At 36.3% G+C, this 60,948-nt stretch overlaps 2 protein-coding genes across 4 annotated transcripts; both read right to left on the bottom strand.

Annotated features, from left to right (window-relative positions):
• Positions 1 to 1,196: 1,196 nt before the first annotated feature.
• On the bottom strand, positions 1,197 to 29,231 carry LOC127661855 (homeobox protein aristaless-like 4). 2 transcript variants are annotated; one of them, XM_052152786.1, is made up of 5 exons: positions 29,103 to 29,231; positions 23,309 to 23,629; positions 11,143 to 11,456; positions 4,852 to 4,977; positions 1,197 to 4,130 (listed from the first exon to the last, which is right to left on the bottom strand). In XM_052152786.1, the coding sequence occupies exons 2-5, from the start codon at positions 23,604 to 23,606 to the stop codon at positions 3,813 to 3,815; spliced, it is 1,056 nt and encodes a 351-aa protein (XP_052008746.1). In that variant the 5' UTR covers positions 23,607 to 23,629; positions 29,103 to 29,231; the 3' UTR covers positions 1,197 to 3,812. The 2 variants fall into 2 exon arrangements, with proteins under 2 accessions (XP_052008746.1, XP_052008745.1); XM_052152785.1 differs by lacking the exon at positions 29,103 to 29,231 and having other exon boundaries at positions 23,309 to 23,884.
• Positions 29,232 to 45,472: 16,241 nt separating this feature from the next.
• LOC127661193 (rhombotin-2-like) lies at positions 45,473 to 56,223 on the bottom strand. 2 transcript variants are annotated; one of them, XM_052151795.1, is made up of 3 exons: positions 55,616 to 56,223; positions 54,695 to 54,910; positions 45,473 to 47,853 (listed from the first exon to the last, which is right to left on the bottom strand). In XM_052151795.1, the coding sequence occupies exons 1-3, from the start codon at positions 55,654 to 55,656 to the stop codon at positions 47,589 to 47,591; spliced, it is 522 nt and encodes a 173-aa protein (XP_052007755.1). In that variant the 5' UTR covers positions 55,657 to 56,223; the 3' UTR covers positions 45,473 to 47,588. The 2 variants fall into 2 exon arrangements, with proteins under 2 accessions (XP_052007755.1, XP_052007757.1); XM_052151797.1 differs by lacking the exon at positions 45,473 to 47,853 and adding an exon at positions 50,518 to 51,516 and having other exon boundaries at positions 55,616 to 56,211.
• Between the last annotated feature and the right edge of the window lie 4,725 nt (positions 56,224 to 60,948).

The raw sequence follows: 60,948 nt of genomic DNA, 5'->3' as shown, positions 1-60,948 counted from the left end.
TTTAATCTATGCCTGTTTCAGGATTATTTGCTGCACAAATCTCTCAATAATAGCTCTCTAAATAAATAACCTTTTCAAAGCTACGTTTAAATTAAAAGCCATTGGCCTATGCAGTGTTTGTATTATTATTTGGCTATAAATAATAGTTTGGTTGCCTACATACTAACTTGAACAGCCTAACTTTCTGTTGTCTGCACCTAAATTCATTATGTTCTTGGTTAGGAAGAGTGGGTGGCCTGGGGTAAGGGAATAAAATAGGGGGCATTCATCCAAAAAAGTCTGAATAATATCCAATTGGGCATTAGTAGGATCTTTTTTTATTTTATTTATTTTTTGCTTTTTTTTTTTGCTAAGGAGCAATTTACATATAACTCATATGTGTTGTGAGAAACATATGTTTATTGAAATGTATGCATTCCAATGATTTATTATCATTTTCAATTTTAGAGTAGACCATTATTAAGTTCAGACAGCTCAGAAGTGCATGATATGACTTCCTGGCAATACTAATCCAATTTGGTCTTAAAGGAATAGTTCACCCAAAACTGAACATTCTCTCATATTTTACTCACCATATTTTTACTCATCATCATTTTACTTATGCCATATAGATGTTTATGACATATAACTCATATATGTCATATATGTCTTCTGCTGAACACAAATTAAGATTTTAAGAAGAATATCTCAGCAATGTAGGTCCTTACAACACAAGTGAATAGTGACTAGAAATCCAAAAGGGGTATAAAGGCAACATAAAATTAATCTATAAGACTACAGTGGTTTAATCAATGTCTTCTGAAGTGATCAAGTTCGTTTTTGGTGAGAACAGACCATAATGGAACTCTTTTTCTCATAAAATCTAGTCATTGCAGTCGTTAGGCACAATCAAGATTTCAAGCTTGATTACACTTCCTAGTGCTTGATGCATTCGCAGAGAACTAGATGATGCTAGGAAGTGTAATCGAGCTTCAAATTCTGATCGCCTAGGAGACTGCTGATGTCAAGATTTATAGCGAAAAAGAAGTTTGTTCACACCCAAACCGTTTAGATTACTTCAGAAGACATTGATTAAAACTGGAGTCTTATGAATTCCTTTTATGCCGCCTTTTGGATGAACTCTCCCTTTAAACACCTTTTTGTGAAAACAAACTATTGTCTCAAGGAAAGGAATGAAGGTAGACAGGTTTGCAACCAAAATGTGTTTATTTAGTCATAAGCGTTTCCATATCCATCTCAATTTAATTTATTTCAAAACACCATCTGGTCTTAAATGCCTGCATTATATCAGAGACATACAATACAAACTCATATCATATTTTCAGGGTAAATGTAGACATCATTTTACAAAACAAAATTAGTTATGTTATCAAGAATAATGACCAAACCAGGAAATGATATCATTCATTAAATGTATTCATTAAAACACACATAATAAGCACATCATCATATTATCCAAAGTGCTTGCTGTACAAACACAAAGAACTGATGATAAAATAAAGCTTAACTGCACATCTCAGTAGTATTTACACTGAGGAAATGATAGAGGAGCAATGGTGCCATGCTGTAGAAAAAAATAACCTTATATCACTGACTAGACCTCTCACTTTGTGATTCTAAGCATTTAATGTGGAAAGAATTGGACAGACCAGTTCACCTTTGAATGTCAAATTTAAAATACAATTAAGCTTTGTAAGGCTCCTCTCAATCAGAAACTCTGTAAAGTGCTTTTTGCTTTCATTGATTTACAGAAGAGGAGCCATTCATATTTTTGAAGAGACAATAACTGACAGATCATTTGACTAATTCAGCAACAGGACTTGTACTTCATGCATGGTTTTCAGTTAGATGTTTAAATGGTCTCATAAAATGGATCTGAAGTATTAATTTAGTTTTAAATTTAAAACTTGAATGTACCTCTCCCTAATCTGATAAAAAAAGCACATGAAATATCAATCTAATCAAGTTTCCTCTTGCCACACATTATTGGCTAGTGAACCATAATGCAGCCAAGCCTAGAGTTTCTCCAGACTCTTCTGAAGCAGAGCCTTTGCGTGATGACCCACTATGCACAGCCCATGACTGACACTAAACACTAGGGCTGGTGCTGGTGCAAAGGCCCTATGGTGAATGAAGTCAGGCTTATGTTCCAGCTCAAGTGATAGGGCTTTGTCCTGCTAATACAAAACAAGCACAGCATTCCAACATTTATCTGGAAACAATGTCCTATTACCTCTGGTTTAGAGAATGTGGCTGTGATTAAAGGGAGTATTTCTGGAACTTGACCAAATGACCAAAATTGTCACAGTAGATATCTCATGAAAAAGGTCTGTTCTTCTGAGCAATCCTAGTGCTTGATTGGCTAATGTAGAATGGATGAATGTCCTTTCTATTTAGTGTTTTTAGCACTTTTTGAGATAGGCCTAGATGGTTCCATGCTGCTCCATGCAAAATTCCCAACAAAAGTATGGAGACAGAATTTTGAAGGAAGTTACTGGCTTTTACTAAATCTGTGCCAGGATTATGCCTCTCCAAAACAGCATTCAAAACCTGACTGGTCTTAAAGAAACACGTTATAATACCTACATTTTTGCTAAATGTTTTTATGTGGTTAGCTGTACGTTTCGTGGACATTTCCTGGTGAAATCCACAATGCTATCTTACGACATCAAAACACTTTTACTATAGTGCATGACTTGTAAGGTATTTTGGCATTTGCAGTACATAACGAATTGCATTTACATGCTTGTTTAGGGGCAATTACATTGCACAGTAGCTTAAAGCTGAAGTTTTAATTTTTTGTTTGTTAAAATACTTTCTTTTATTCCAGCTGAATATGCAGAGACAACTGTAATTAAGCCAATTGTAGGTTAATTTGATCAAAAACTGTAAACACTGTCTCTGTGGCACCATATACATTTTGGCACCCTCTGTTTGTTTTGAGCAACCCGTCCATACCGACATTGACAGTGACTTTACCAATGAGGTGAGCTGGGAACTATCTTTGTTCAGTCAACAGCAGACACGGGCGTATTCAGAAAACTGTTTGAAAACTAACATTTATTTTCCAATTCCATTAGGTGGCGCTAGTTGTGCAGAAATTTAATGAATTAGGAAACATTAGGTTAACTTTTCTTGATCTAAACTTGGTCTGTGCTTACCAATATTTAAAGCACTGCCCACTGTCGAAGCAGAAATAGTTTTTTAATATAAGGGCACACTCCATTTTCTGAGTGAAATGCCCTCAGAGTGGTGCCAAAAGTGAGTTGTAAAGCAAGTTGTTTTCAGCTGTAAATTATGTAATACAGTGAAGAGAAATGCATTTTTTTTTTTTTACTTCATCCCCAACCCTAAACCTAATCGTCAATGGAGTCAAAATGTAAGGTTAGAGTGTAAAATCGTACCTCTGAATCTGCACTCATCACTGATTATGAAAACTCAATTACATTCTAGTTTCAGTCATGTCACAGGAGACGGTAAGCACACTTGAACTGATGCACCCTTGTAAAGTCAACTTTTTACCCTTTATGTCTGGTTACAGATACTGAAATATATTTTTGATGGTGCTCCAGCAGAAGTCATTTTCTTGATAAAATCAGTTTCCTCACATTTAAACGCCCTGTCCCACTGCACCATTCACTTCCTCTAAAACAAAAGAAAAAAAATGAAGGCTTCTCCAAGCAGAGTATTGTAAGTCTGCTGGTATCCATTTCTATTGTCCATATTGGCTCCAGATGGCATACATTTCACCTCTTTAGTGCTGACAGCTCAGGGCTGAGGTTGTCTGGTCCTCTGTGCCCCAGATGAGAGCATCATGTGGCCCATGAGATTGCAGCACTGTGTTCCTTTGCCTTCATGCGCAGGCTGGCAATGCTGGAGGATTTGCGATCTGGTTCAGCGTTGAGTTCAAAGCTATTCATGGTTCCACACACTCCCGGGTTGCTAAAAAGGCTGCCCATGTGCGTTTGTCCCATGTTCCCGCCAGGACTGGGCATACCCAGGTAATCAGACAAGCCAGTAGCAGAGTGAGGGTGAGGGGTCATGCAGGATGCTACTGTGTCACAGGGTACAACACAGCCAGACACTGGTGAGGCTGCACTGCTGCCACTTAGCCATGATGGATTTTGAATCTAGAACAAAAACACAGAGGATATTATACACTGAAAATCTTGACATTCATCCAGTCAGATCTTACAAAAATTATGTGACCTAAACCTAATTGTAAAAAACAAAACAAATGTAAATGAAAAACTCAATTGCTGAAGCACCACGTAATTTTGTGGTGCTTCTATGACACTTCGGCTCTTCACATTGCAAGTAAAATTCATAGTTGAGGTTCAAATTGCGGGATCATGCATGAATATACTTGTAAATGTAGTTAGTTATGTGATGCAAATGTTAAAATGTATTGCTATACAAGTCTTGCCTTATTATAAAAGTTTTTTGATGTCATAAGTTAGTACTGTATGTGGAACAGAGCGAAAAGAGTTTATAAACTGAGAATCCGCCGTTTTACTCGTGATTTGTGTAAAAGTGAATAAATATAAATGTTGTTGTAGCGCCTCTATTGTTTACTTCACCAGCAAACTGCTGCAATATGTACAACAAACCACATAACAATCATTTTGATTATTTGAGACCATGTTGCATACTTCTTAGCTCTCCTTGGTGCATAAGATTTGAAATAGTGAATTAATTGTTTATTTAAGATATTTGTAATATCCGGTGCACGAACCGGTCTGAACAAAACAAAGTACTTCCATACTTAGTAGTATTTTGGCCTTTACACTCTAACAAAAGTCAAGTAATTTTTATAATTTCTCCATAGTCAGATTTTTTTTTAACTTTCACCTGTGCATAATTTTCTGGTCTTGTAAGAGGGAGCTCATAGGCTGTTGAGAAGTGAGACCGAACTTGCTGCATCTGACCAAAGCGTTCTCTTTTTCTCCATTTAGCACGACGATTCTGAAACCACACCTGCAGGAAATGGAAAGAATGGTCATGCCACCAAATATCTGGAATATCTTTCTGCAAAAGGCCAAGATTTGGAGGGCATACAATAGAAGCATTGTACTGTATGACCAAATTATTGTATATTGTATTGTTTACTACCTAAAGTCTGTTTCTGCATTAGTACTAGAGATATATAAATGATTGAAAATGCTTATACTGTGCACATTACTAACATCTATCTAATGAGACCTGGATTCTCCCTGTAGTGAGAGACTGAGCACATGCAAAACCATAAATCGTGAGGCACATGAAAGCCCTGCCAAGGCTCTTCATGCTGACGTCTTTAATGTGCTGTCCACACTATAATATTTATGTATGGATTTGAACTCTCCCCTGCCAGTACAGGTTGGATCTGTGCACTTTGAAAGCTGTTCCTCTGTCTCGCCTCAGCCAGCAGGTCCAGCCTTGCTCATGTCTGGAGCAGGTCCACCTCATCAATCACAATGAGGCCAGCTCTGATCCGCTGTTAGCACACCATGACACAAACCAACAACCCCAAACCACAGTTGAGTGCATCTGAGTGATCTCAAACCACTACTGATGTTTCGATAGTGTATAATTTGTAGAAAATGGGGAATTGTTTTTAAATGTTAAAGTATTTTGTTGTTGTTTCATTCTTTTCTCTATTTTCACTATAGTAACACAGTTTTAACCCACAAGGATGCTTTTATGGTGAGGTGTGAAATTTCTGCGCCTCTAGTGGCACCAAACAGAATTTAAAAAATGAATCGTTGATCAAACAAACAGTGCAAGGTTTTGAATGGCCAGAGTGTTTTATCTTTTCAGAAAAATCAACCTAGTGTTGATTACTTATAGTTGGCTTTGCATATTAAAGGAATAGATAACCCAAAAATGATTACACTTTCATGATTTACTCTTATGCTGTTTTAACTCGTATGATTTTCTTTCTTCTTTGGAACGCAAACAAAGATAATCTGATGGGAGATATAAGGTGTGTTTGTTCATACAATGGCAATGGCAAGGTCAATGGGGTCCAAAACTTTCAAACTACAAAAAGCCAGCATAAAGGTAATCCAAATGACTCCAGTGTTTTAATCCATGACTTCTGAATGACATGGTTCGATTTTCACTATAAATCTTGACAGCTGTAATCTCCTTGGCGCAATCATGTCAGAAGCTTCACTTCCTACACACATCTGATGTCAAGATTTATAGTGCAAAGGGAGTTACATTTTGGTCTGTGTCTTACTCCAAACTAATTGTATCAGTTCAGAAGATGAGGATTAAACCACTCGAGTCGTATGGATAACCTTTATGCTATCTTTATGTCCTTATTGGAGAAACAAATCACACATTTTCACATGGCAACATATAAAACATTTTGTGATGTTAGTATAGGAATTTTTTGTTTTTGTGGATTTATTGAAGTTGGTTTCCAGATGGCAAGAACAAATCAATACTTGGCCAAACAGACACTTTCCTCATGCATTGTCTCTGCACTTGAAGGCATCTGGTGTGTAATTTAGGGACAGAAGATGAGTCTCATGTTTAAGCGGTTATGCATTTGTGCATGATTATGCATTCATTGACTCTGGTTCAAAGTAACAGTCTCAATCGCACCATACCACTGAGTTTAAACTTGTATTGTGAGTTGGATCTCTGTCCAATCAAATCGCAATTTCCATATGCCCTAAGAGTCCCCTACTAAGATGATGACATATTATGTCAGGATATTAATAGGGGAAAAGAATTGGTACAAATGTATGCCATTCTCTGTAATTGACTTGTGAAAAAGTTGTACAGCTGTTAGCTTGAGTTGTTATGGGGCCATTCATATATTAAGTAATTTGATCTTTCAGTCTGATGTCATGGCCTGCGCAAGGCATCCAAATGCCATTATGATCATGTCATCTGGTTTAAGAATCTCTGTAATATAATTCCTGTCTTTGCACAGGTCTTTAGACCTTTATATTGTTTTTCTTTGATCTACAAAATTTAGAGGAATCAGAGATAATCTTGACATGGACAGCATCATCGTTCTGTAGTTTATGTTTTACCTTTACTGAAGGTTTTACATTGTACCTTAAGAAAAAGATGACAGGTATGCTGAGGATAAATTGGAGGACAATGCTAATGTTTTTAACATTAAAGGTGCCTTCAGTAATTTTTTCTCATTAAAAAAAAACTCCTAAAAACATGAATTGTAATTTTGCTATATACAGTATATAGGAAATCATGACCGCTCACATGAAAATGAAGACTCCAGTCGTATCAGTAACCTTATAAAAGCTGTTTTATTCTACATGGAGAGGGTCTGCACATGGGGGGTGCCATGTTAGAATCACATGACCAGCCAAATACTACTCTCTTAATCTCAGTAACCAGCCTGTTATTTTACACTTTCACTCATTAATTAAATGAATCATGGCTGACTGTGAATAATACATACAACGGCATCTGAAACTGAAAACTATTGATTTTAAATGATGCTGCATCCAAGCCACTAGGTGTCAGTGTAAGTCCAAGATGACACAAAAAACAAAAGTTACTGACTGCACCTTTAAAAGTGAAGTGTGACATTTCTGCCTACAGAATTGGAAAAACAATAATTGTTTTTTATACAGTTTTCTCAAACTCTCCACCATCTGCCATTGGTTAGACAAAACAGATAGTCCTGCCCCAAACTTTTGGCATTGGTTGAATCAGTGTTGCTATTTCGGGCTGGACGGGATACTTTATCAAACAGCAATGTTTTGATAGCAGCTCAGAGTGACAGTGTTTATAGTTTTATAGGAAATAACCTAAAAATGACTATTATAGGTGACTCTGCCTATTAAACTGGGATAAGAAAATGTATATAAACATTCAACAAAATCACACATTCCACCGTTATACATTTTTGTTTAAAATGTAAACTAAGTTATTAAATAGTAAAGATAGATAAGACAGAAATAATTTATCCATACATTTTACCACCATTATGTTTTTATCATCATTCTCTGATTAACTCTTTCTCCATTGCTCTTTCTTCTCTTCTCTTACATAAAATCTGAGGGGAAATAAGGATGTTTGAAAGTGAGATGGGAGAATGTTTAGGCTTGAGTTTGTTTACGTTTCATGTTTAATTTCCTGACGCCAAGCCCCCGGATTTCCAAAGCTGCCCCCTATGACCTCTCACAGACCCACAGACAAGAGTGGCGGACCTTGTTCACACACACACACGCACACTTACATATAAGCACACTATGAACACTCATGGTCACATATGTGCTCACATATCAGTTTACAAGTGTTTATATGACATTATATTTCAAACTATATTCCAGAAAACAGATTTTGTATCAGGACAAGCAAGATATCCTGCTCCTCAATTTGATATTCCAAACTGGGTCTGGTTCTGTCTTTCAATGGCAGCTGTTTCTTCTTCAACAGAGGCAGCTTACTGTATGTGCCCATTAAAATTATGTTCATGTTCCAGAAAGGGTAGAAAATGTATAAGAGTAGGGTAGGGTATCTTGGCCTCATCCGCTAGTTGATGAGAATGATAAACTCCTGTTGTTGTTAGTTAATCTTAGTGTTAACTGACCTTCTGCTAAGACCAAACTACAGGTTGAAACCTGCAAGATACAAAGAAATATCCTAAATAACTGTACTACAAACTTTTAAGGTCTCATTTTAGCCAATGTTGCTTTTACGGGCTTGTCAATATGCTTTTAACAAACAAAAAATCACCCTACAAATGGCATGCCTGCCGTATAAGTTTATCTTCAACTTCAACTTGCAGTGATTCATAGATTGATCAATTTAATAATAAACTGTGATCTACTAATGTTTCTCAAACTGACCATAAATATTTTACCCTCTTTATGACCATTTCTGAGCATTTTATTTTTATTATCAAAAGTCAGGTATGAATATTAAATCCAAGACATCTTCAATCAGTATCATCTACTGTATACACTTAATCTCTTTAACATAAGTTTCTATCACAGTCTGTCAAAAAAGAATGTCCTGTTTGTTCAAAGAGAGAGTTAGCGTGAAAGATCAACTATACGAGAAAAACAGGAGGGGCTCATCTCAATTGCGTATGTCTGTAGGTATGTTTTTGAAATACGGGTCAAACCCTGTAGTCACTCAACAGAGTCTGCACTGTGTTGTCAGCCAACAGAGGTAATTAGACTCATGTGTGTGGTATAGTTGGTTCTGTTTGGACTCAAAATGAATGCAGTTATTTCACTGTACCTTCAAAACACGGTCAGGTTCCTGACAATGCCTCACTCTATGCATGGAAATTGATTATGGCATCTTAAACAGTTTTTATTCCCCTACCAAAGAACTTTCATGTACTCTATGCTTTTTCTCGCTACTCTTCTTAACATCCTGTGGTGTGGAGAGGTACACTGAACATGGACGAGAAGTTTGGGGGAAAATATTTGCATTTAACTTCTGTTATGATGTGAGAGTGGAGATCTATGATTTGAAACAAGCTGGACAGAAATGAGAGCATGAAAGCAATAGTCTCTGCTGTCTACCTTTCAGAACAAAGAATGAAGACATTTTGTCTGGGTCTCATTCAACTTGGCAGAGGCCAACAATATCTTGAAATGGTCTTGAAATCAATGATCAGATGGACAGAGGAGGGACGAACTGACATTAAACTGAAGGATATCTGGATGCCAGATATTAACTGAAAGACATTATTGTAATAGGTGTCATGAGATGTATAGTACCTGTCTCTATGACAGGCTCTGTCTAATTCAGTTTCACAAGTTCACCTCCTTGCCTGATCCTAGGAAGTGGTAAATATTATGATAATGGTAAATGTGTTTGGCTTGCTGTCCAAGGAGAAAGAGGGCACGAACAAGAGAAAAGGCCCGATCTTAGACCCATCCCTTGTACATTAACTAATGGATGATGAGAATAGGTGGAGTTGGGGAGGTGGAGGTTTGCCTGAAGAAATGAGCACTGGGAGAGAGGTGAGCTCTGCTTATATATGTTTTTGCATAATTCATTATAGGATCAGATTAGAAGCCTCCTCCCAAACCTTTGTTTATAACTCTTTTTAATTCAGTGGCTAAACTTGGCAAAAGTTAGCATACAGCTAACTGTGCTAGTGAAACAACTTCAGTGATGTGGCAACTAATGATGGACCAGCAGTCATTGATGCAGAAGTTGTTATAGTTGATTAAACTTGAATGGCGGTGAATGGGGAACCACAGCAAATTACATTTTTGTTTACCCGTTTGCTACAAAAGCAAATGAAAAATCAAGGAATACACTTTCACAACTTATAAAAATACACAGCGCTGGATAACAGCATTAAGATGAGAGAAACATGCCAAATTTTCTGTCACTCCCTCAGCAGCTGTGTTGGAAGCTATATCGAATCTGTAGTAACTGATTTCTTTCAAACGTATTCCAGGGTAATATAATACAAAGTACAATGTTATAAATTTACACAAAATATTTTTTCAATTTGAAATATAAAAAAGTTTGCTACATTTGTTTAAGGAGGAAACGTGTCATAACAGGTCTGTGAAAAAGGTCCATTGCTCAGTCAGCCCTATCTAATTCTATTTTTGTAGACCCATGATGGAAAACAAAACCGTAACCCTGCCAAAGAGCTCAAATTGTTACGGAACAGCATGGTTTCATACTAACAGCACATCTCAATGGAAAAGAGGTGATGGATTCTAATTTAATTTACTCGACAAAAACATTGGGATTCTGCAAAGCTCAGCTGACCAGGCTAGAGACTATTTAGCAGAAGGGACATTTCTATTAAAATGAATGGTAGAAATTGGAACACCCAACATTCATCCCACATTACATGGAAGAAGAGCCAATTACCTTTTAGATACAGACATGGCCTGTCAATCAATTCGAGAATGTATTTGTGTATTCGCTTTGTAAGCTGTGAAAATTTAGTTTTTTTAGGGTAATCTGGTTATGATTAGCACAATTTATGATCCACTGTTGTCAGATTTTACTGCTGATTTGAAATATGTTTATTGATCATAATCTTATCTACCCATTTTAGAGATTTCGGTGTTCCCCCATTCAAGTAGATAGGAGCTGCACTTTCATGACTGGAAATAGCTTTCTGAGAGCGTTCCAAAGATGGCAGCCAGTGGAATGACTTGCTAGAAAGACATCAACAAGGCCTACCTGCACTCTTGCTTCTGTGAGATCCGTTCTGAGAGCCAGCTGCTCCCGGGCATAGACATCTGGGTAGTGTGTCTTCTGGAAAACCTTCTCCAGCTCCTCCAGCTGGTAACTGGTGAAAGTGGTACGATTTCTTCTCTTCTTGCCTTTGTTGCTCTCGGGTTCACTTTTGTTCAGAGGACTGCCAAGCTCAGAGACAGGATGCTCTGAAGTGCCTTTGACTCCAGGGTCTTTCACATCGATGTAACTATTATCCATACCTGTGGGATCGGCAGATTGAGGCAACTCTGTGTCTGTCATTCCAGTGCCATCTTTACCTGAGAAGAGACATATTTCCCTGTATTACTCATGATATATCAGTTTAGCATGTGAATATAAAGCTGCTCAGTCATGTCTTCAATTTGAAGGTCAACCAAGGGTGCATTTCATAAAAGCATTGTTAGCCAACTATGGTCGCAAGCTCCATTGTTATCAACACAGTTCAACGATTTGTAGTTTCCTGAAACTATAGTGCCAACAAATATTTGCATACAGCATCGCAAAGTTGTGTGGTTGGAACGACAGCTCTCCACCTGTGGTTAGCATAGTTCCTTGTAAGTTTGCTGTGTGAGCATCATTTGACTTAGCTGAGGCTTCTATATCTTTTATTCCATATATTTCATTCTGTAATCTTTGACCATGTTTACATGCTTTAAGAAAACAATTTATTCTGTGGGTTTTCAGAAAGCGGTTTGAGTGCAGCCATTAAGGGATTAAAAGCATAACCACTTTATCAATCACGGTTTCTATTGGAGAACGCAGTTTTTATGTGTTTATGTTAACACAGAAGTGCCATTAATATGTTTTTGAAGAGTGCGCATGTGCATATGTGCAAGTGCGTCGGGGGGGACACCGAAGTCTAATGTAGAGGGAAACACCCTTCTATTGCAGCGCAATGCATCTGTCGCATTACAAAGTGCATGCAGCTTTCTTGACTTCAGCAGCTTTCTCGCATTAAACTGCTTTCTGGTGTACGTTAGTCTGGTGTAAATTACCTATTATAATTTTACATTTGCAAAAGTTATTACTCCACCTCCTGAGTCATTAACGACAGCTCAACCAACGTGGTTCAAACGATGGATGTGCAACATAGTTACTATGGTTTCAGGAAATAGTCTTGACTAGGTAGTTCTATGATGCATTGTACTATGGTGGTTACGCAGTGAGTTAAGTTGTTGTATTGGAAATGCACCCCAGGACGGCTATTCCACATGCCGCAGGAATTTTTAAGGGGTTTTGAGAATAGCGGTCTTTAATTTATGAGTAAAATGTGTGGTTAAAATTACTTGAATAGACTTTCCCATTTTGTTCTTAAACATCAATTAGCTACATTTACATGATCACACAGGAACTTGACTTGTTGCTACCAAATATTCTGGTAACCTGACATTGATTTACTGACAAGCACCATATCCCACCACACATCTTTGCATCAATTCAAAGACTAAATATTTTTCCTGTCATGTTTCTCAGTCCAATAAAATACTTACATATAAGTAACTCGTCTTAAAACTGAAGCAGTGCTGATCATCACATGTCTAGAGTGCAGAGGGAAATTAACATTGAAGCCGAATCACTCACAAAAACTCTAATCTACACCTTACAAATATTCTTTACATAAAGAGGGCACATAAACAGGGCTCTGCTGTCACTTTAAATTTAAAGTGCTTCATATGAATAACAAGCCTTTCTTTATTTTCTGTTCTTGATTTTAAAAGCCTGAATCAGAGTCTTGATGAGAGTACAAACATGCACAGACTGTAAGTAAATAATCAAAACATGCCTGTTTAAAGCCATGGAGCACACTCTCCCACAGAGGCATTCCCATGATCTCCTTAAACATTTACATTTATTCATTTGGCAGCTTTTATCCAAAGTGACTTACAAGAGAGGAATAACACAACATAAGCGATTCATCTTAAGGAGACAGTGGACTAAAATATGCTGCATTACAAAGTTTCACTAGCATCAGAATAGTAGTATACTAGACAGATTAGAGTGCAACAAGAATATATATATATATATATATATATATATATATATATATATATATATATATTAGTTAATGGTTAAGTGCTCATGGAAAAGATGTGTTTTTTTTAAGACAGAAAGTGAGTCAGCTTCACAGATGGAGTTGGGAAGGTCATTCAACCAACATGGTACAGTGAAACCGAAAATCCGTGAAAGTGTTTTGGTGCCTCTTTGTGTTGGTACAACAAGGCGCTGCTCATTAGCCGACCGCAGGCTTCTGATGAGAACATAGCTCTGCAGAAATGATTTTAGGTATGTTGGAGCAGACCCAGTGTCTGTTCTTTATGTCAGCATCAGAGCCTTGAATTTGATACGTGCATCAATCGGCAGCCAGTAAAGAGAGACAATGAGTGGTGTAACATGCACTCTCATTGGTTCATTAAAGACCAGACATGCTGCAGCATTCTTGATCATTTGCAGGGGTCTAATTGTGCATGCAGGGAGGCTTGCAATGAGAGAATTACAGTAGTCCAGTCTAGTTATGACAAGTGACTGAACAAGAAGTTGTGTGGCATGTTCAGAGAGGAAGAGTCTTATTATTATTGGTTATTAATAGTTACCCCTAGATTTCTGACCATTTTGGAAGGCATTGCTGCAGTTGAACCCAGCTGCACGGTGATGTTGTGTTCAATAGCAGGATTGGCTGTGTCAAAGTGATATGGATGTTTGGGGCATTGTAGTCCAAGCTTAATTTTATCTGCTCATGTTTGGCACATCCTAATAGATTCACTGAAGTTGCAAAGGAGAACCACTTGTTATATCACTTACTTTATCTTTCTACATGTTTTACTATATGATCAGTTCCTTTTATTTCTTCCTTTAGTTTGAGGAATAATGGTCTTGGATTTTATTCATAAGCAACACATTTTCATGACAAAATGTCAAAATGATGAATTTTTTCTTGCACCACAAAAATGTTGCCCTTGGTCTATAGGAATAGTTCACCCCAAAATGAAAATGTACTCAGAATTTACTCACCCTCATGCCATCCAAGATGTTTATAACTTTCTTTCTTCTGTTGAACACAAATGAAGATTTTTAGATGAATAACTCAGCACTGTTGGTCCTTTCAATGCAAGTGACTGGTGACCAGACCTTTAAAGCACTATGGATCACATAAAGGCAGCATAAAAGTAATCAATTTAACTCCAGTGATTTAATATATGTATTCTGAAGCGATGCAATCACTTTGGGTGAGAAACAGACCAATGTTTCTATCCTTTTTTACTGTAAATCTCCACTTTCACTTTCAGAATGTGAAAGTGGAGATTTTTAGTAAAAATGTAATTTACTTAAATATTGATCTTTTTCTCACCCACACTTATCATATCACTTCTGAAGATATAGTTTAAACACTGGAGTCTTATGGTTAACTTGGTGAGTGGTGGTGGCATAGTGGATAAAGCACAGGGCTGTTAATCAGAAGGTCACAGGTTCTAACCCCATGGCCACCACCATTGTGTCCTTGAGCAAGGCACTTAACTCCAGGTGGCTCCAGGGGTATTGTCCCTGTAATAAGTGCTCTGTAAGTCGCTTTGGATAAAAGCGTCTGCCAAATGCATAAATGTAAATGTAACTTTTATGCTGCCTTTCTACAATTTTTGGAGCTTGAAAGTTCTGGCCCCCATTCACTTGCATTGTATGTAAAAGTCTTAGTTTGTGTTCAGCAGAAGAAAGAATGCACATCTGAGATGGTATGAGGGTGAGTAATGGATGAGAGAATTAAATTTTTGGATGAATCTTTCCTTTAAATGTCAATCTGGTGTCTACTCATTCTCAACTAATTTCTGTACATTCCATTACTTTACCCAAGGATAAAATTAAATTATTTCATTATTTACTAATTGCTTTAATATGTAATTTGTACTTTCTTTGGCGTGGGGCACAAAGGGAGTTTTCAGAATGAAAAATTAGAAAAGCACCATAAAAACAAAAGTGATCCTAAAAGAATCATAAATGTTATCCTCTATTCATGTGCCATATTCCAGGTTATATGATGCAATAATTTTTTGTGAGCAACAGATCTAAATGTAAGTCTTTATTTAATGATCAACATTTCTATCTGCTGTAACAGTCAGATCCTGACCCACACTCATTTAAACAATCAAACATTTGCTGCCTTAATTTTTATAGTGCTATTTATTTTATTTTATTTTTTACAAATTATTGTGACTGTAATGGTATCTGCTTTTTATGTCTTTCATATTGTTGAGAAATGGTTAGGTTTAGGCATAGGGGTTGGGTTAGGCACTTTATAAAAAAACAACTATATAATAGTGTAATGTAACTAATACAGTGTAACGTAACTAATATTAATGTGACTGCATTTACCTGTATGCTACATAGGTTTATGGTTAGGGGATCTAAAACATTGAAATGATTGGATAATGTAACTACATTAATGTATGTATAAAATAAAACACACAATAATATTGGAAGATTGTTGAGCCTAAAACAGTCATCCAAACTGAGGTGTGAGCGGAATTACATTTTCATGAATGCAAAACATTGCTAGGGTGACACCTCTCTTATAATACTGCCCTGTCATATGTCAAAATAGAACATACGTTTATTCATATCTGTAACAAATTTAAAGCTAAGGCATTGTAAATCATAGCAAAATTAAATATCTGGAAAAAGTAGCACTGAATGTTAGGGTTACCTGTCTTGTTTCACTGTTGCCCTTTTGTTTGCCATTTTTGTCACTTTTGCATTCCTTAGATTTCACTTTTGTCCCTTGTGTAACTCCATAGTCTCTTTGTTAGCTTTCGTGTTCACCGTTCATTGTTTGCACCTGCCCTCGTTTATTTGCCATTTTGCTTCCGTTAATCACCTAGTTATCTTGTTTGAGTTCTGTTTGTTCATTGGTTCCTGTCTTCCCATGTCCACGTATTTAACCCTGTCTGTTTGTTTAGTCACGGTCTATCGTTGAATGTTGTTAGCCTGGTGTGTGTGTGGTCCCTGCCCGTTTTCCTCAGTCTTGTGTTCATTTCCCCTTCGAGGGTTTTTCCTTTGTTCCCGTGTTTTCCATGTACCTGCCTTGTTTGTTCCTCAATAAAAGTTGAACTACACTTGGATCCGCATCTCCTCGTCTGCCTTCGCTGCCCATTCGTAACACTGAACATGACACTGAACATGGATTTGCCCTTGTTTTTTTTAAGGCTGACCTCATTTTGGGCAGTTGGGGTGCAGCTATTTTTTTAGTGCTGGGACATTAACTAACATCAGTGACAATCCCATGTTACCTCCTCTTGCATGGTTAAGCTCAATGTATAATTTTTTATGCCAAAGATATTATTTAACTAGCAGGTCTAATAGTCAAGAGATGTGCACTTCATACAAAGCTTCAATATCATTCAGCTTATCTGATACAGTGGTTCTACTTTTGCTACTCCTTAATTTCCCATATCAGCACTCTCTTCTCTTTCTTTGAGGGTTCGTCTCTCCTCGCTCTCTTGGCAGAAAAGTCATTTTCTGTGACTTTTTTGCTGTGGTGAGCACTTTTAGTCCCGATATTTTGACTTTGTTATGCTGAATCTGCCTACCAGCAATGTTTCTAAACAGTGCCAATGCATATTTTGCATTTTAAAGCCAAAGCTCCATAGTTTTGGCTTCCATTTTCACATTGACAGCAAGAGTTCTGGGTTTGATAATTGTCCAAATGTTTGGAGATTTGTGTTGCTATTTGTGTGTGCCATATGGAACGCAATGTTGCAGAAAGAGTTTTTAGAAAAATTGCAGAGAACCTTGTTAACATACAGGTTTTGTGCTTGTGTGTGCCTGGCCATTTACAGATGATATATAACAGCACTCTTTGACAAAGGACCTTTTTCTTCAAAGAATTCAACAGTGCTTTGACTTATTGTGCAATTGTTACTCATCATTTAGCAGATGCCTTTAACCACAATGACTTGCAGCACATTCACTTCAGGGACAGTCCCCCATAATAGCCATGAAACATTTTGCTCAAGGGAACACTGAAAGGGGGCCTCTGTACCTCTTTAGCTCATGATCACCTCCTATATGGGTTCAACAAGCGACCTTTGGGCTGCCAGCCAAAGTCAGTTTACCCTTACCACAATCAAGCCAATGCCTGCCTACATCCTCACATATAAACCAGAGATAACAATAGTTTTAGAAATAAAGAAATGAATATATTTCCCTTGATTAAAAGTTAATCAATCTAATAATGTATAGCTCTTCCTTTGCAGGTAAAGCATTCCATATCAGTCCTGAGGTATTTCAAAAACCCTCAAGTCTTGTAAACTGTAATCAGCTCTGTTTAAAAAAACATACTGTATGTTTGCAAGCATATTGAGGCATACACATCTAACCCATTGTTTTGTTTTAGTAATCGTATGGTTACAGGGTGACAATTAATATTGATTATGACCAGGTTTGGGGAATGACGTAATACATGTAAAGGTGTTAGATATTTAAATGACAAAATATTAGTGACTGTATTCCACTACAGTTACAATGTAAATGGTTGGTAATCAGAATACAGTTACGTTCAAAAAGTGAACTGTGTTTTTTATTACAGTAAATATGAAAAGTTTGTTGGTATATTTGTTCATGAGGGACATAAGGGAAGAATAATTAACTTAGATTTGAGGGAAAAACAAATATATATATATATATATATATATATATATATATATATATATATATATATATATATATATATATATATATATATATATTCATTCTGAAGTGTATAGTTAAAGTTGTACTATTAAAGGAAATATTAAGAATGGAAACAGGAAACAGGATGGGTAAAGAGTGGGACAAAAGGTGGAATTGAACCTGGGTTGTCTGCATGGAAAAAAAAGCACATCCTCACCATCGTAACATCCCATGTCACTGCAACGAAACTAGAGGTACAGTTTCCACCAGACTATTTAATTGCAAATACCCGTGTTGAGTGGCAGGTACTATTTACTAGCCCGTTTTGTAAATTTGTTATGTGAGCATTTAGCATTATGCCAGGCAATAATTTTATTTCTAGCCTATATATGCACCTTTTCAGAGAATGTATTTTTAATATGTGTATTTTGTCTAAAAAATAATAATAATTGTCACAAGTGAAAAACATCTACCAGTGCTGAAGTACTTATCCAAAGTATTTAGATTATGTAACTGATGGTGAGTATTCTAATGGAATACTTTACAAATTAAATTTTACAGCATGTATTCTGTAATCTGTAGTGGAATACATTTTAAAAGTAACCCTCCCAACCCTTCAAACCAAGGCAGATATTTTAATTAGAGCATATGTTTGTACCAGTCATTCACCTGAGAGGATTGGCTCCCTGCTAAAGGAGTTTGGTGCCTCTTTGAATTAGCAGAGGTCAAATGTTTACTACGAGTGACTATTTAATCACTGCAAGAAACAAGGAGAAAAACATCAAAGTGTAATTTAACTAGCTGTAAAGCGGCAGGGCACCCGTTAGCTTTTATAGAATTTGATAGTCTGGGTCAGCACCACCTATATTACATGCTGTAATTCAGATGGAAAAATGCTAAGGGCATGGGGTTAGGGACTGCCAGAGAGAAACAGGAATTCATGTACAGTGTCTATTATTGGGAGTTTTCAACTCTGCTTATATTCAAATAAAGATAGAATGACATTCATGTTACTTATTACATCATTTAATAATGTCATTAATTAAGCAAATGAAGGAAAGATTTTACATTATTTAACACTCAATAACAGATTGAGATGTAATTCACTATCAAATTAAACTTCTAATCAAATAAAGAACATTTGGGTCTCAATCATAAAATCTCAAGCAACTGATGAGCATTTATTTAACCTTCTAATGTTTGGGAAATATACTGTATTGGAAGACACTGCATTTGTTCAAATGCTACACTTCCAGATGTTCATATGTGAAGATCAATGCATGCAAGCTGCACAGGAATGTGAATTCTGTGGGAAACCCGGAGAGCATTTCCGTTAAATCTTAGCTCCTGATAAATTACCTCACATATAACTTCCCTATACAGCAGAAGTTAAACTGAGCCAGGTTTCTGTCTCCCAAATTTCACTCCCAGATGCTTACTATGACTTAAAATAGCTCATCAAGGGGATGTAAATGTTCTTGTCATTGCATACATTGAAGAGCAAAGTGTTTCACTCATAGATGAATCTGCATATGAGTCTTGGACATGGTATATTAATGTACTCACAAAATTATTTGTATTAAGAATGTTCATATTTAATTTCAAATGTGGGGTTTTTCTCTCTATAATCAACAGAATTAACCAATTGCCAGAATGTGCATAATTAGTCATAATGTATTTGTAAAGATTGAAAGTTTCAGGCTCCACCGAGATTGTCTTTCCAGATATAAAACAATGTCAATGCCCAATGCCCTAATATCCCATAAATTGTTCAATGCTGGTATATTTATACAGGCCATTTTGTAAAGAAAGGTTATGTAAACCAGTCACTGCTTGTCGTGTTAGGGCTCCCAGTGGTACTGATCTTGCTGAGCACAAAAACATGAATGGTAACTCTGGGAGTCCATACCACACATCTGCCACTGAATAATGCCCTACTCTCTAGTGGTACAAACCATAAATCTCTGTCTTTTGGAGAGGCTTCATGCATTGCTGCGGTGCTTTGTTAAGATCTGTAATGTTCCTAGTAATGTATCCAAATTTTATATGACAGATTACAGCATTAAAGCATACTGGCATTTTCCTCTTTTGGAAATTGCATTATTAGTACAATAGAACAGAGTACTATTGACTGAAATTAAAGGGTCTGATGCAAATGAGTCCAAATAGATACTCAAGTAAGTTCTTATATATCATTAGAAATTATCTTAAAAAGTTTATATTGACCTCTGTGTTAAAATTAATGTAATTTCATGGGGTTCTGATCTGGAAAGAACTAGTCTTTGGATCGAGGTGTCATGATCACAGCTCAGTTTACGATCCGAGGCTCTTAAGAGCCTGCTCTTCAGCATAGGATGAAGTGCAGTAACCCAGACTTACACTATGTATCTCAGCTTCTTAAAGTTCTCTGACTAGTCATTTAGGCTATGCTTGAGGCCAGATCTCACCCTAAACATCTACAGCGCAGACCACAAATACTCTGCAGGAATGGTGTGGGAACAGAATAGAGCTCATTCTCAAACTGAAGTATACCACTGTCTGTGTATCATCTACTGATAAAATATCCAAGCAAGAAAACACACTGGACTGTGATACTATTGACATTTTAACAACTTAATAGCAGTTTAACAACACTTTTTCCCCCACACATAAATACATATTATACTGTTTCCTGTTAGACTGCAAAAATATTTCTTAAATATTTAACATTGACACAAGGCTGAAAGGTTACATGAGAGGTTTTATTTAGTATTTAGGTAATAAATATATTTTTTTAATATTTTAAATAAATAAATACAGTCATAAATTAATTACACTGTGCATCATCATCTTCATACAGCCTATTAATTTGTGCAAAAACCTCTTCTCAGTTTGAAAGGAATATCATTTAATAAATATTGACCATTTTAGCTCCCTGAGCCCCATTTGAATTAAATAATTAATAAAGAGGAAAAAGACATGACATCCAATGACAATGATCGTTAAACGAAATCTACACTTTTAGGAGAGGGGAGAATGGGGTTGGTTGACTGCAGGGATTGGCTGAAGTTCATTTCTGGTCATTTAGAATTTTTATTTTCCCAAAAGTGTAATATCTAAATGTTAACTTGTTTAATTTTCTTAACTGATTTATTCTATAAGGGCATCTGAATGTAAAAATCTGTTATTGTGAGGACAACTTTTTATTTTATCTGTCAAAACAAAAATCAAAATGATAAGAACAATAATATATAATTATGTGACAAATATATATATATATATATATATATATATATATATATATATATATATATATATATATATATATATATATATATATATATATATATAATAGAAATAATACCAAGAAATACTTTTAAATATATAGTTTTGTTAATGGTGATGGTATTAGACATATTTTGATATAAGATTTGTTGGCCTGTGAGTAGCTATTGTAAAATAACTATAGTAACAATAAGTATTATTGTTATTATTTTACATTATTTTATGTTATACATGTAAATTGGTAAATGGTGTAAATATTAAGGTATTGAGTTGGTAAAGAGGCCGATTACACATACACAGGTTAAAGCCAAGCCAATGATACCATTAGTTCCTATCAATGTGATAAACAAAAATTACATTTATGTAAAACAAGATGTATATATTTATACAAGTTTAAATAATTAAAAACAGTTTGCATTAATTTCAAACTGCACATTTTTATATATTAATAAAAAACATATGAATAAAATCATATCAATGACATAATCATTACTCATTTTAATGATAGAATACAAATATGTGTTGTTCTGTTGTCCTGTTTTCAAATAAAATGTTGTATGTTTTTCTGTGTTGCTTCTCTCTTAAAACTATATTGTTTTAAACTGTGCCAACCAACCCCACAATCTGTGCCAACCAACTTCAATATGGGGTTGGTTGGCACATATGCACAACATAACATTGACAATTAATTAACTAAAGTCAATAAAAATTTGGTGACATTGAATGTGCTTGTTTTTTGTTTTGTTTTTGTTTTGTACCTAAGAATTTAAGCTTTAATTTGCACCTTAACTTTTGTTCAACCAGAGATATACAACAAAGTATAAATAAAAACGTGATACCAACCCTGCCCTCACTACATACTTCTAAATTAGCATATATCTTAATCCAAATCTCGATTATTACGGTTTCTAATAGGCTAATCATTATAAATATAAAATAAGAAATAATAATATTAAATTGTATTACTCCTATATTAATTTTGCACTCCCTCCTTCATAACACAAACACCGAGAATAAGACATTAGTGTTTTAAAACAAAGAGCTTCGAAAACTTGTACCCTAGCTTTTTTAAATTAGAGGGCATTTTATTATAAAAACGTGACGATGCATGTTTCTAACGGATCGCATGTTTGGGTTACATCCCGAATTAAACATATTCTGTTTTTTTTCTTTATTTTTTTTTCTTTATTTATTTTTATAAAAATGCTAATACTGTAACATTTTAAAGATTGTAACCTATGGCAAGATAACACATTTTAGTTTTGAACTGACAGTTCAAATTAAATTAGAAAAATGTTGCGTAGCGAAATTATTGAGTGACGTAAACAAAACAAAAAAACGATGCATAAAGTAATAACAAACCTGCCTCACATTATAATTAATTAGGACTATGCTACATTTAATGAGACAGTCGGTGTCCATTTTCACGGGCCTAGTCAATCCGTCGTAAAAAGCCATGCGTGATTTACAACAACAAAGATGGTTTTTCATGCCACTGTTGAGGTTAATGTGACAATTATAAATGGCCTTTGCTCTGTGACAAATAACAGACGAAAATTAGAGTGGATTTGGATAATCGCAGTCTTCAAAAGCTGTTTGAAAGGGATTTAAATGTCCAGTAATTCACTAAGTGGATTCTAAGGGTCAAAATGTGATGACGATGATAGGTCAATAAATAGAATAAACGAATCAACATTGAATACTGGTAACATTTATTCAGCTAATTTTATTCTTCCTCGTTGACAGCGATGCAGTTCATTAAATAAAACAGAAAACATCTGTTTACTTAATTTTCAGATGCAACTAAACCTCGAGTAGAAAAGCGAACCTTTTAGGCCTGTTCGATAATTTAACTTAAAATATAGGGCTATAATGTGAATTATCATATGCAAAAATCCCAGATGATGAATCAATTATCTTGCCAATTAGACGGATGTGGAAAATATATATATAGGTATGTAGGCCTATATATATAGCCTATTAGAAGTGACAGTAGCCTATAATGACATTCTAAAGCTTCTGACAGCTATTCAGGGAGTATCTGTGTATAATTTGTAGTCTTTTATGAACGTTTATATATGGAACAGATGAGCGAGAAGAAAAAAAAAAAGATTTAAACAAGAGTGACTGACTGGAATTCTAAAATGTTATTCTTTTGTTAAGCACATAGATAAACACAACGAGGCAATACAAGAGAGCACTCACTCACCATAGCAGGAGATAAGTGCGCCGACCTGGTGGAGTTTGCTGTCTTCGGGGGGAGTTTTGCATGTGGGTCTTTGCATGAATAGATGGTACTTATAAGCGCTCTCTTGTGTGCCATCATCCAGTGGCTGGCACTCCTGTTGGTATGGGCTCCTCGGCTTGTCCCCGTAAACTTGACCTTTGCCTGGCAAAAAAGTGGGACTATATTTCAAGTCACTCGGCTGGAATGTCCTGTAAGGATTGGCCTGCTGGATTCTTCCTTGCCCCGATGGTGATGAATAATATGAATCCATGGATGTCATTTCGCAGTATGAGACGCACGTATCTGCGTTCATACCGAGAGAAAAAAGAGACGCAAAAATATCAATTTTTTTTTTTTTTTTTTTCTTTTTTGTTATCTAAACGTCACCCTCGCGCGAGTCTCCTCTCATTCAGATACGGCCATGCACTCACTTTCTAACACACCCACACCAGGGCGACAGCTGGAGTTAGTTAAAATGATTCAGATGTTTTCCAGAGACTAGGCAAAGCAAATGCTAAAAAGCCTTTTTAAGGTTAAGAGGGAGAGAGAAGTGCCTGGACGGAGGATGTTGCCCTGTGTTGGTGGTCCCGTCGTGTTAAGGGGATAAGACGAGAAACTAACACGTGGGATGCACAACTCATGACATTAATGCAATTAGGGACACACAACTCACTGAACATGGGGTCAGATGGAGCCGTACAGTTTTAAACTATGCATAAGATATATTTTTGTCATACCTTAAGTAAATGGTTGAAGCAAACCATTAATTCTATTTTTTTTCTATTATTTTAATTTCTATTTCTGTTAGGATACACATGTTTTGAAATGTATGGCAACATGTAAGTGAAATGAAAATGGTAACACTTTACAGAAGTTCATCTTCATGTTACTGTGAAGTTACACAAGCAAAGGCTCCATAATGAATTACTGTATGTACACCTACATTTTTAGTAAAGCCCATTAATAGTTCTACTACAAGAGTAATTTAGTATTTAGCATGTAACACTTGGTGTAGGGTACAGCTGGGCAAATGGCACACCTTAAGGAAAATTTGCTTTTTTTCTGGTCACAAATTTGATCAAAATAAAAAAATCACACATTTCTTTTTATTGAATATTAATGCAGCAACATAATTTGTGTTAAAATAAATAATAACCCAAGGTTGTTTTGATGAAAAATTTTTTAAAAAGTGGCAAATTATTCAAAACAACCCCTTTTAAAAAGGGCTAACCATGTTCTGTTCATTTCAATCACATTTGGCATTTCATAACATTCCAAGAATTCTATAAACACATTAATATCCATTGTAATTGGATCAGTCAATGTGAGCCCACTTTGAACATTTTTAATTACAAATCTATTCCCAAGGGGGCTTTTTACCCAAATGACCATCCTTTAACTTATTGAACAGTTATAAAAAACATACTATACACTGTAAAAATAATCCATAATTTTAATGGTAAAAGACTGAAAAAAAATGTTTCAGTAAAAATGTAAATTGGTTAATGAGTAGATACTGTAAAACATATGTAAATTTTTTACAATCTATTTGAAGAGGTAATACATGTAGTTTAACAGTAAAATGTACATGTACTTATTACGGTAAATTATTGTTAAAGTTATGCTAAAAAACAGTAATCTGGCATTTGCAGAATTCCCTGCATGACCCAATACATTACATTATATTTTATGTGAATAGTTATGTTTCTTCTTATTTTTAATGTCAGTTATGTACACTGGTGTGTTCTGTGTTATATTTGGCGTAGTTTAGTTAATGTTTATTGCATAATTTTAATTTCACATGTGTTACCATGATGGTGTTTAGTGTTTGTGTGAGTGAGTGACTCTGAGCACGGTCTCTACATGTTTATTGGACATTATTCCTGGAAGAGCCACTATTGATGAACTTCATGACAATATGTGCCCTTCTGTAATTACTACGGTTATTAACAATACATTATAAAGTGAAGGGCAGCTTTTTACAGTATCAGAAGGTTTATATATTAAGTTTATCATTTAACAATATAAACGACGGCACTGCAGCGTAATATATACAGTAAAAACAACAGTTTTAAACTGTAAAATTGACAGGTTCCTTTTTCCAGAATCCTTTTGCTGTAAATGTGTTTACATTTTTATTTTATTTTTTACATAATTATTCTGCAGTCACAGCTGCCAGGTGTTTTTTTTTTTTTTGTTTTTTGTTTTTTTGTTTTTGTAAAAACAACTGAATTTGTTTTTTTCTTCAGTGTAATAGAAATTGAATATCTTCCTGACAATGAAACAAGCATGTCCCTAATAGTCTGCCACATCAGCTCACATAGGCTAAATGCAAATATGGGCATCTGTTTGTTAGCTACTATGTTGCTCAAAAGATCTGTATTGAACTAGTAGGCTATTTCTGAATTACGGAACTATTCGATAACTGATCCGCCATCAATGACAATCGTAATCAAAATCTTTGATTCTGATGAAGAACAGGATTAAAGTTTGCCTTATATTTAAAAAATCGTTTAAAGGTTTTTTTCTGAACATATCGGACATGTCTGAAAAGGTCATTTAATCTCATCTGTAGACCTACTATCTCGTCAAGCGAATAGTTTCTTGAATTCTTTAATTTTGTGCAGTGCAAATAGCTGAATAAGTAACTAATCTTTGTTGAAATAGGTAGCCTATAACTGCAAAACATTTTAGATTATGTATATATGCATGAATGTAGCCTATAGCCTTTGTAGGCCACACCATATAAATCCCTGTTTATAGTTTGTGACTCAGACTTTTACTATAGTTCACATAGTTTCAATCAAACCGTTTCCAAATCACCAAACACCGTATGCAGTGCTGATAGCTACAGCTGATCTTAATGATATCCATCTGCATCTTATCAACACAAGTGAGCTCAGCAGCTCTGTCTATGCACATTTTTAATCTAGGTCCTACAGAGATCTGCCCCTGCTATTTGGGTGCACAACCCGTTCTCATCAATCTGCGTATAAATAACACGACTTTATACTTCCAAATTGCGTGCATATGATACGCCAAAATCCAATTTTGCGTGCATATGATACGCCAATCCTTCCCATTAACATCAGTGGAGAGTGTGCAGTATCAACAATGATTTCACATTTTTTGTGTTACGTTTTCTCAACTCAATAAATAACAAGTCAACTGGCCGATTTGTTTTGAGTTTCGAAACTAAATTGAGGGAATGAGTTTGCTCAATAAAATGAGTGGAGTCAATTTATTAGTGGTATCAGTGTAGGAGAAATGGACAATGGCAAAATGTACTGATTCATTTACTCCACTACTGGGGGTAAAGAGGAAAGCTTATGATGTCTGATATACTGTAATAGGAGATCTTTGGACATTTCTGTTCACAATTACCACATTTGTAACTATAAATATTTTCTTGTAGCACTAAGCATATAAGAATAAGTTGGATTTGATGTAATTGGTCTCACAGGCACCTTTCAAATTTGTTTGTAATGTTCGAAATATAGTGTTTTTATGTAATGTCTGGAAAAGATCTTTTCTAATCTATTTATAAAGAGTTATTTTTTTGGCAGACTCTCTTGATAGTTGCTGAAAGGAAACACAAGTACATCCAAGGCTTTTATTGTGAAGTGAGATCAAATATATACAACATATTTTTAGTATTGCTAATAACTTGGCAGATTTGATGATTTTTTATTTATTTAAAATAGATTAGATTAGATTCAACTTTATTATCATTGTGCAAAATACAAGTACATTTACTCAGTTCCTTCACGCTAAAATATTTAAATTAATGCTTACTTTTAAATTCGAACATTTTACAGAAGACAACAACAAAAAAGGGTTCAAATTAGTTTGCATATTTATTTGTGTATACTGTTTGTTTTTAAATACGTATGTATACAAAATTTATAGAAACATTTGTGCACAAAACGTTGTTAGGATAGATTAGAAATTGATACGTTTGCATTGGCACCGGCTATAGTTCTCAATGGATGGACCATGACATTGTAAAATAAATGAACAGGCCTAAATAAATATTACCAAGCAGTCATTTCAAAATCGCAACTGTTTGTTGTGCAATACAACACACTCTCAATTGTCCATCAATTTTCCCTTTTCTTCTGGAATTCCTTCTGATTATGTATCCTCCTTAACACTCATTTATAGGGATCATTCAAGTGATCCCTATAAATGAACACTTTACAAGATATAATACTAATCTTGTCTTGTGTGGAGGTGTGTGAGAGCGAGTCTCACAGAGATCAAAATTGATTTCACATGAGATGGGTAGGGACTCTGTCATCTGATGCACAGATCAAATTAAGCAGGCACTAAAAAGGGAGGGCAAAGGCCTAGCGGTTGTACTGATCTTTAATTGAATAAGAGAAATAAAAGAGACACAAGCACTAACACTCCTTCCAAAGGCGCCACCACAAACAATTTTTGTGTGTGGTCGTCTAGAGTTGCCCCACTTATTAATAGTTCAGTCAAGTGTGTTTGATTTTTTTAATCATATATACTTTTAGATATGAATTTTAGTAACCCATGCTTTTTAAGTAATAAATTTTTTTTGGACTCCAACCGGAGATTGGGTCCTACCTACAAACTATTGTACAGGCCACTTGAGAACCATAAACCATCTCTGATTCCAGATCTAAGAGTATACTGTAGCACTTAAAATGTCAGGCACGTTTGCAACTGTCCTTTTGACACTTGTGTTTAGGTCATTTCTCAAACCAAGCAGCATGAAAACAAACTGACCACATGAGCTGATTCTAAAAGTATTCAATTAATTGTAATTACTTTTAGTGCAATGCGTGGTTTGCACAATGGTTTGAGATTTGTTTGATGGAGAGACAGACAAGAAATATGGAATCAAACATGGTGCTAACTAAGCCTGTCAGTAAAAAGGCGTTAGTTCATTTTATTTTCAGGCTGAAGCAGGCGTGATGACATTATTATGGGTGTTTTGAGAGCACACTGATTGGCCTCATTAGATAGCCTTCAGTTTGTTTCAAGAGATTCCTCAGTGGATTCTCTATTTGAATTATGTGTGTATTAGGTTTCAGCCAGCATGAGAGTGGAACACAAGAAATGTGAAAACAAACCAAGAGTAACTATGGGATCTGAGAGGAGTTTAGAGAACCATTACAACATGATGCAAAGATTTGGTCTACCTCCAAGGCTCCAACACACCATTCCTACCTAGTAATAGATATATCATAGTGAAGAGGTCAATCTTAATTTACAGCTTACATTTATAACTAGAAGTTATTCCAAGTCCATCTTGATCAGAAACAGCACTCTAAATCCTGGAATACTTTATTCATCAGGATTCACCTATTTTGCATATTGGCCACAGGCTGCAGTTAATGAAACTAACTTTTCTACATAAGCATGCAGCGCAGAGAAGCAGACTAGTTGCATGAAAAACAAACATCCTTCACCTGACATGTAAATCTTAAAAGCAACCTGAGCAAATATAAAACACTAGTTATTGTGAAAGAAAAAATTAAATCAGAATCCTGCACTTTATCAATGAGAATATTTGGTTTTCAAGCTTGAGGACTGAAGGTTCAGCTACATTGTTACCTGTAAGGAATTCCATTGTCAAACTCCTGAAGCTGACTCTTTTAAGCATAGTTAGTTCTGCATTAAATATAGTTTCTCAAACTGGTGTCCGTCTGAAATAGCCAGGGTGTTTGCAGAACATTTCTGAACTGTTAATAAAAATCTCACTGCAAAACCATGTCAATCAATGTGATTGGTGACCACTAACCTTGCCTAGCAGCCTGAGTTCAGGAAGTATATTGTTCATTCCCTTACCCCAAAGACATAAAAAAAAATAAAAAATTAAGAGTTTTATCTAAACAAAAGGAAAAATATAGTGTAGACTCCCACACATTCCTTTTTAAAATAGAAAAGAATTGAACAGAAGAACAGGGAGCCCTGCAACAGATGGCATGTCTCCTACTGAGTTGTTCGTCTGAATGTGGGTAAGCATTTTCACAAAGGGTCCATTTTATGCTGTCTGTTTCTCACAGCATTTTTCAGGCGGTTCATCAGTACTGACCGATGTTGGGGCTGAGGTCATATAGACGTAAGAACAGAGGACCTTCTCAACCAGTAATTACCTGGAATGTCCTAACAGAGACAAGACTGAGGCTCTTTCATACTCTAATGAAAGTCATACTCCCTGTCTTAACATGGGCCGAACACTTGTTAAACAAGTCTTCCTTCGACAGGATGTAGAGAGTAAGACAGTGGGGCTGACACATTGGGTTCAACTGCACAGATATGAACATATTCTTTAGTTCCTTCTTCTTCATTCTGTCATTTCTACCATATCTACAGAGGCAAATCTCAGGCTTCAGGAAGTGCTTTGGTGAATAGCACATATTACTTTCATGGGAGTGTAAATTTGGTCTGAATTAGCCTTTATAAGATCACAGAATGTAAGAATGGGAAGCATCCAGGCTTTATTATGAGAGTTATATACATTAAAGAACATATTATAGAGACATGCAAATGTTTATGATGCTTAAGTCACAATATTATAGAGTACGACTTTTAAAAACAATATTTTTTCCTGTTAATTTGATTACATTTTTGGACCTTAAATAATGCTATGAGAATGTTTCCCCTGAGTTTAAATGTCTCTAAAGTCAGGATTGATATTGTCATCATGAACTGTTTTGTAATAATCTGCTTTTCTTGGCTTGGTGGTTGTCAAAGAAGAATTCTGGTTAAGTCACATGATTCAGATTTTAAGTACTGGTGTATGCGTTAAAGATAAAAATCACTCACAACCTCTTTTTCACTTTATGCCTTAGGCTCACGCACCCTGCCCACCGATAGCTTATTGAATTACAGCTAATATCTCAACTGATGTCACATGGAAGAAAGTTCTTTAGCCAAGCCTCCTGGCTCTCAAGTAATGGCTTCGGTTTGGTTTGGATGACAAAAAAAAGAACCTTAGACTTGATTCTCAGCTGTAGAGCTACAATCAAAAAAATGATTTTCTTCATTAAAATAAACTAAAGCAACACAATTCTAGAACATTTGTCTTAACTTGATTTCATTATGTTCTATACAATTACATTTGTAAAACTGAAATGTACTTAATCTGTTTGAGATAGGACTACATGAATACTTTTTGTAGCATTGATGAATCTGGGCAGGGGATTTAAGGTTCCCAGCATGCTCAGGAGACTGGATGGGGTGAACAAATTTTGAAATTAAGTGTTTTGTGCATTTTAGAGTAAGATAAGAATAGGAGGAGATTTGTTCAAGTTTAATATTGTGTTACATTGGCATTTAAAAGGATTGTTTGTTAGGCTGGAGTTTTTGGAGTTACTATTGCGGTGAAGATTGACACTTGTTCTTAGGTTGAGGATGGACTCTCTGTTTCAGTGAAATTTGAATGCTGCTTATCTCTATAAACAGTTGCTATCAAACTGACAGTGCAATAGTTTCACAGTCGTTACACTTGCTCACCAGGAATATACTAATGGTTAATCAAATACATTTTGTTGGACACCTTTAAGATAATTATTTAGATGTTATATCATTGTTCTGACAAAATTAATTACGTTTGTACAACTTGAACAATTCAGTTCAAACCAATTCATTTTTTGGGGGAAAATGTTTATTTAATTGTGTGGAAAGTTTTCCTAAATTTAATCATCTAAATTAACTTTTTATTCAAGTCCAAATTATTATTCAACATGACTAAATAGATCTGACTAAATTAAGTTTAGTTATGACAACTCTCTGAAACAAGTTAAGGCGTTATAATGGATTTGACAAGGTCTTAGACTAGATCTTACGCTGCTGCTGCTGCTAAGCAAAGCAAAGCAAAGCAAAGCAAAGCAAAGCAAAGTATGTATGATGCTGGAACATACAAAGACATGCTGCTGAACAATAAGACATACAGTACATAAGACATGCTGCATCAAGCACATAGGACATGCTGCTGCTGATGCTGCACAATCAGACATGCATACAATATGTGAATACAATTCAGTGAAGCAGATCTAGACGTGGTGATGGGGAGGAGGAAGGTTTCAGAGAGAAAACTCTCGTAGTGTGCTGCAGTGACCTGCAAACAACTGAGGCAATTTAAATGTTAGACACTTGTACCATAAGAGCCTTAACAGATTACATGTCAACAGACCTATCATCTTGGCCGTTGTGCATGTGAGCTGATTGGCTAACAGATAACAGTTCCAAAAGACCAATTCACTTGCTATATGGAGTGTTTTATGGTTAACTTCATTTACATTTCGAATCATTTACACCAACAAAAACAATTGTTTTAGGTTTTGGTCAAGAAGAAATAGATTCTTAAAGCTGTTAAATTATAATTAAATAGATTTTTAATTCCTGCGCCACCAAATGGAGTTGCAAAAATAAACAATGTTTTCAGAACAGCTTTCTGAATACGCTCCTCATCACCTGTTGATCAAACAAAGAGATAGTCCCACGTTGTTGTGGCGGGTCTTGGTGGGTCTCTCAAAACAAACACAGGCATTTACATAGCGCCATAGAGACAGCATTTACAGTTTTCAAGAAAAAAAAAAAATTAATGTATTACTTATAGTTGTCTCTGCAAATTAACGTAACAACTGCATATACATCTTTGTACAGTGTAATATACAGTACCTGGAGAGAAAAATTTTGCTTGCCAGTGCAGAGAAGGATTATGGTCTATAGCAGTCAACATTGAATTTGGGTCAATACAGTATATCATGGCATGAGTATATTGAGGTTCTATTGTGTTGAGAAAAATATAAGCTTATTTTTAAATCAGACTTTAAACTCATAGACCCATGTGGGTATATCTGTGTGTTGTCACAAGAACTTGTATTATGAACACTGACAGCTCTAAATTCATCTCTCCGCTCTAATTTGTGGGGTTGTAACAGAGATGGAATCTTTCACAGTGTTAGAATATTGTTTTCTGTTTTACATTAAAGAGATAGTTCAACCAAAAATGAAAATTCTCTCATCATTTACTCACCCTCATGCGATTTTGACTATCTTTCTTCAGCAGAATGCAAACCAAGAATATTCTTATTTTTAAAAAAATATTTCAGCTCTGTAGGTCCATACAATTCAAGTGAATCGTGACCAGACCTTTCGAGCTCCATAAATCAAATAAAGGCAGCAAAAAAGTAATCCACACGACTCAAATAGTTAAAGCTATGTCTTCAGAAGCGATATGATAGATGTGTTTGTGAAAAACAGATCACTATTTATGTCCTTATTTACTATGAATCTCCACTTTCTCTTTCACATTCTGAAAGTGAATATGAATTTGGAGATTTATAGTAAAGAAGGATTAAAATATTGATCTATTTCAAACACAATGTGGCTGCCTCGCTTCAGAAGGCATAGATTAAACCACTGGTGACGTATGGATTATTTTATGTTTCCTATATGGGATTTTTGGAGCTTCAAATATCTGGTGACTGGTCACTACTCACTTGCATTAAAGGGCCTACAGAGCTGAAACAATCTTCTAAAAATCTTCCTTTGTGTTCAGCAGAAGAAAGAAAGTCATACACAACTGGGATGGCGTGAAGGTGAGTTAATGTTATTTTTGGTTGAACTATCCCTTTAAAGAATTTGTACAATATGATTATGAATTCAAAACTGTATAGACCATCATTTTAATTTGTGTGTTGAATAAGCAGTAATGCACAAACATCTTAATGTTCACATGAACCCTTCAAAAAGGCATCCAGACTGCTCTGAAGGCCTACTATTTCGGAGCACAGCCTAGTGTTGCTTTGACTTGATTGAAAGCAGGCCTGTTGTGTGAAGGGCAATTACTGAGAGTGAATCCAGACTGTTGCCATTTCTCATCACCTACCTGAACAAAAAAATATGTCCAGGCATCCCAGCATGTGTGCATGTTAGAGATGCCAATACAAAATGTGTTGGGTTTTCAGTTTAAGCCTTTCTGTCACCTTAGTCCAATTACTGTAGCACTGCAGGACCCTTAAGTACTTCAAAGAAGACATAAATCATGCTGACTTATGATATACAGTATGTTGTTCTGTATATTAGGCTTTAATTGGTCCCTAAGGTTTATTTATCTTTGTGCACTTTGAAATCACAAGATATTGGTTTTCAGAAGACATACATGCTTGTTCTCATGTCTACCCAAGAATGTCTTTTTACACTTATTTCCTCATTCACAAACTTGCTATGCCTGCTTGTATGAGTATATGGCACACGCTTTCCCCCATAGATACTAGATTTAAAGAGATTTCAGTTTGTCATCATTTACTCACACTCATATGTCTTTCCTTTTTCTGAGGAACACAAAATGAGATGTTAGGCAGTATGATAGCCTCAGTCACCAATCACTTTTATTGCATCTTTATTTCATACATTGTCACTGATGCTAAAATTCTGTCTAACGTCTCTTTTTATTAGGGATGCCCCGATACTGATACTAAAAACCAATACCGTACAAATGTCATTACTTAAAACAATCAGAACACAAATTATAATCATGTTATGCCCTAGATTGTTTACCCACAAAAGTTGCAATTTAATGAGATAAATATATATATATGTTCTGCACACTTCAAATGTGAACATAGCACTAGAGAATGTGTGGAGACAGTGTTGTGCCGATGCCGGCTCCACCACACGTACCTTTTAAATCTCCTCCTTGACTCATACTAGGAAAACACTGTCATGAGCATCGAGCAATCCGTTTGTTACAGATGACAGCAAACTGAGCAAAATACTTTGTAGCACAAGGCACATACAGAGTACCTATTATTTAATTAAAGAGCAGGCTTTTGCAGTTTAATAATCACTTTGAGTCACATAGCAACCGGCCTTTTCAGACTGAAAAGCTACCATCGTCACACAGAAACACTTTAATATAAAAGCACAGTCAAAATAAAAGCTCAATTTAAATGAAAAAAAGAATGACAGGAATATGCCACTACTTAGTTTTGTAATATTCACTGTATTACAACTATTAATAATAATAAGAAGAAGAATCAATGGCAATTATCTTTAATTTAAGCAATATCTCACATCTGTGATGCTCAGTTATGGAGCACTTAATTTGTCAAAATATAACTCCAATGATGTATTGTGTATTGTGCTGTGAGGTTCTGTATATAAACACTTAATTTGATAAAAAAATAAATAAATAAATAAATAAATAAATACAAAATTATTTACAAAATGAATTGTTATATTTTCAATTGATTAAAGTTTATTAATTCATTATTATTATTTAAAAACTATTTTTAAGATAAAATTTAAATAATGTTAATATGCTAATCAGAAAAAAATAATACAAAAAAAGCAGGTTTCAGACTCGGTAACGGCGAGTATAAGAATGTGTCGGTTCTCATATTTGTTCTCAGAAAAATGGTATCGGTACATCCCTACTTTTTGTGTTCCACTCATGGGAGCAAGTCATATGAGTTTGAAACAACATTCAGGTGAGTAAATGATAACAGAATATTCAATTTTGGGTGAATTATCCCTTTAAGATCGCTCTTTATACATCTTTAAGTCTGTAAGTGCACTCTATATGCAGTTAACAAACACTGCACATTTTTGTGTTATTAACTATTTTTGTTGATTTCAGTCACAGATTAAATAATCATGACAGAAAAAACGGAATCAAATGATATGAACTTAAAACCCTTCCCTCCAAACATTCCCCCACCCCCAGTGGTCTGATAATAAATGAATAATGGCACATAAATAAACAATAAATCAACAACAACAACAACAAACATAAAAGTATACTTTAAAAAAAAACAATAAGAATGCACACACACATTTAGCATTACCTATTTCCCTCCACTGCCTCCCCCTGAGAGCCTTCCAAAAAATGTCAAAATAACTGTCCCAATTTTTTATTAAATAAACCCATGTTGCCAGCCTTCTATATGTCATCCTCTCAAATGCAGCCACTCTGCCCATCTCTGTGTACCACTCCCGAAACGAGGCCACTCTAGCAGACTTCCATCCCTTAAGGATGACTTGTCTTCCGATCATAACATCAGTCAGCACCCAATTCTTTATGTACCCATCCCCTTTGATTAATTACCGTCCCATCAACTAGAATACAGAGTCTGGGGCAAAATTGTATTTGAGTGCCCAATACATCACTCATAAAACTGTGAAACCTCAACCAAAATTAAAAAAACATGGGTTGTGTCCCCGTCTTCTGATTACATCGCCAGAAGGTGGGTGAGTCTTTAAGACCAAGCCTATACCTATAATCTCGATGTAATATCTTAAATTGCATAAGGCGCACCCTTGCATATCTAAATGCAGACTTGATGTTTTTTAGAATCATAGCCCACTCTCCTTCCTTCAATACCAAGTTTAAATCTTTCTTCCATAATCTCTTGAGAGAAATTGAAGCTCTGTCCCCTCAGACTCTGAATTAACAGGGAGTAATACACTGATGCCTCATGACCTTTTCCAAAAGCTGTAATCACCACCCCCAGAGTATCTGCCGCTTAAGGGGGTGCAAACTTCACCCAAAAATAATGCAGAGCAGGTGGCGCAGCTGTAAATACCTAAAGATCTGAGATTTGGGAATCCCAAAATGTTGAACTATATTTTCGAAGGATCTCAACTAGAGCCCGAAGCCATTTGTTTTGAGAATAATGGCTGGCTGATGAAGTTATTGGCTGGCTAGCCGGCTCAGCCAAAACCTAAATGGCTGCTGCAGCCGCCAAACTTTTCATAGCTGCAAATGGCTGAAGCTGCCACTTTGTGTCTACAGATGTCTATGTTATACTGATTTACTAGATCTCAATATTTCCAAGCAATGCATGGCTTACACTATATTTCTACAAAATGCAATACAATGTAATAAAGAAAACACCAGATTTTACTTTCACAACGTATGTACATATTTGCTATAGTGCTAGGCGCATTCAATAGCCACTGTAACGTTAGTGAATAATGTCCCTGATGCTGTGTAAGAATGCACACTTGTCAAACTTCACGGAGTAACGTTATGCATATATTTATGACATGTACAGTAATTCAGCTGTTCAACTTTATAGTTAAGGCGAGACACTACAGGTGAATAGGGTAAAATTTTTAACTAGCAGATATCACCATGAAACTTTCCCAGTTGATTAGTTACATTAAGATGAGAAAAAAATGTATTACAAGTTTTCTTTAATTTAATGTTTAAATATGCAAATTAGGCAATATCTAATTAAATATGTGCTAATTTGCATATATTTTAAAAAACAAAATCTGAGTATTGGATAAAGCCAGGTTAAAAATATTTTTTTCATTGTGTTCACATATTAGATGGGAAAAAAATTACAGAGGGTTGGATATCTACTTTTGTTATCCTGTAAATCAGAATATAATGATTTTCGCCATGTTTTTGGAATAAAATGTTATATATATCAGGCTAGGAATAATATATTTACAAATCCCTCTGTAAATGTCTTCATAATATAACTAGGTACTACTGAAGTGGAGATTTCGGACTTGGAGTATGAGAGAAAGGTCATTTTGAGAAAACGGGCTTTAAAGATTTATCATCAGCCAATGAGATCGCGCATTCAGTCTTTTTACTTTCACGATTGGTTGCTGATAAAAGGAAATGACCATATTTGGATCCAACAGGATTGTACAGAAGAGAGAGAGTTTCCTAACGGTGCATGTGATGAGAGGGTGAGTGACGGCAGAGATCGCGGAGAAGTAGGCTATGTTGATTAAGAACGCAAACATTTGTTGAATTTATGAGAAATCTACAGACGCAAACAGACGAAGTGTAGTAAATGTGTATTTCGGACTTTTTTTCACTACAAGTCTGAAAGAAGACATGTTATTGAAGACAAATATCCAAAAATCTCAAAATTGACCAGTAAAAAAAAAAACGATGTTTTTGCCTGCCGTGTCTCGCCTTAATATAAACACACACTGTTATCAGTATTATTTTGGACAAAGTTTTGCACATTTCACTTCAATGTACACTGAAGCATGCGTCGTGAATTAGCAATGTGGAAACGGTGGTTTGTTACTGCAGTAATATCACGTTCAGTGCCACGGGCGTAATTTCCTATGGGGACAGGGGGGACATGTCCCCCCCCACTTTTCAAAATCCCGTTCGTGTCCCCCCCACTTTCAAATTCGTTTGTTATTATTTTTTTTAACCGCGCGCCGTCATCGCCACGGAGGAGCAGGACCGAGCAGAATACAGACATCCTGCCTGTCTCTGTCAGTGCATGCCTGTACGTGGACGCGCGCATTGACAGAGACAGGCAGGAACGTCTCGTGCACACGCTTAATAGTGTAACTGTAAGCACACTGAAAGTTCTACTGAGCAGCCGGTATCGCAGTAGTCAGTCATGAAACGCCAGCAACAGGTTTTAATATCTTCATGGATGAAAAAAAGAAAGGAGATGTGAGTTGGTTGATTCAGTAAATTAGATCAGGTCAGGGTAATTTTTATTTTGTCTACACCTGTTGATACTAACATTGATTGAGCTAACGTTAACATACATTGTTGCTAGGTAACTTCAAACTGTTAGCTAAACATTTAATGTTGCCTAGCCCTAGAACATTCTGTGTACCATGAAAACGAGTCCACTTTAAACCGCAGCGTTTTCTGTCAGCAATGTATGACAAGCAGACTCTGGCTGCTAGTTTATTGTTATTCTCAACTCAACTCATTATACTCAGATGCAGAAATATTTTTTAAAGTCTTAATAATAAATGTTTTTCTAAACTTGAGCTATTATTGTTCACTTACAATATTTGTTCATTTAAAATGTAAGTTAATTTTAAAAAATATCTGCCGACATTCGCAATCCATAAACTACGGAAGCGTATTGCATTCACTTGAGAGAAAAAAATCTACTCTGTTTTTCTGAATTAACGACTTAATTATCTCAGAATTACGAGATAATTTTTCATTAAAAAATATTTTGTTCTGTTTTTCTGAATTAATGAGATCCCTCAAAATCCTGCCAGGAGCTCTATTTTAGCTGGATTGCATGGAAGTAAACATGTCCCGCCTTTCAAGTTTAATCCGGTTTTATTTTACTTTGAGTCGTCTGAGACTTGGATCGCATGAATTTATAGAGATATATTTTAAACTTGGCCTTCAATACAAAGACATTACTGTCTATGACATTTGTAATACTGTCATGGCTGAGACACGCTTTGATCTTCCAAGGACACTAATCAAGCAATAGACTTGTACTTGCATTTAACACGAGAACTACCGAATTCTGTAACTACTAGAATGGCCATAGTGGTCATTCTGACCGTTCATACTAGACTGTACCAAATGTCATGTCATATTTACATTCGAAACTTCTATTGAGGTTTTAGAATGAAGCTTCTAATGTCTGTCGTCATATTTTATGACGTCATCACCCTAAAAATGTATTGAATAAAATAGAATAATATGGATCAAATGGAGCATAGCTGAACGCAGATAGTCCTACATAATACGATCTTTTTTTGTAATATATAATAGTGCTAGACTATATAAATACATAGGCCTATATATATATATATTAGCTGCTAGACTGCCCCGGAAGGTGCGTGCCTCGCTTTGTGTACAGCAAGTTTTTTCACCACAGTGAAAATGGTTTTGAAAGTCTAAACGCCAACAAACATGGATTGAGGCGGAATATTTCGTTAGATAAAAACATGTTGTGAATTTTGGAAATTATTACATCTATCCTTTTTCAAAACATGTTGACTTTTGGACTTTACAACGCTCTGGAGTTATTGGAAATGTTTGGAAACAATCCATATGCAGCCACCACTGGAATCAAAATCCATGAATAAATGAATCTGTTATATTAATAATAAACACCAGGACACGAAATTTTAATTCTAATGAATGTGAAAATGTAATAGTTCATCGACAACCACAGAACTTGCTATTGTAGCTAATTACAGATACAAATTTGATTATTTATATTAAATTATTCTCCTAAAGGGCCCCCTTTTTTGTTCAAGTGAGCCCACTTTTAGGAGAATTCGTTCATAATGATTTTACAGCATACTATTTTCATTATAGTTTTACAGCATGATATTTTTGCTCACAGTAAAACAAATATTGCTTTCTAAATCAGTTTTCCCACAGTTTAGCTGAATGTTCATATTCTTTATTAACCGCTTTGGCCATTTTGGGTTTGGCTATATGTGTTTCATACATGTCTAAGGTTTTTACTATGCATTGAAATACACATTGGTGATGTTTTTATAAGCTATTGTATTGATTTGTTTTTATTTTACAAAGAGAATAATTTAATATAAATAATCAAATTTGTATCTGTAATTAGCTATAATAGCAAGTTCTGTGGTTGTCGATGAACTAATACATTTTCACATTAGCTCCCATAGAGCTCCTGGCAGGATTTTGAGGGATCTCATTAATTCAGAAAAACAGAACAAAATATTTTTTTTAATGAAAAATGATCTCATAATTCTGAGATAATTAAGTCGTTAATTCAGAAAAACAGAGTGGATTTTTTTTTCTCAAGTGAATGCAATACGCTTCCGTAGCAAACAGCCGCTGACTGTCCGACGGTAACAAGGTTGTGCTGTTTAGGATCCCGCCTCATGAGGAGAAATGAAAACAAATGAGCGCAGCACACAGAAATTATAGTTAGTATATGGAGAGATGGGATTGAATTGATAGATGGAGGACACTAAAAAAATCTCTTTATATTAATGTTAAATGTTTGTTTTTATGTTTGTGAGATTGTATTTCAATTTTGCATCTTGTGTAACAAATAATCTTGTGTACCTGCGGTTTGGTGGATGTGTCTCTGACTAATGTCAGATTAAACGGTTAGTTTGAAATAAAAGTTTGTTTTGTGAAAATTTTTGACTTTATAAAATGATTCTCTCAAGTCTTGGCTATTAAACAATAAATAAGGTAAGACATATTTTTCTTATATATAGTTTAGTAGCCTATTATTCTTTTTGGCAAAATTTATCATTATAAACAACTTTATATCCATTTCCTGGATTTTGTATCGCCATAGTCCCTAAAAGTAGCCTATATGTAAATGGAGGAAATGGGATTCAAATAGAAAACATTTTTCGATCGAGAACATCATTGTGTCCCCCCCACTTCTCAAACCAAAGTTACACCCTTGTTCAGTGCTATAAATCTCTCCGTTTCAGAATATTTGGTTCATAACATCAATCTTTGATTCAGGTGTTTGTGCAACCGTGCCCTGAAGATTTAACAAAAGTCTGGGTAGGCCTAAGTTTAAAAAAAAAAGTAAGTAGGAATTAGGAAAGTATGTGAGAAGTGAGATCAAAATTACCTTGCTTGCTTCTTTCCGCCATTTCACCTCAGTGCGAGAAAAAAATGCATCGCTTCTTCTGTACGGAAAACGAGCAATTTTAATTGGTCATCAATTCACTGTGAGTCTGTGTATCGTAGCAACGAGCACAAGACTGTGCTGTTATGAATCCAGTGGGAAAATAGATATCGTGTATTGTTTATATATTTCGTGTGTGTATGTCACTATGTGATAGAATTATTATTTGATGCAAATAATTCTAGCCGGCTCAGCCAAACTTTATCAGATGGCGGCTCAATTTGGCTTACGAAATTATTGGCTGGCGGCGGCTGAAATTCTAAATGGCACAAATGGCGGCGCCTGGCGGCGGCTTCGGGGTCTAATCTCAACACTCCACTCTAATATAGGTCACCGAACGTGTTAACCTCCCTCACAATCCACTCTGTCCAGCAGAAAGGGGACTTATTAATTAACTAATTTGGGTTCAGCCATAAGCTGAGGTCCGAATTAAACACTCTGGACACCTTTGTCCATACCGAATGCAAATGCATTCGGCATTAGTTTAACAGAAAGGATTTGCAATGGCAAAATAGGGGCAATAACTTCCTGTTCAATACAAAACCAGGGAGGGTCTCTCTCCGGTGGAAGCGACCAATGAGTCAAATATCTGAGACCGAATGCCTAATAATAAAACTAAATCTTGGGTAGCCTAGCGTACCTTTGTCAGTTGGGCTCATTGAAATTTAACCTGGGATGCTTACCATTCCAAATGGAGGATTTTGCTATGCTATCAAATTGCATGAAATAAGAGAGGGGAACATCTATAGGGAGTGATTGTAACAGGTATTTGAATTTTGGAATAAATATTCATAAATTCATAAATTGAATGAACTCTAACTAAATCAGACAATTATGCTGGAAATAAAATACCCAAAATTCTTGCCCTGTTTGGGCCACTGGAAGGCACCTGGCTGAAAAGCCGTTATCGGGCAGTACGCTGAATTCTTTAATGTTACATTTATATAGCACTTTTCTGACACTAAATTCAAAGCGCTTTACACAGTGAAAAGGGGACTCTCCTCAACCACCACCAGTGTGCGGCATCCACCTGGATGATGCGACAGCAGCCTTAGTGGGCCAGTACGCTCACCACACACCAGCTATTGGTGAGAGGAGAGAGTAGAGTTATAGAGCCAATTAATAGATGGGATTATTAAGAGGACATGATTGAGAAGGGCCAATGGGGGTTACACCCCTACTCTTAACAAGAATTGCCCTGGAATTTTTAATGACCACAGAGATTCAGGAACTCAAGTATTCAGGACCTCGGATTAATGTCTCATCCAAGGGATTGTGATTTTTTACAGTATAGTGTCCCCATCACTATATTGGGGCATTAAGAGCACACAGACCGCAGGGTGAGCACATGTGTTTTTTTTTTCTTTATAAATAAAGTTTGAAGCATCAAATACATTTATCTCAAATAAAATGCAAAGTTGAGTGTTTATAGATGTCACCACAGCTTTATGGTTTCATGCAATTGCACCACTGAGAATGGCACATCCTCCTCAATATTTGATTCAGATTTATTTTATGGGCTGGTGTCTTAACTGTAAATCATTGTACAGTAGATGAGGGAAAAAAAGCTGTAAAGTTTAAAGCACTGATTCTGTAAGCAATTTTGTATTGTGCAAAATGCAGTAAGGCAGCTTACATATAGAATAACTCAACCCATGCAAGAAAGTTAGGGAGAGATGGCAGATGGAATAGATAATTCACTGTAGAAAATTCCCTGGATAATAAAAACAATTTCTTCCCTGTGTACTACAGGGTATGGTTTAGTGATGGTTCATAATCTGTCTGTTTATCCAGTTCCATTTTTTCTTACCATTGACCGGCGCCAATTTTCTCACAGAACGTTTAGCCTGTCATTATAGGCTTTGCTGGAATGTTTGAGAGTCACGTAAAATAATTTTGTTACCTAATCCACATGTGAAAAATGATACCCAAGTGCATGCCAGACAAAAATAATTGCTCCAAATAACAAATCTATGGATCACAATGGGCACATCAATATTTAGTTTTAAAAAACAATGTGACAGCACCTTTGAACAAAGCATAGCCAGTTTCATAATGAACTGCACATGTAGATGTGCTGTATGTTATATTTTCCTTGCACCGATTTGTGAGTTCCACTGCTATCTATTTTATGCTGTCTTACAGTTTCTTTAGACAGAGGTTTGATCTCAGTTTTGACATATTCTAAGTGCAACCATTCTTTATATTTAATCTGGAGACCACAGAGTCTTCTTCTATATGCAAAACAGCACCCTCATAGAAATCCACATGTATGAGATCAAACATACTTTTAAGTTTCTCATCTGATTGAAATTATTTCAATCTTCAGCCCTAATTTTGCACATTACCCCATAGATGGTCAGTCTCTTCAATTAGCAGCTTGAATCTGATAGAGCTTTCAAGCTTTGGACAGCTGGACTCCAGACCCAGTCTCTTTTGACAGTGTCTGTAGATGACAGTGCCAGCACTGCCATAATAGTATACAGAGGTGGAAAGTAAAGAATTACAATGTAACAATGTTAAAATGGGCAAGGAGGAGGTGGGAACCAGCTGAACAGTCAAAATAATGTTTAATGAAAACTTAAAAAGACAAAAACATAAACACACACGGCAGCTGCATGTGGCTCTCTCTCTCCCAAACTGCCACATCCGGCTCGGATTTATCTCTCTCCTTGGCTGATTAGCCTGATTGGGAGCAGGCCATGCTCACTCACCGCCCAGCTGGCCCTTCTCCATGTCACATACAACCACTGTACTCTTGTTACAGTACTTGAGAATATTTTTTACATTTTCAACTTTTTCAAGTATGATTAAATAATATTACTTTTACTATTCAAATGTTCATTAAATGTATTCAACTTCGCTACAGTTATTTTTCAACACAATTACAAAGTACAAAAAAAAAAAACTAATATTTCAGAATTTTTGGGAAGAAGAAAGTTATAAGTGCTAAAACTGTTTATAAACTAAAACGTGCTGTGCACATTAAGACGGAAGCCTGCAGGGCACAGCATCATGAGCACAGCAGCCGCTTGCATAAACTGCCGCTGGTGTCCTCTCTTCTCTAGCTTCTCCAAGACTTTCTGCCCTGTCACTATACAAGAACTGTAATACTGTAATTTCAGCATATTTCATTTTATTCTGGAAGGGACCTGTTCATTCAGATATGAGGGAACCGTCTGAACAAGTTTAACCACTGATGAAACTTCACTTGTTTTTAAGGTAGGCAATGTTTTAACTGTGTCAAACATTAACACAATGTATTTTGACAAATATGTGGGGATATCTTGTTTACTTGCTACTATATGTCTAAAACTATCTTTTAAATACCTTAGAAAGATACAATGCCAATAGTGTCGGAAATGAATTAATTCCCTGCCTTGTACTGCGGTTTATCTGTCTGAAAAGCTTCACAAGTACTTTGGTACTTCTTTGGTATTTAGGAGCTGCTAGTTTAGGACCTGTGTGGAGTCTGTTTCACAAACTAGAGACTGTGATTTACTTTTTGTTGTGCATCTGGGCCATCCACTTCCCTCTCCTGGTTAAAGATTAACAGTAATGTGAAATAGCCTTCATCTCTCTAAAACAATAGAATTTCAGGAATTACTTTTTGCCTATTTTTAAAACCAAAGTTTGACTTGCAAGTGTAAAGCAACTTGTAAGAACGCAATACCTCAGCAAACGGGGAAAACATCCCACTGTATTGTGATTTCCGCATGGTAGCGCAACCATTTTCAGTTGTTCTAATAATAACATTTTCTTGAGCACCAAATTAGCACTTTAGAATGCTTTTATAAGGAACAGGTGACACAGTATATGTTTGCCATCACAGGTAAAGAAAAGCTACTTATGTACTCTTACTTCAGTCATAATAGTTCATAGCACTTCTACTTGTATTCAAGTGAACTGGTTCTTAGTAGCAGTACTTTTACGATTTTTAAAAAAATCAGGACTCTTTCCAAAACTGCTAAAATGTAAATATTTGTGGGTGATGCACCCAAGGTCTGATTAAAACTATTTTAAGCGTCAAGTCCAACAGGACTGAAAAGCTTTTTAGAGTCTCAGTGGTTCAAATGTTCACATGTGGGCATTTAAGACCTTTACATTTTCGCCATCAAGCAGGGCCTTAGAAGAAGCTCTAGTTGTGGGTCAATCCAATCCAGAAACATTCACATATGGGGAGCATTTCATAATAACTTACAACTCCAGAGACATGTGTAAAAGCCATTGATGGAATGGAAGAAGATTTATGTCCCATAGTAAAGCTGCATCAGCACATCTCCTAATATCTCACACAGTAGTTTCATACAGAACTTTCATGGTACCGATATAATTATAGTACATGCTATATAATGTAATGTTATACTTTTATAAACCTATTGTGACCACAATGAATTTGTTGATGTCTTAATGACGATTAGATTGTTGTGTAAATGTCTAGATGTTTTTTTATTTATTATTATTATTTATTTATTTTTTTGTTTAGCCCTCAGCTGGACACATGTGATGCGCAGACCTTGAGCTCTCCCATGATTGTCATGTAACTCAAATGAGAAACAGAGAAGTAATTCAAAACATTTCAGCAATTGTATTGCATATATATCACAATCTTCATATCATTTTAATTATGTGTTCAGGATTTGGCCTCCTGTTTGTGGATGTATCGTGGATATATGATTTTTGAAATGTTTCGGAAAGGCAACAGTTAAAAAGTGAGGGTGATGAACAAAGAGGGACTCAGTGGCACAGAAAGAGAGAATGTGGAAGCAAAGGTTTTTTTTAATCAGATTTGAGGATGTGAAAGTCACTGCAAATAATAGGATTAAATAGATTTCAATCTCACCACAGTGCAGAGAAATATAGTAACATTTTGTTGTTTTGACAAATACAGCAACAATATTGAGGACAATATACTGTTAAATGTAGAGTATATACTGCACACACTTGTTGTCCAGTTACAAATTCTCAGGGTTGGTATGTTTTTGAAAATCTGTTTCTGTATAGGCACATACCTTAAAGTGTTGACTACATAAAAAGCTATTGAACATTTCAGTTATTGCCCAGAAAACAATTTAGTTAATTTATGATACATTGACCTTTTAGGAAATATGCTTACAATCTATGGGGTAATTTGTCACAGTGTAACCTGCCATTAAATATTTTTTATAAAAGTATAAATATGAAATAACAAAACTTGAAACAAAAATTGTAAAAGTTTAAATATTATATACTGATGAGCCAAAACATTATGACCACTCACAGGTGAAGCAAATAACATTGATCATCTCCTAACAAGGCCACATGTCAAGTTCTGGGTAGATTAGATGGAAAGCGAACAATCAGTGCTTGTAGTCAACGAGTTGAATGCAGGAGAAATGGGCCAGAGTAAAGACCTGAGCGACTTTAACAAGGGCCAAATTGTTACGGCCAGAAAACAGAGTTAGAGCATCTCTTAAACAGCAAGGCATGTGGGGTGCTCCTAGTCAGCAGTGGTGAGTACCTACCAACAGTGGTCCAAGGAGGGGCAAACCACAAACAGGAGACAGGATGTTGGGTGCCCAGTGCTCATCAAATCACAAGCGCAATGAAGGCTATCCTGTTTGGCCAAACCAACAGAAGGTCTACTGTGGCACAAGTCACAGAAAATGTGAATGATGATCACGGGAGGAATGTGTCACTACACACAGTGCATTGCACCCTGATGCGTAAGGGGCTGCATAGCTGCAGACCAGTCAGAGTGCCCATGTTGACCCCTGTCCACCATTGAAAGCACCTACAATGGCACACAAGCATCGGAACTGGGCCTATGTGCAGTGGAATAAGGTTGCCTGGTCCGATGAGTCCTGTTTTCTTTGACATCACGTGGGTGGCCATATAGGTGTGCGCCGTTTACCTGGGGAAATGATGGCGCCAGGATCCTCCTGTGGAGGAAGTGTGATGCTCTGGGCAATGTTCTCCTGGGAAACCCTGGATCCAGCCATTCATATGGACATCAATTTGGCACATGCAACCTACCTAAACATCATTGTAGACCATTGTTGAACAATCTGCTGCTAATGTCTTGGTGCAAGATACCACAGGACACCATTTGAGGTCTTGTAGAGTGCCTTGGCAAGTCGGCTCTGTTTTTGTGACACACACAGGACTAAAGCAAAACTATAGCAAAAATATGTTGCAATTGTAATTTTAGTTTGGTGGACAGACTTCAAAAAAGTTATTAATTTAAAAGGGTTTTGAACCAGGATGTGGCAGGGCAGAGTGCGGACCGGGTTGTGATTCCACACACCCAACCCCTAATCAGGCTAATCAAGCCTCAGAGAGGGATAAAGGCCGACTGGAAGCTGCAGAGCAACAGAGAGAGTTATGGACAGCTGTCCGACACTTTTGTGTGTTTGTTATTTTGTTCTTATTAAAATATTGTTTATATTCTCAAGCCGGTTCTAGACTCCTCGTTTCCATGAATCCCTTTACTCTGGTGCCAAAACCCGGGAAGAAGGAGGGATGCACCGAGGTGGAGTTCTCGCCACTACCATCCACCCCAACGGAGCATCCACGGCCATTTGGATGACGGAGGAGCCCGGCCACCTTGAAGTGGAGGAACGGCCGCCAACTGCGAGGGGAGGAGGGGCTCCCAACCAAACGTCTGGTGCGGTTACCGCTAAGCCGAAAACGAGTCGGGGCGTTCCATCCGCCAGGGACCAGAGGACTGCCTCCGATCCGTCCGGGGAGGCATGGCTGTCGTCCATTAGAGGGTGGAGGAGTGACCGAATACCAAGCTTTGGCGTATCGGAGAACCGGACAGTAAGTGTTTTTTTTTTCTTTCTCTCTCTCTCCTCTCCTCTCTCTCTCCCACTCCCACTCCGTGTATGTCTTTCCCTCTCTTTTTAAATTTTTTTTGTTAATTTGGCACGATCTCCATTATGGCGTGTAGGTGCCACTTTTTTTTTTGGTTTCCCTCCCCTTGTCCCCTCCCTCATCCAGGTAGACGGGGATGACCTGCCGGCAGATGGGGCGGAAGGCACACCCCTCCCCAGGGAAAGGGGGGGGGAGGCTCTCCGGCCTGAGAGAACAAGGGAGGAATGTGGCAGGGTGGAGGGCGGGCTCCTAATCAGGCTAATCAAGGATACAGGGATAAACGCCGACTGGAAGCTGCAGTGCGAGAGAGAGAGAGAGAAAGAGAGAGAGAGAGAGAGAGAGAGATTTACAGACAGCTATCCGACACCTTTGTGTGTTTGTCATTTTGATTAAGTTTCTTATTAAAATATTATTTATGTTGTCAACCCAGTTCTCGCCTCCTCCTTTCCAAGAATCCCTTTACACAGGTGTTACAAACCAACATACAAAACCACTGCTAGAGAAAACACACATTGGTGTAACTGGACTTGTTACTGTAAACCTTATAGTATCTGAGATATAACACCATCTGACAACTAGCCTCTGCCACCCCTGTAGGAGCAGGAAATGTGTGTATTTGGGTTGTTCACTTCCTGGAAGTTAGATTATCACATGGGTATAGGTGAGTATTTACCTGGCTGTATTTCCTGTTTGTAGCATGGTAGATAGGGGTGAGTAGCAGGGAATGCTCACTTTTTGTTGGCCGTTTCTATGTCATTTTGTTTGTCTTGATTGTTTTTGGAAAAGACATCAGGACGAGTCACAGGATTCTTTTTTCCCACTACTCACCCTCTCAGCGGCTATAGGTTGTGGCTATAACCCCTATATATTTACCGGGATATTTCACCCAAATATAAACATTCTCTCATCATTTACTCATCCTCATGCAATTCCAGATGTGTATGTGTCTTTATTCTGCCAAACACAAACAAAGATTTTTAGAAGAATATTTAATCTTTGTATGTCCTTACAATGCAAGTGAAAAGTGACCAGATCTTTGAAGCTCCAAAAAGCACATAAAGGCTACATAACAGTAATTCATATGACTCCAAGATAAGAAGTGATATGATAAGTGTGGGTGAGAAACAGATAAATATTTAAGTCCTTATTATACCATAATCTCCACTTTCACTTAAAAAATTTGAAAGATTGTGAAAGTGAATGTGGAGATTTATAGTAAAAAAATTAAATCATTTGACTTAAATATTGATCATTTTCTCACAAACCTATCATATAGCATCAAAGATTTGGATTTAACTTCTGGAGTCTGATACATGTATGTATGCTTTGTGTGCTTTTTGGAACTTCAAAGATCTGGTCACTATTCTCTTGCATTGTTTGGACCTGCAGAGCTGAATTTTTTTTTTGTGTGTGTGTTCCTTAGAAGAAAGAAATTCATACACATCTGGGATGGCATGAGGGTGAGTAAATTATGAGATAATATTCATTTTTGGGTAAACTATCCCTATAAAATCCATTGTAGGATCCCTAAAGATACTGAAATATGTAGATCACGCCACAGTAAATATAACTAAGGTATATTTTTAGATCAATTAGTCACTTTCTCTCCTTGACATGAATATACACTTTATATCTTTGGCGCCCTCCTCTGTTTATAATGTAAACACCATTGCCAATTTCACAGCCTTTTACAAAAACAGCCTGCAACATATAGTGGCTGTGTCTCAGTTTCCATAGTATGACGGTCTGTTTTTTCTTATTCATGGATGAATGGAGACACATAGCAGAGATGGGACAACAAACAAAAAGTTGCCTGGAGTGGATGTGCTCAGAGTGACCAGGACAGGTTGCTGAGGCATAACATTTATTGTTGTTGTTAGTACTGGCTGAACACTGGCTTCTGGTAAAGCTCAGCACCAGAACTCCTTTAAAGCTGGATATTAAGATGGAAAACACGTAATAGCTTTTTACCTCTGTCTTGAGCCTGTGGCTTTCATATATGTACTGTACTGTACTGTACCTTTGCTTTGACAAGGTTGGTCACTTTTTCCCCACCAAACAGGCCTTCCAAACCTGTGACTCCAGCAAGCTAAAGGTGAAGGCCTATTGGTGTGTCTTCAATTAAGGGCACTTTTGGCCCTGTGGACTTTTCATACTCGCTCTAGTTTAGTATGGAAAAGAATATAAATGTCCTGAACACTGTCAGAGCTTGCAAAGGTTTCTGTCAGAGATTTAAGATTTTCAAAAAATTTGGGCCTGAGCCCTCATCATTTTGATTCTTTATTTTTGGTAGTGGCTTTGTCACTGAATGCTTCATAAGAAAGATCATGAACTAATTAAACTTCTGTCTATTAAGCTGTTTGAGCTATATGACCGAATGTAAATGAGGATATTCTCTCTTTAGCTTCTGTTAACTTACTTTGGCTTTCATTAGAATGTGACCAATTCTTCTAATTTCTGGCTATGAATTAGGAACAGTGTCTATGATCACATTTTACATTTATGCATTTGGTAGATGCTATTATCCAAAGTGACTTATTACAGGGACAATCCCCCCAGAGCGACCTGGAGTTAAGTGCCTTGCAAGGATCGAACCAGCGACCTTCTGATTACCAGTTATGTGCTCTAGCCCAATACGCCACCACCACTCCCATAAGATGCAATCGTTTACTTCTGTAAACTGACATCAACTTTAAATTTAAAAACGTTCTGCCTCGAGTTACATCTATGGTCAAAAACAAAGGTTTTGAAGGTCAAAAGATGGATACCTCAGAACTTGTCTTTCATAATTTTGCCTAATGACTTGCTTTTATGGCTTAAATGAATGGAACATGCATTTCATTGTAAAAATGTTTTTGTCAGATAACCTAAAAATATACTTCATATGGTCACATCTAAATTAACAGGTTTTTAACATAACTGCATGAGATTACAAACCAACATCAAGTCACGTCAGGTAAAAATAACTCTTTAATGTTAAAAAATGACCATGGACAATATAAAAAACCATTAAAAATTACTGTTCATTGGACCGTAAACAGATTCTTTAATCATATTGTTTGGGAATTACCCAGAATGCATCTTTTTCATTGTACTGGGGCTTTTATCTCATGAATCTGGGACACATGCATTTCTTAAATCTATATTTTAAATAAGATCAAGGTAGAAAAATAGAATTTATTGCATTTATTACTTACTTTAAGTAGTTTATTGCTGTTATTACATTGTTGTTGTTGTTATCAGTAAGTGAGTTTCTCTCCTTTACAGTATAAACGTTGTGAGGAAGAACCAGTGGAAATATTCTAGCTCAAGCAAACAGAAACTGAGTACATTTGTTTATTAATACTATAAGAAAGATCTCGTAATATTTTAGGGAAATTGTGTTACTAAACAAAATAACACTGTTTATAGTTCATAACTTACTTTCTATGATACATAGTAGAAAATGGAATCTGCTTGTATTGCAATACATTACAAACTGTATTTATGCTGTTATTAGAAGAATACAAATAAAAAAGCTATTTTATGTTGCTGGTGGCAATTTTCCCAAGTTTGAATAACTAAAAAAATGAAAAAGATAATTTATAAAATTCATGATAGTTCATGGTGGTTGCTCCTTGAGCCAGAAAGATAATTATTTGTTTTTTCCCGCTTTTCTTTGAATTTTGGAGTAAAAATTAGAATTAATGAGTAAAGGGTTTGTTGCTGATGTTTTTTAATTATGATTTAGGAGAAAATTACATGCTTCCATTAAGTTTGGACCACTCGAAAATGTCCTGCTCACACACAATGTCCGAATTGATGAGCAGGTAGCGATCTCCCACACAGAAGTGTTTCTGACAGGCAGCACATTTGAAGCATTCCAGGTGGTATACTTTGTCACGGACACGCATTGTCATTTCAAAGGCCCGGATCCTCTTTTCACAAGAAGCGCAGAGCCCATCCTGACCAAACAGTCTGTAGAGAAGAAATGCATATAAATTGAGCTGTGAAATATAAAAGGTTTGTACAACCACTGAAGGTCTCTGTGTATATGATTATTCGTCAATAGCTGATGGATCAAAATTGATTTAAACTTTAGTCAAAATTACTTGGATTATGGAAATAGCTAATCTGAAATAGAATACAGAGTTATGCATACAATGGCGAACTGGCCATAGGGAAAACCGGGACTTTTCCCTGTGGGCCGGTCACGATAAGCTGAAACGTGCCGGCAAGTAATGCCGAACGGGACACAACTGGCTGAAGAGGACCACAAAACGGCACCGCGATATGCAGAAAAAGACACCATGTTTTCTATGTAAAATCCAGGGTCGATTTCTCTTCCCAGTCCGCCCATGTATGCATGTTCCTAATCCAAACCCTTAAGATGCATTTTCAATGTCTTCGACATTCACGTATATCTGTCATATTTCTGTTATGATGAACTGTCAATTTTCCTGCAATGGATTCTATTAATTGAGGGAGATGCTACCAAGGAAGAAGTTTACCTCAGAATGACATTCCTGTGTGCGATTTTGATGAGCAGATGGATGAAATTAAAGAAATTCATTGGTAAGACTTTACAATAAGGTTCCATTTGTTAACATTAGTAAATGCATTAGGTAACATGAACAAACAATATATTTGTAACATAATTTATTAATCTTTGTTAATGTTAGTTCATAAAAATACAAGTGTTCTTTGTTAGTTCATAGTGCATTAACTAATGTTAACTAATATAATCTTTGATTTAAAATATGTATTAGTACATGTTGAAAGTAACATTAACTAAGATTAATAAATTATTAATAAGTATTGTTCATTGTTATCTAATAAAACTAATGTTAACCTAAATGGAACCTTATTTTAACCTTATTTTAAAGTGTTACCAATTCATTATTAAAATCACTCTGGACACCACTCACCCTGCCCACTACCTTTTTGAACTGTTGCCTTCTGGCCGGCGCTTCAGAGCTCTGAGCACCAGAACTGTTAGGCACAGGAACAGTTTTTTCCCTCAGGCCATCCATCTAATGAACAATTAAATTGCCCCATTGAGCAATAACTATGTGCAATACACAGTTTAATTTTAATTTTAATTTATATTATCCAACATATCCACTTCTGCCATTACTTACATTGCTCTGTACATAATATACAGTTTTTTGTTCTTTATATAACAGATTGTATTAGATTTGCACTACGTGTGTGTATGTGGGTATGTATGTAGGGGAGTGTATGTACGTATATGTATAATTATTTATTTTGTGTTCTTTTCTGTTTTTAATTACCTATGTCTTGCTGCTGTTTTTGGTATTGTTTGTATTATTGTAGACTGGAAGCTCCTGTCACCTAGACAAATTCCTTGTATGTGTAAGCATACTTGGCAATAAAGCTGATTCTGATTCTGATTCTGATATTAATTCAGTATTTGTTATTAATAGTATTATTTATTTTGAATACTTTTTAGTTATTATTATGATAATTAACAGCAACAACAACCATATTTCACCAAATAGGAAGCAGAAATTCATAGATATCATTTTGAATATGTAGGTTGAGCGTGTGCAGAAATAAATCACATGTACACATTTAATCACACATTTACTGTAATTACAAAAGCTTTGTGTGATCTATTCAACCCGATCTCAAGAAAAGTCATACATAATTTACGAGTTGGCTATTTCATATGATCTCTCACGACGTTGTTCACATAAACTCGAATTCATCACGTGCATATTCCTGGATGTCTAATGCGGAAGTAAAGCGTGAGTTCTGTGCACAAGCCGATAAGGACATGCTTATTAATATTATACCCTTACCCAAACCCCTTATCTAAACATAACCAATCAGTAGAGTGTGTAAACATGATAGGAAGCTGTTGTGTGTGGCAGAAGCAAGTAATTGTCATGTATTAGATGGAAACGATGTCCAGCAATGTCATTGGCTGTAGTGAATGTTGTAGGAATTCAAACAAGTGCAGTCGCATGATATCATACAAATTAACCAAATTTAGAAAAGTTGTATGAATCCTGAAAATTTCGCCATGAGAGTGTGTTGGATCTATTACATTCATAATTGTCTAAATTCTGTTGATATTTCTCACATTGCGTTGATAGTTTTGAGTGAATACATCACATCCGGTCTGATGTTTGCATACGATCTAGTTACACAAGTTGAAATATTTTAAAGCACACAGAGCTCAAATTGGATCTGAAAATGTCGCATCCAGAGATGGTCGCAAGTCCACGCAGCCCCCATGCGACTCTCCATTGGAAATAAATGACTTCCAGTCTATCATCTGTCGGATCCTGTGAACAGGTGTCTTTAGGAATAAATAGTTCACCCAGACTGAATATTCTCTCATCAGTTACTCACTCTCATGCCATCCCAGATGTGTGACTTTCTTTCTTCAGCAGAACACAAATGGAGATTTTTAGAAGAATATATCTGCTCTGTTGGTCCATACAATGCAAGTCAGTGGGGTCCAAAATTTTCAAGCTCCAAAAAGCACAAAGACAGCATAAAAGTTATCCATATGACTCTAGTGGTTTAATCAATGTTTTCTTTAAGCGATCTAATAGATTCACTTTTCCATCTTTCCATTGCAGTCTCTAGGCGCAATCATGATTTCAAGCTTAATTACACTTCCTAGTGCTTGACAAATACACAGAGCGCTAGAGAACTTAACCTAGGAAGTTTAATCAAGCTTGATCAATCATGATCTCCAAAAAGACTGCTGATGTCAAAGAGTTATATTTTGGTCGTTTTTTTACCCAAACCGATTGGACTGCTTCAGAAGACATGGATTAAACCACTGAAGTTTTATGGATTGCTTTTATGCTGCCTTTATGTGCTTTTGGAGCTTCAGAGTTTTACAGTGCTGCGATATTCTGCTAAAAATCTCTGTTTGTGTTCTGCAGAAGAAAGAAAGCCATACACGTCTGGGATGGTATGAGGGTGAGTAAATAACTAGATTTTTCCTTTTTGGGTGAACTATTCATTCAAGCAAATAAATTATTAGTTGCATTATTATTCATGCAACTTAGTGACCACGTCTTTTAATAAACACAAATTTCCAAAATGTTATTCTCATAATGCACTTTATCCTCAACAGTACTGTGTGCTATCAATCTCTCTGTGCCAGTCTTACCTCAGGTAGTCTCTCCTACACAGCTTCCTGCCAAGCTTGTAGTAGAGCCTGCGGCCCACTTCCCCTAAGCGGCAGCCGCAGAGGTCACAGCTCAGGCAGTCCTCATGCCAGTATTGCTCTATGGCCTTGAGGAAGAAACGGTCCCCGATGCTCTGCTGACAGCCGCCACATGTCAGCAGCGATGGGGGCATCTGAAGCACCTCGTCGACTGGTTCCCTGGAATTTAGCATTTGGTTACAATATGGTTTCAGTGCGCTACACCATTTTGAACGCCAGATGGCATTGCTACATGATTTATTGACAACACATACATACATACACACACACACACACACACACACACACACACACACACACACACACACACACAAAAGCTCAACCTGCTCTTTATTCCGTACGACTAAAACGACATCGACACTGCCAAACGGGTGGGCTAACTTTTTTCTGGATTTATAGGCCTATTTGTGTTCTAAACAGTGCTAAAAAGCAAACCGTCTAGGCGGAAAATCTAGGCTGCAATGCCTTGGTTGTAAATAACCCTTTGCTCTAGCTGCAGCCAATGGCACATCATCCCAAGGGAGAAAAGAAGCGTCAAGTGCGGTAGGCAAATGAGGCGCTCCGGTCCATTGCACACTAGACATTATGACTACTAAACTAGGCACTTGTCAACCAACTAAATCTCATTTGGTTTAAAAATAAATATCGTTAGGCTACTAGACCAGGCTCACTGTTTATTGGTCTTTGCAATTAGCTACTATTTACAGTCACAAACTTAGAGACCACTACGCATACGCAGTCCGCGTAATTTGCCTGTTTAATTGTTGTCTAATATCCAGCAATTAAACAAAACAAACAAATGCAAACACAAGCAAATAATAGATAAATAATACACATATACATATACATATATGGGTTACTTACTCGTTCGCTTCCAATGTCTTCCTCTCTATTGTAGATGCCATGTTAAATAAGTGGTTCAGGAATAATTCTGTGCATTTGATATGCGTACTTTGACGTCAAATATGCCCCACACACGCCGTCTGTAGTGCTGCTTACTACTGAAAGACCATCAGTGTCCCAAAAAATTAACAGTGTTGTTGCCAAAGCAATTCAAGGGTGCGCAAAAATGCACCTGCCTTTTAACGCATTGGAAACTTCAACCTCTAGGAAACATTATTTGCGGCAAATTCCCTGTGCATCCAGATACGCAGAATGTAGCTTATTTTGCGTTACATCACATTTCTGTCTCCATGCATTCAGTCCTCATGTCATATGTTGTTTATGAATAAGAAGTGGTGACAGCAGGCAGATGTTCCCCAACCACGTTGTTTAATTTGTAGCTACTTTAGAGCGCAGAGAAGCAGACTAATAAATGTAGAATTAACATCAAGCATGGCATCTCCTCTGCGCGAAGTCGCCAAAGCGCTGCCCCGTGCTGTCTGTGGTCCCGTTATTGTAAGGCAGCAGGTATTTTTAAATGGCCCTGCCCACTCAGTTTCTGCTCTCTTTTCCGACTTCCTGCTCACGATTGCCTCGACAATAGCAGGAAATAGCGCTCCCAGTCGTCGCTAGTCGCCAGTCAATTATAAAAGCCGGGGACTCGTGACACCAAGGGTCACGAGCTCACAGTGATAAACCCTTCATATCAAATACCTGAGGTCGAACTAATGAGATCGAACTGTCCATGCAATAAACAGAGAACTAACTTGGTGAAAAAACAGTCTATTAACTGTTATAGCCTAACGGTTATGCAAGCACAGAAATAAAGCAAAAGGACACAATGCACCATACTGTCACCACATAATTTATTCATGCTAAAATAATTCTTGCGTAATTTATTCATGCTAAAATAATTATTGTTCTTGTCAGTGTTCTTGTCTTCTTTAATAAGGTTATCTTGAAAAAGCCAACCTACTGTTCTACTATTGAAAGTTTGAAACTAATTATTATTGGTGCTTGCATGTATGCAAATTATTATTAATATATGGTGATGATGAAGATGATTATTATTATTCCGTACAAAAGTTACTAAACCTAACTCGTCTCGCACCGTTTTGGCATATTGAGAGCATTGGGCAGTGGGCAAAAAGAGCATTTAATTACAAATTTACCAAGTGGGAATGTTTTTAAAAACAGCTCAAATCTAAAGTGATATTCAACGATAGACTGACAAACCATTGTGTAAAATGTTGAATAAAAATACATTCTTACCTTTTTCTAGCAACACATCCACTGACGGTTGGCCCGTTGAAGATTAAAAACGCGCATGCGCAAAACTCTAGATTTCTCTAACCAAGTTTCAACTTAGAACAAAGGTTATGAATTCGAACAAACCGGTCGGCGGTACATGTTGATGAATCAACCTCATTTAGACGTATATATTCTATTTAACAACGACCTAACAACGTCCTGATGTACCAACCGAAAAGTGAATGTGGATTTCACATTTTAAATTGATCGAGAACTGATCCCGATCATTACAACTAAAATTAGACTTTGAATCGACGTGTCCTTGTTATATGGGAACATTTCTTTACAAAAAATTAACCATGGTGTTACTACAGTAAGAATCACCATGGTATTTTGTAGTAAATTCATAACCACAAAATGAAACATGGTTACTATATAAACACCACATTACTATAAATTGATTGTATCACATCTATTGTTTCCGCCAAAAAAAAAAAAAAAACATGGTTACTATAATATTGCTGTAGTTAAACTACCTTTATATAATTTTTTTAATTATTATTATTAAAGGTATTATAGAAAATATTGAGAGGAGACGAGAAACAGAATGGGAAAAAGATTGTGACAAACACGGAATCGAACACGGGTCAAAAAGTAAGGTGCATCCTATACCACACACTTCAGCACTATTCGATGCTTTTTTTGTAGTGCGAGTAGTATGTTTACACTGAAAATTCAACAAAATAAAGTGTACCATGAGTACCCAGATGATACACTTCTTCAACCTTCAAAACAGAGTTTGGAATGTTGGACACTTCATGCACTCAGCTCTTGTGGCTTGCCATTCCTAGCGAAAGGGGCGGAGTTGCCTGGCTGCTTACTGGTTTGACAAAACAATTGTAAACAATGGAGAATGTGGCAACTAGCAAATCTACAGTGAAGACAGCACATCACTAAATATGTGTACACATGGCTGAGTGCATAGTGTAATCTGTAAGTGCATAGTGTATAGTGCATCATTTGGTACACAGCTACAGTCTCACCAGCGTTACACCCCACGCCAATGAAGCAACACTCACAGTATAGTTTGTCATAAATGTCTGTTACCAATAGACTATAGCAGTACAAATAGCCACACTGTGTAGCAGGTATTATTTACACTGCAAATAGTCACTCTAAACAAATTTCTGCATGGTGTCATACCTCACTATGCACTGAATGAGAATGTTGATTTACGATTTATTGTGTGCAACACACCACATCACAGTTGACACATCTGACATACAGTAGACATGCATTGAAAACATTTAATTGTCATGGGGCTAACAAAGACAGTAAATGGCTCCTTTGAACCGTTTACTCCTTCCTGATCTATCAGCTCACGCCCATCTCTGCTTGATGTCGTTGGAGAAAACTCTTCTTATCTTCTGCCAGAGCTGCTCAAGGATTGTCAACAACAGTACTGGGCCTGGCGATAATAACTGCACCAGAGGCTTTAAGGATACAGAATGGGACCTAAAAAACATCATGGCTATCCTTATAGGGATCCAACTCAGTTGCATTATTGGGGCCAAATGGTGGCTGCGTCTATGCAATCTGGCCCTGGTGCACAATAACCTTGTTAGGTGAAAGATTGCCTCTTAGGTAGGATTTCACCGTTGTGATTCACAACTGGAGCAGCTAAAGCAAACTACATTTCATCCTAACAGATGTAAAGGTCCAGTTGAGAGTGGGAAAAACATATTTTGAGTGGCCAGATTTTTTAAAGTAATTTTGTTCATAATGTAATTGTCAGAATGTATAAAATCTTAAAGGAATATTCTGAGTTCAATACACATGAAGCTCCATCATCAGCATTTGTGGCATAATGTTGATTACCACAAACAATAATTTCGACTTGCTCCTCCATTTCTTTAAAAAAAAAAAAAAGCAAAAATGTGGGTTTCAGTGAGGCACTTACAATTTAAGGGAATGGGGCCAATTTGTAGACGTTAAAATACTCACTGTTTCAAAAGTATAGCCACAAGACATAAGCAATATGTGTTCAAATGTTTTAGTGTGGTAAAATCACTTACTAACCTTTTCTATTTAAAGTTATAGCCAATTTTACACCTTAATTTCCTTGATGTCAACAAACCCTAAAGCCCTAAAAAGAAGTCCTTTTAAAAAATGATATGCTTCAAATTTCAGCCTTTAAACCCTCCAAACATTGGCCCCATACACTTTCATTGTAAGTGCCTCAATGTAACTTTGATTTTTAAGAAAAAAAGGAACGAGTAAAAAAAAAATGTATGTGGTAATCAATATTGTGCCGCAAATGCTGTTTTAGCTTAACTTGTTTTGAAACCGGAATATTCCTTTAAAACACACCAACGCACATACTGATCAAACTAAGTTGCTTTGGATAAATGCATCTTCCAAGTGAACAATATAAAATCATCTTCACTGATAACACTTCACAACTGGATGGTAATATCTTGCTCTCTTTGTTGACCAAACTAAACTCACAAACCAATTAGGTTACTAATATTATCAGTTTAAATGCTTTTATTGTTGTGTGCTTGTTCCTAAAGATATTTCCCAATACTGCAGAGCTATTTATCCAAGGTTTTAACATAATTTAAACTTTTCGTTGTGTGTTTCAGCAGTTTGTTGTTCAATACCAGTTAGATCTGCATGTGTAAGGCGTCCACCATTTCCTGTGGATCGGACACAGCAAACCCAGAGGATGTACAGGAAATGAGCACAGATGAACCTTGGCAGGGGGTGGTATTAGCCAAGCTAACTTCCTACTTGTTTCACTTGATCACCCTGTTGGACTCTGATTGGTTGGATGGCTCCAGATGGCCTCCCTTGATAGACAGTGCTTTTGAGACAGTGTGTTGAAACCACGGACTGTCAACTCATCTACTTGGCAGGAAACCCTTTCTTAACCCAGAGTTGGTTTCCTTCAAAAATGGTTAGGGATAGACATTAAACCACAACTATTATTTAAAAATGCTGTGGGTCTTATGTATCATGTGTCATACTGGCATTTATACTGCCTGCATGCCACTGGAAACATATATGTAAATCTGAGAGTGAAGTAAGACGTTCCTGTCTTTCTTTACAGAGCCTTTCATCTTTTTAAAATAGGAAAACTGAACTAATTGAACAATTTTCTGTTGGGGAGCGAAAAACTAAAACTGAATTTTGTTATCGGTCCTACTTTATATTAGGTGTCGTCAACTACTAAGTAATTAATCATTTGATGCAACATACTTATTATGTACTGTACATATGTGTTGTTGCATTGTACTTACATTTAAAGTACCTGCATTTAATTACTTTTAGTAGTTACACTGTTACCCTCCTAAACCTAAACCGAACCCTTAGCTAATGCGGGCCGTTTGGCATAACGCCCGTTTCATCTTGACGAAGGAGTACTATGAAGTAAACTATATCAGGGTAAACTTCTGTGAAAGGGTACACTAACAAATCTTATTTTAGCATTTCTATTTGCTCCAACAGCAAAATAAAAATAATCCACTGTTGCTTTTCAATTTCTTTTTAAGCGAGGAAGAAAATAGAGAGTGATGGATGGAAAATGGAGTACAGCAGTCAGAAGACAGAAAGATGCCAAATTTACTGTCACTCTCTCAGAAGTTGTATTTAAAAGCCCATTGCAGGAGTATTGTATTATTATTATTATTATTAATGCCAGGGCAATATAATAAAAACAGACTGTAGTGATTTAAATATACATTAAATAATAAAAAGAAATTTAATAAGAAACGTTGCTAGATTTACCCTGCAAAATTAAGGCAGGAATGCATCATCACAATCTGTCCATTGTCCACTCTCTTGTCTGTCATATAAATTACTATATAAATTACTTACTTACATTATTGTGGAATTAAACTTTGGCTGCGTCTAGAAGGTAAATGTCCAGTTGGGAAAGTCTCATTTGCTATTACTAAGGTTAGGGTTAGATTTTGGGTTAGGGTTTTTGTGGGACTCCAAATCAAACACAATAAAAACACAGTATTAATGTTACATGCTACACCCACAAGACATTCCCCAGC

Source organism: Xyrauchen texanus, chromosome 21 (genome assembly GCF_025860055.1).
Source record: "Xyrauchen texanus isolate HMW12.3.18 chromosome 21, RBS_HiC_50CHRs, whole genome shotgun sequence".
In the NCBI taxonomy this organism is placed as follows: Eukaryota; Metazoa; Chordata; class Actinopteri; order Cypriniformes; family Catostomidae; genus Xyrauchen; species Xyrauchen texanus.
This window is presented reverse-complemented; position numbering and strand designations above follow the sequence as displayed.

What these genes read in the sequence shown, in the direction of transcription:
- LOC127661855 (XM_052152785.1), bottom strand. Translation starts at nt 23,639, where the DNA reads ATGAACGCAGATACGTGCGTCTCATACTGCGAAATGACATCCATGGAT. An exon ending in TCACAGAAGCAAGAGTGCAG is followed by an intron (nt 4,978 to 11,142) that starts GTAGGCCTTGTT and finishes CATTTCCTGCAG; the next exon opens with GTGTGGTTTCAGAATCGTCG. An exon ending in GACCAGAAAATTATGCACAG is followed by an intron (nt 4,131 to 4,851) that starts GTGAAAGTTAAA and finishes TTTTTGTTCTAG; the next exon opens with ATTCAAAATCCATCATGGCT.
- LOC127661193 (XM_052151795.1), bottom strand. Translation starts at nt 55,656, where the DNA reads ATGGCATCTACAATAGAGAGGAAGACATTGGAAGCGAACGA. An exon ending in AAGACATTGGAAGCGAACGA is followed by an intron (nt 54,911 to 55,615) that starts GTAAGTAACCCA and finishes GCTAAATTCCAG; the next exon opens with GGAACCAGTCGACGAGGTGC. An exon ending in TGTAGGAGAGACTACCTGAG is followed by an intron (nt 47,854 to 54,694) that starts GTAAGACTGGCA and finishes CTCGCACTGCAG; the next exon opens with CTTCCAGTCGGCGTTTATCC.